At 44.9% G+C, this 70,152-nt stretch overlaps 4 protein-coding genes across 4 annotated transcripts; 2 read left to right on the top strand and 2 right to left on the bottom strand.

Annotated features, from left to right (window-relative positions):
- Positions 1-12,180: 12,180 nt before the first annotated feature.
- On the top strand, positions 12,181-23,940 carry MFAP5 (microfibril associated protein 5). The gene is made up of 9 exons (XM_048295048.1): positions 12,181-12,432; positions 12,825-12,887; positions 15,586-15,633; positions 16,763-16,789; positions 18,364-18,399; positions 19,169-19,204; positions 19,881-19,968; positions 20,808-20,881; positions 21,455-23,940. The coding sequence occupies exons 1-9, from the start codon at positions 12,204-12,206 to the stop codon at positions 21,571-21,573; spliced, it is 720 nt and encodes a 239-aa protein (XP_048151005.1). The 5' UTR covers positions 12,181-12,203; the 3' UTR covers positions 21,574-23,940.
- An 8,763-nt stretch (positions 23,941-32,703) lies between these two features.
- Positions 32,704-39,076, top strand: LOC125321762 (single-stranded DNA cytosine deaminase). Its single transcript, XM_048295049.1, has 5 exons — positions 32,704-32,928; positions 36,097-36,244; positions 36,695-36,965; positions 37,129-37,244; positions 37,538-39,076. The coding sequence occupies exons 1-5, from the start codon at positions 32,921-32,923 to the stop codon at positions 37,589-37,591; spliced, it is 597 nt and encodes a 198-aa protein (XP_048151006.1). The 5' UTR covers positions 32,704-32,920; the 3' UTR covers positions 37,592-39,076.
- A 3,371-nt stretch (positions 39,077-42,447) lies between these two features.
- On the bottom strand, positions 42,448-48,446 carry LOC125321515 (C->U-editing enzyme APOBEC-1-like). The gene is made up of 5 exons (XM_048294496.1): positions 48,383-48,446; positions 46,933-46,960; positions 46,160-46,548; positions 44,877-44,992; positions 42,448-43,028 (listed from the first exon to the last, which is right to left on the bottom strand). The coding sequence occupies exons 1-5, from the start codon at positions 48,429-48,431 to the stop codon at positions 43,002-43,004; spliced, it is 609 nt and encodes a 202-aa protein (XP_048150453.1). The 5' UTR covers positions 48,432-48,446; the 3' UTR covers positions 42,448-43,001.
- A 7,036-nt stretch (positions 48,447-55,482) lies between these two features.
- LOC125322007 (C->U-editing enzyme APOBEC-1-like) lies at positions 55,483-63,042 on the bottom strand. Its single transcript, XM_048295522.1, has 4 exons — positions 62,787-63,042; positions 58,789-59,204; positions 58,141-58,253; positions 55,483-56,616 (listed from the first exon to the last, which is right to left on the bottom strand). Exons 1-4 carry the CDS (start codon positions 62,807-62,809, stop codon positions 56,602-56,604), a joined length of 567 nt encoding a protein of 188 aa, XP_048151479.1. The 5' UTR covers positions 62,810-63,042; the 3' UTR covers positions 55,483-56,601.
- Between the last annotated feature and the right edge of the window lie 7,110 nt (positions 63,043-70,152).

Raw genomic sequence — 70,152 nt, 5'->3', positions numbered from 1 at the left:
CTTGTACTTCGTGTGACAGAACCACAGAATCAGTTGGGTTGGAAAAGACCTCTGAGATCACCAAGTTCAACCTATGATTGAAAACCACCATGTCAATTGACCATGTCACTGAGTGCCACATCCAGTCTTTCCTTAAACACCTCCAGGGACGGTGACTCCACCATCTCCCTGGGCAGCTCTTTCCAAAAACTAATCACGCTTTCAGTGAAGAAATTCTTCCTAATGTCCAACCTAAACCTCCCCTGGCACAGCTTAAGCCTATGTCCTGTCTCCCTATGTCCTGTCACATGTCCCACGTGCCACACACCATATACCATCATGTGCCTGACATACCCAGCGTGCAGCCAGGGCTGCACCATCCCTCGCTGCACTCACTTCTCCAAAATAATAACTGCTGGCAGCAAACAAATATGACACATCCCCTTTATCAACTGACACACCTTGTTGATCAGTTTCTGTGGTACACCTACTCAGTTTCCTCAGTACCACACCCTTTTCATTCACTATATTGTGTCAGCTGTGTATTTCACATTTTCCTGTGTGAATTTCTCCGCCCAACTTTCAGAACCTCTAGACACAACACACATGCTGCACACCAGGGGAACAACATGTGTGTTCATCAATAACCTGTGTTGCACTCCCAGCTTTGCAAATATGGGATACAGCCACTTGTCATTCCCAAACACCCATCCTACCATGAATGTTTCCATTCAACCTGCTTTCTTCTGCCTCTTCAGCATGTAGCAATGCTGTCCTACCCATCTTCATTCTCTAACCTATAGGGCAGTTTGTTCATTTTGTTCTGCAAACATCTAGGTCCTAATCCCCAAACCTCAGGTGTGATTCAGGTAGCTCTTCTGAAAACTATTTGCTTAATGAGTTTGAGGCAAGGCTACCTCACGGATTATGTCAGAGGCCAAAATCCCTACTTACCAGACATCATCCAATGCTCTCCTGTCTGCTTGGGTTGCTTGCCAAGACTTCTGGCTTCTCATGGCTGCAAGCCAGAGACCACTTCCAGATTCCAGGTTCCCCTCCTTCTGACTCTGTACAGCAGTATAGGGAAAAATACACTATCACTCACTTAAAAGCCAACTTGAAAGTACAGCTTGAGAGCAGGAGGCAATTGCAGGCAAGTACCAGCAGGGTAAACTAGTAATAGATAATAGATACAGATAAAGAACAGCAAAATGCTCAATAGTATTTTTGTTGTTTTGACAGTAGCAAAATACTACTTTCTTCGACAAAATTGCTACACTCTGAAGCTTTCTAGAATAGAGTTCCCATGTGCATGAAGTTCACACTTTCAAAAGTTGCAGTTTCAGGCTGTGAGGTGCACAGGGATTGTTGACACAGAGAATTTGCTAACAAAGAGTTACTGTGGTATCACTGCTCTGCTGAAGATTGTGCAACAACTGCACATTGCCCAGCATGCACACATATTTCAGAATAAGAATTCTTCTGGATTCATGCATGCTGCTTTTAAGACAGCATAAAGCAAAGAGAAAAGAAAAATGTCTGCATTAGTATTTATAAAACTACAGTGACACAATAACAGAAGAATATTTTTGTTTTATATTTCAATAAGCAGACAATTGGTAAGACAGGTGCCTCTGCTGCTCAAACACGGTTAGCAGTTTGTGGTAAGAGGAGAATTGCACAGCTGGGGAATTCAGGAATGTAGATTTTTGGCCATACAAATGCATGTTTGGTTATAAGACATCTGAGAGGAAGTCATTCTACAAGTACAGGAAAAACACTCGTCATGGTAACAGCAAGATATTTGATCTCAAACCATTTGGGATACTTCAGCTGGGTCTTATGATTATCAGTAACAATTTTTTCTGCCAACTACCACTTACCTTCATAACTCCCTCACATGCAAAATGTAGCCTTGTTATCCTTTTTATTACTGTTCGTTGAGCTGCTGGAATTGTAGTATGTTGAACTATGTCACAGGTTAGATAACCTGTATCTCTAGAATGATTTCCCATCATCTGGAAACTTAAGTGAGTTTGGAAAGAGTCGTGAGAGTCTTTTGCCCTTTCTTGGAAAGGTAGAACAGGAAAAAGGGTCAATTTAATACTCAGGATATGCCCACCCAGGATGTGCCTACTGCTGCAGAAGCTTTTGAGTTCTTTATTTTAAAGAGCTGTCACTGCAAATGAGTTGCATGTAGATGCTATAGTTCCCAAGAATTAGGCAAGACTTTTTCTCTTTTTTCTTCTTTTTTTTTTTTTTTTGCCATTGGAGGCGGGGTCTCTCCTGTTATCCATCAATCTATTCTCAGGACAAAATTCTTGCTATTTGATAGCGCAAGACAATATTGGACAGTGCCCTCAGTGTCAGTGGTCCAGAATACCAAGCTTCACCCTTTAGGGAAGAATTATAATTGTAGTATCAACAAGGAATGGACGCCTCTGAACACTAACGAATCCTGGCACCTTTCTTTTGAGATTTTTCCCATGCACTCTGTAATGCATAATGTAAGGACTGGTCCAAAGCCTTAATGTATGCAAAATCTGATTTCACGGTTGATTCCATGAGACATCTTTTGTCACTGAGTTCACTACAACTGCAAACCAGCTGTTTAGTCCCGAAGCCAAAGTCTGCAGGACATTATCCCATTCTTCACGTTGTAAAGCTTCATATACTGTCTCTGGTTGGGTGTATGACCTTGTGATGGAGCAATGATGGAAAGTCCAGCCTGCAAATGTTGCTAAGCCTAATTATTTATACTCATTTCCCTGTCTGCTGTGTGCTCCCCTGTGCCTTCAGTAGCTACTCATTTGGTCAGCTAAGTCTCATAGCAATGTTTCTGCTTCCCGCTTGGATGACTGAATAGTAAAAAAAAAAAAAATATGTTTAAGGCAAGGTAAATCCCTGTGTTCACACATGAACGCTTGGGTTCACATATGAACACAGATGGTCCAATCAAGGGAAACAACTTCTGAACTGTGTTTCAACAGGGAAATGGCCGTATCATTCTTGTTGCATACCATGTAAAATAAGGACTATGCCACATGGTGCAAAATCATCTTTAATTTCATACAACCTCAGTTTCTCATTGGTTCTGCTGTTATACTAATTCCTGTTCTGAATAAACTACTGTAAGATAGCAGAAAATGGAGATACTACTGCTAACACAAAGGACTCCCGGCTAAGGGCGTTTGCAGAAAGTTCCAGGTTTCACTGACTCAATCCCACACCATGCCCTCCAGAATGTGATACCCCAGCTTGCAGGTGGATCTGTCGCCCATGCACCCAGCTCCATGTGCTTCATCACACCGAGCCCACCGACATCTCTGAATAAACACAGTCCCTTGCCCTATACAAAAGGGCTTCCCATGCCAGGGCCGGCCCTGCTCCCCGCGTACAGCTCCGTGCCCGCTGCACTTGGCACCAAGTGCCGGGCTGCTGCTCTGCTCCCGCGTTCGGGTGGGGACCAGCCCGCTGGGGACTGCCCTCCGCTGCTGCCGGCACGGACACACCGAGCGGCGGCAGAGGGGTCGGGGCGGGGAGGCTGCGGGTCTGGCGCGGGAGGGTCCAGCCCCAGGCTCGCCTCCGCTGCCCGTCCGCACGCGGAGCGCGCACCCGCATCCTCCTCGCCCGTGTGCGGGCGCGGGCGGGCGGGGCGCTGCGGGCAGCGGTGGCGGCAGTGGTGGCGGCCGTGCCGGGGCGCCCAGTCCTGCCCGTGGCAGCCGGCTGCGACTGGCGGCGACGGCGAGGTCTCTGCCGCCGGGCTGGCTGCCAGCGCCGCCGTCCCGCCAGGGGCAGCGCGGGCCGGGCTCGGGAGTGCCCCGAGGCGGAGGAGCGGCGTGGGGGCAGAGGGGCTGAGGAGGCGCGGGTGATGCTGTCCGTGTAGCGCCGGGCAGGGCAGGGAGCCCTGAATCCCTGCTGGGATGGAGAACGGTCCTGGGCTGGAGGGGCGGCCAGTGCCGAACGTGCTGGCAAGGGGAGGGCGCGACTGCCCCTTTCGTATGCTTAGGCGTATGCTTTTCGTAGGCTACTGCGGGGGAAATAATTATTTTGCTGTAAATACTGGGCCAAATTAACAGTGGCGTGTGCAGGTGGTGGAATAGAAGGAATGGGAACTCCCTTCTTCCCAGCATTTGAGACGAGGCTCAGGCTCAGGGTACAATCCTGACAGAAGAAAAGGGCTTGCAGGGGCATTGATAGACCTTTCCTGCCAGACAGCAACCGTTTGGGGATATAAGGGAGGAGTGCATGCATCTCATTGAATAGGTAACTTTGGAGAAGGTCAGAGGCTTCTGTTATCCTTATTCTGGGCACAGTTTGAGGACTGAGAAACACAAAGAGGCCCAGGCGGGCAGAGTTGCAGACAGAAACAAAGGGATGGATGAATAGCAGCTGGTATGTTTCAAAGACTGGTATATAACCAGCAGCTCCCAGTTCCACAAGACAGGAGTGCATTTCTCCCAACTGAGTTGCAGCTCTGCTGCAGGGAAGCAGAGAACAGTACTGAAGAGCTGGACAGAAGGATGAATGTGCTTTCAATGGAAACACTTATTTGAATGGAAAACACTTCATTTTCTTTGTATCTCTCTTCTCCCACTCCCTGTCGTCTGCCTGGCCCCTTCTCCAGCTATTTTTCTGCCTGCATTTTTCCTTCACCATCTTGAAAAAGTTCCTGCCTGCCTTCTTTGTTTCCTGCTCCTTTACCTCTTTTTGACTCCTGTTTTGCCCTTTTCTGTCTCCTTCTCCATTGTCTTTTGATGAATGCTGTTGCAGTGATGACTTTGGATTTCAGTGCCTGTTGGGAAGGATCTGATGCAACCACAGGGTGGCTATACCTTGCAGGCACTTTGCTGCATTAAGTCTGATAAACATCTGCCCTCCGAGCTAAAGAGCTTCAGGCAGCAGGTTAAATGTCCTCGAGTCTATCCCAGTCGTGTTAGTGTTTTCCTCTTGTGTCCGACAGTTCTGTCACCAGATCTGATGAGAGCTCGCAATCTGGGGGGTTTTTTTCTCATTCGTGGGGAGAGGTTTCTTCATTTTTCTTCGTCTAACTGATGCCCCCTCTCGCAGCTAGCAAAGTGCTTACACACCCAGCTCCGCTTGCCTGCCTTGAGCCGATGGAGCTGATTAGGGGGGCGGGCGCCTGCATCTCCGGTTCTGGTCTCCCCTCGCAGGGTCCGGCGCCATGATGGGAGCAGTGTTCAGGAGGCTCCCTGCGGTGCCAGGGGACCCTTCCCCTTCCCTTCTCCTGCGCCAGGTGCTAAGGGAGGTGGGGGACAGAAGTGCCTCGCAGGGAGGCCAGAACTAGGTCAGTGTAGCTGGAAACCGCAGCTGGTGCACTGCGATGGGGGGGCGGAGAGCCAGCTATAGCCAGAGGGGGATGAGTGGATGGCGGGAGGGGGGGAGGGTCTCTCCGCGAAGTTGCAGGGGCGGGACAGCGTCCTGCGGGCTGCTCGCATGGCTGCCAGCACGCCCGCCCCGCTCCCCATCCTTCCCCAGCCCCGCGCCCCCGGCTCCCGCCGCCGGGCGCCCGCCGAGCCCCATCCCAGGGCCGCGCCTGGGAGTGGGCAGCGGGAGGTCCACGAAACGGGAGAGGGAGAGGAAGGGAGGGATGAAAGTAAAGCTGGAAACGGAGAGATGGAGAAAAAATCTGGGCAATGAATGAGGAACAGACGGAGAAATGTATATTAAAAAAAAAAAAAGAAAGAAAAGCGTGAAAGGCAACAAACAATGGCAATTGATGTTTCAGCACTTGCAATTGGTTCAGTGGGAGGTCATCTGCATTCCTCACAGTGCCCAGGCAAAAGGACGCATCCCCCTTGCCAAAATCCACAGGGCAATGAAGCTGCTGCAGCCAGATGCTGCAAGCTCCATCACCAGTAGCTTCGGCAGCACAGATGTACCTCGCTACTTCCCAGAGGTCATCCTGTTATCACCCTTCGGAGTGCAGTGAAAGCTCATTTCAGTACAGTTTGCAACATGCTTTGTTTGACCTTTTGAGTGTTTCTACATCAACACTGCCTCCTCTGTTACGGCTCCAAAGAAATCCAGATTGCCAGAGTTGTGTCCTTTTGTCGTTGCTGTACAACCAAAGCCTTATTTTCTCTAGCTCTGGCTTTCTCTCCTCCTCCCTTTCCCTATGTCGTTGCCATTTTCCCCGCCCGTCTCCCCCGCTGCCCAGTGCCAGCCTTGCCCCCGCTGCCTGGTGCCTCCAGCATTCCTGGGCTCACCAGTGTGATCGGAGCCATGCTGCCTGCAGAAACGCACGCTCTCCCAGCCATGCCCTCCCCATCCTCTCTCCTCATCAGCCCCGTTACATCCTTCCTGGCATGACGCTGGCAGCGAGTCTCCTCCCTCCTTCCCTCCTTCCCTTCCTTCCTCATCCCTCCCCCTCCTCTCACCGCAGTGCTTCCCAGCCCTCACTGCAGTGCAATCCATCACTCCCAGCAAGGTCCTCACGCCAGGGGAGGAGGAAGCCTGGCTCCCTGTGAGGCTGGGGGTGGGTGGGCAGGGAGTGCAACTATCTCCTCCTTTGCTAGGAAGTGAGAAAAGCTCGCAGAATACAGACCCTTCTGGAATTGAGACCTCCCATCTGCTTCCAGCTATTTTATTTATTCATTTACTTATTTAGTCTCTTTGTTTTCAAAGAAAAATATGTTTCTGCCAACATTCCAGTGAGGGCGACTGAAAGGAAACCAAGGAGACAGAGAGAACGCCAAAGTCAGAAAAGCTTGTTCAGATAGGAAAACCGGGAGACTGAGCAATGGGGGGAAGAAAAAAGAAGAAAAAGTAGAGAAAGAAAGGAACAAAAAGGCATATACAGAAACAGAGGAATAAATGAAGAAGTAGAGGAAGAAAAAAGACTAGATGCAGGAAAAAGAAAACATAGCAAAAAAAACCCCAAGAATGAAATTGGAGGGAAACCTGAGATGGCCGGACATGGCAAGAAAACTCAAGGAGCGTACAATAAATAGCCAGAGGAGCCTTGCTAAAGAGGCTAGATTGATATGATCAAATAACATTTAGATATTTTAGCAAGCAAACACAGCGGTCTTTGATTTGAATGCAAATATTCTATACAGCTCCATGCAAATAAAATTCCAGTGGTTGTTTTTTATTCTAAGAAAAAGAACGTAATGGGTAAATAGTTGAAGTTTTGCTTTTTTTTTTTCATAAAAAGATATGTATCAGGGCAGCTGCATTGATGGACAGAGGTAAGAAATTATTAGAATAGTACCAAATTAGATTTTTCAGCTACCAGTGTTGCCCTTTTACAGGCGTCTTGTGCAGGTGCTGTTGAGGTTGATACAGAATGGTCTACATTTGTTACTGTTTTCATCTCTTTAAAGCTGAGGCGAGCTAAAGCAGTGCAGGCCCTTTACCTGTACACATTTCACGTTAGGACAGATTTTCATTAACATTGCTCACCTTGGTTTCAGTCTGCCTTCAAGTTAGAGTAGCGGCTACTCATGGGGAAGGTCACAAGAAAATTCAGGTGACCTGGCTGAAGTCAGCAGCACTTACAGGAGACACAGTGGTTTATATCAATGTGGTTGCAGTAATGCCCAAAATCTTTGTTCAGATTCCTGTAATGTCAACTGTAGAATAAAGCACAAATGAATATTTAAGTCAGACTTTACAGTCCCTGTGAAGGTACAGGAAATGGAGGGATGCAAACCTGAAAGTGGTGCTTCCTAATTTCCCCACAACATAAACACTTATCAATCTGTCTGCTAACATCATTTGCACTTCTTCAATACAATTTGTTCTTCTTTCTTAAATCCTTTCAGAAGCAGGGTGAGTGCTGTCAATGCTGACACTGAGAAGGACTTCACCAGTTTGCATATTTTCCATGTGGCCAGTTTAAAAAAAGGCTTTGACAACAGATCTTTCATAAATGTTACAGAATTTAAAGCAAATGGCTTTTAAAGTTGCCACTTTTGCCCTCTTCACCAACGATGTTTAAAAGCTTACAGGGTATCCTATTTTTAAGTATAATTAATATTATTTTGCTGGCTTTAGACTGTTGGGGTAGAAAAAGCCACTAAAATCTGTTCTACCATAGAGGACCACTAAAAGACAATAAAATGGTACAAGAGGCTGGACTTCAAGTAAGACAGATGCTGTATTGTTTGGAAAGCTCAACTGTGACTTGATCTGTGCCAGATCAAGCTCTTTGAACCTCTCTGTGTAGGTGTAAGACACAGCTCTGCTTCCCAGCAGTGACTCGTTTAGCCAGCTCTGGTTACTGTTCCAGTGCATGATTGCTGTGCTGCAACAGGAGGATTAATCCTGCTGGCTTTGCTCCAGGGTTTGTGATGTCCAGAAGAGATGGGAGAAGGGGAGGAGGAATCCATCATATCCTTGCTGGTGTTTTACTTGTGTCTGCAGCCTCATCTGTATGTAAAATTGCTCCAGTTGAATTAAATATGATGTTACTATGTGCTCCAGAGTCTGTATGGACACACATAACTGAGCTTGCAGGAGGAATTTGTATATTTGTTAAACTTAGAGTGTTATGCACCTCCTGAGAGAACAGTTTTGGAAAACGTTCCTTGAGAAAAGCCATATTTGACCTCAGCTGCGTGGAGAAAGGGGAGTGTGGCAGAACAGGTGAAACAGCCAGGAAGGATTGACCCTGGGACAGTACAAAGGATCAGAAACGAAGGATGTTTGTGATAGTAAGAACTACAGAAAGAGCAAAGAAGGAAACTCCAAAGCACAGTAAGTGAAGAAGGAAGGCTCTGACAGCTCACCATAACCACCTCGGCCATGAGAAGCCTGAAGCACATGGCTGACTCACCAACCAAAGAGCAAGGAGCTCACTGATTTCCTCTTCTTGTGCTCAGTTCCTCACAACACTGAACTGATTTGAAGGAGCTGAGCTAGTATTAATTGAAGTTTCATAGACTACCATAGTGTATTTTGTGACTGCAAGACTGCCTGCCTAAGCACTGCCTTGTTGATTTGGATATAAAGGGGTGAAGTATTCCTTATTTTGTAGATGGGAAAACAGAAAGCATGACTATGAGTAAAAAAGAGACAAAATATGTGTCTAGGCTCCTGTACTTTGCAGTGTTCACTCTTCTACAATGGGAGGAAGATGTGAAGCTCCCAAAATTGGGGCTAGATGGATTAGGCCTTTAACTCATGTCCCTTCCCACTGACGACCTCAGCAACACCAGTGGAGCAACTGCAGGATGGTGTCAGACCTCAGGTATTAAAGGAGCCCATCAGCAGTGGGATCCCAAGAAAATTCTTTTCAGCCCCAATTCACATGACTACTAGAGCTGCATTATTGACATGATGCATTCACAGATCTCACAGCAGTTCATTAATTTATTATCACTCAGATGTAACTTAATGCCCTGTTACCATGAGGATATGTGAAGGCCAGGGAAGCAAAGACAAGAGGTAAAGGTCTCCAAGACCTTGGCAAATAGCATGTCCCAGGATCTCTTAACTGTCCGTTTAGACAGAGTAGTCTCCAGGGTGAAATGCACCAGGAGATTTTAATTTCCAGGAAGGCTGATTTTGTATCTCATCCAGAATATGCTACCATCACTACAGTGTCCCAGATAACATAATGGGATCAGTACCAACTGGAAAGGAAGATAAGTTTTTGCTGAATCACTGTCCCTGCTTCTGATCTTAGGTAAACACCTACAGGAGCTGGGCTCAGCACTTGAGGGAATATATATATGGAAGTGTTTCCTTTATGAGTCACCCACGCCATTTACTGCAGTTCTTCACACCATACTGTGGCACTGATACCTGAACCTTTAGAAGAAAGAGGGCTTTACCTTGAGTCATCAGCTGTAGATGTCCCCCAAATACCCTGTGATGGAGGACAGCAGCATGCAAAGCAGGAAACAGCAACATGAATGAGAAGGGAATGTGCAGAAGGATGTTAATTATTTGTATCTCCCAGCCATGAAGGGTGTCCAGCAATCTTTGTTGATATCATGGATCAGGGGGGGGGGGGGGGGGGGGGGGGGGGCGGGGGGGGAGGAAATCCAGATTATTTTCTATCACAAATAACAGGTTAAACAGTTGCTGATCTAGTAGACAGAAAAACAGGAGAGCTAAGAGGAGATCTTTCATACAGATGAAGGCCTGCAGATGCAGAGCCACATCTCTTGGAGAATGTGCTCGGCCTGCCGCAGGAAGAAGGGGCGTTCGCATGCCGGTGTGCTGCGGCTCCCTCCGGTGTCCACCGCGAGCAAGAGCAGCAGGACACCTCCAGCTCTTTCTCTGCGGCTTGTCTGGTATGTAAAATACTGAACAGCTTCCCAGCCAGCAGCTCTATCACCAGCACCATCGCCCCCATCCCCACCAAGCTCTCCGAATGGAGGGCTTCTGCTAGCACAAGGTGTCTACCCTCACCCAGCAGCTGGGGGAGAATGTCTTCCAGTTTGAAGGAAAAATTTAAAGCTCAAAAGTAATCAGCAGAAACTTCACCCAGTACTGGCTGTGGATCATGTGCTCTGTGGGAGATGGTGGTACATCAACACATTGGTAGACCAAAACGTTTGGCATCAATGAAAATTTCGAAATAAATGTGCTTAAAACTCACAAGGTCTTCAGGAAGTTTTAGTTATTCAGTTAAGCAGTAACAGGCTCAAATGACAACATAGAGGCGCAGAGAAAAACAATAACCAAACCAAGGTGTGTGAAAAATTGTCCAAACATACTGCTATGTGGACTTCCAGAAAAAGCCAAGGATCTGAGAGGATACCTCGAACTGGAGTGTGGTTATAAGTTCCATCACATTCTTTTGGTTGTTTAATGACCTGTTGAGCATTTCCAGTGGACTCAGTTTTAGCTGGTCCCTGAAAGTGGGAATGGTGGTGTCTTGTGCCAGTGAAACTGAGTAATGGTGCTTGGGTTCAAAGGGCTGCCCTGGTCAGCAGGGAAATGCTTAGCTTTCCCCATCCCTTCTGCACCTCTTCTGGTATGGTCCACCACTGGGGCATCCTCCAGGAGTCTAGGAAGGGCCACAAATAAGAAGGAGCAGTCGTTTTCCTCTTGAGCACTGCCGCACCCAATGCTCAGCCACTCTCAGGTAAGAAGTGGTGGCTTCAGATGTGTCACGTGTGGGCCTCATGGGTCTCGTTTGGCAGTGAGGACATAGTGAGCATTTTCTTTACTAACTGTGTATAAGGCACTATAGAATTTTATTTTTAGTTTGCAATTAGTTAAGAAAAAATGAGTGTTACCAAGCTACCGGCATGAGCCTTAGGGGACACAGCTTTCCCCTACAAGGTTTCTGTCTTCCATTGCTGTATGAGGTAGGGAGCTGGGGTGATTTCCTAGCTTTCTCCTTGGATTCAGGACTCAGATTGTGTCTTGAAGCTCATCCACTGCCTCCTCAAATCCAGCGGAGTTGTTACAGAAGCAGTAAAGGGAAGCCAGTGAAAGCAACAAGAGGGGGTCAAATCCACTGGCTATTTAGGAGCTTGCACCTCCCTCGATCATAAAATGTACCGTGCTTGGAGGCACAGGGGAGTCAGGAGGATGGCAGTGAAGGTCAGGTCTCATTCGTCGTCGTCTTCCTTCTCAAGTTTGTGTCTCTCTCATTTTCCTACTTTTTTTTTTTTTTTTTTTTTTTTTTTTTTTCTTTCCATTCCCTGCATTTCTCCGGCCAGAACGGCAGCGGCGCTGCCGGACGGGCCCCGTGGCCGGTACCTGTTCCCGTTCCCCGTGCTCCCTGCCCGCCCCGAGCCTGGTCCAGCGGGAAGCCCCGTCCCTCCATCCCGCCGGGAAGCGCCAGCGGGGCAGCGGGGTGATGTCACCGCTGTCGCTGCCCGCCGATGTCCTCCTGCCAGCCCGTCTGGCCGCCGGCCCCGGCCCCGCCGCCGGCCCTGCTCGGTCCCGCCGGGCGGAGAGCCGCGGGCAGCATCCGGGCGGGTCCTGCGGGAGAGCGGGATGCGGGCTCCGCAGTGTCCCTGCGCTACCACAGGCAGGCAGGGAAACAGGGAAGAGGACCGAAGGACTGGGGTGGGGAGAGGCAGCAGCTGAGTCGGGAAACGTGGCTAGAGGTAGCGGCTTGAGGAGAAGCTTCATAGAAGGGCAGGACGAAACGGGACACCAGTGTGCAAAGCAGACCCAAGAATCCATCCCTGGTGCTGGGCCATCCTGGGGGAATGGGAGGAGCCCCTTCGGAGGACAATAAACTCTGGAATGAGGGTGTGGGCTGCTCCTCGCTCCCCCCCTCATTCCACATGCATGATGATACCATATCCCTCAATCTCGCTGGCTTCTTGGGGTTTTTTCTTTCTTTCTTTTTTTTTTTTTTTTCCTTTTCCCAGAAATTGTATTTTGAAGACAACCAAAAGGAGAACGTGTTCTGGGTGCGGCTGCATGTGATTTACCCAATAGCCAAAGTGGGGGGGCGCCGAAGGGGAAGAACAGAGCGTCTGCTGCTGAAGGGAGTGGAGGCTGAGGGCTGCAGTAAGTGATGGGGACCCTGTCTTTTCTCTCAGTGCTCCTCGAAATAACTGAAAAGTAGAAGAAAATTGAGGGAGATAACGGGGGAGAATCTTTTCTTTGCATGCTGAGGGTGTGTGCGGAGCAGGGCTTAGCCACCTGGATGGGAAAAGAGATGGGGGCTGGAGAAGGGAGATGAAAAGAGGAACAGAGCAGGTGGTGTTACCAGTTCAGTCCAGAATGTTTCAACAAATACCTGGAAAACTGGCGACATGAGGAGGGAAATAGGAGGAAGGCTGGGAAGACCAAATGGCCTTGAGAGGAAAATGGGGACAGCAAGCAAAGTTTCTGAGGTATAGGGGAGGGTATACCAGTTTCTGCCTTAGCTTTCCTCTGTTCTCTCCTCCACTCCACAGGGATGAAGACTTCTGGAACCTGTATACTGTTTTGTCTCTTAACACTCTTCTTGTCCCCAGCTGGTGAGTCCTTATGCCCAGGGGAAGGATTTCTTCCCCATCTGGGCCCCATGGAGTTTCCTACACAGAATAATGCACAATGACCTAAGGACAGAGATATGTAGAGGGGTAGTGAAGGGGGAAGGACTGAACAGGAGAGGTAAGTTGGTTATAGGATTGTAAGGAAAAAATTAGAAACTGGAAATGTTTTGCCATCTGTGATACTCTCCAGTAAGTACTGGGAGTCACAAGAGACAGATCCACAGCTTCTACTGAGGTATGTTATAGTAAGCAAAACATCCAGTTCAAGCTGGGAGAGAGGGTTAGGTGTGCTTTGTGCTTACTGCTGTACCACCTGTGTATGCATGATCTGCAGGGCATTTCCCAGTGCTCTGCAAAATTTATTCTGTCATAGTTGTGACACATTTGCTGTCACTAGCAGTTCCTGCTGGAATGACCTCATTCCAAGCCACTCAACTGCTGGGAGGTTTTGTAGTATTTGTACAGCTGTTTTGAGAGACTTCACCCCTGTAGTTCAGACCATTCTCTGCTTTTGGTGGTGGTGGTTGTTGTTATTCTGTTTTGTCTCTCCATGACTTTGTTCTTGTGGAGATACTTTGGCAAAAATTCAGATAAAATTTGTTCTTCAAAATAAAAGCACAACAAAAAAAAAAAACAAAACAAGAAGGCAGCATCAGACATTATAGTCAGGAGACTCAGGACAGGTAGCGAAAGAAGATTAATTTCAGGAAAGGACAAAGCTTTGTCCAAGAAAGACTGTATGTAGGAGAGAGATGACTACCTATCACTTTCAAATCAGGTAATTCCAATACCCTCCTTGGTCCTCCCCTCATGTTGAAACCCGATTCTGCTTCAAATAGCACTTTTTCCTGTAAAGATGCACAATAGACGATGTCATGTTTATGACTGAGAAGCAGGGAGGTGAGGCATCTAAGAGATGAGCTTATAGGTGGACTATGGTTTGAAAGAGGGGGGAAAAAAAGGCTGTGGTTTTTATTATGCATAAAGGAAGCCTGAAAGGAATATTTCATACTTTTGTGTATTTTGTTTTAGCACTTCTCTTTGGGTTTGTTTGTTTGTTTAACTTGGGAAATAATAGGAATCACCAGCTGGTCTCTCATTGTTTCTTTTGATTTTGGGTAAGCTACAGATTTGGTGAGTTAGGGTTGCAGTTCTAGACCTCAAGGATGAATTTGCTGCAACTTGGATAAGAAAGTCCAATTGTTTATAAGGCTTATTTATTGGGTACCATAGTAAATATAAATTGAAGTGATTGAAGGTGGGATAAGAAAATCACCCATTTTGTGTCCTTGCCTGGTATGCAGAGATTTCACTTCACTTATGTCCTTTTGTTTTAGAATTGGACTGGTTTTCTATTCAACTCCTAGGGGAAAACAAAATTCGTAATAGCTGACTTTTCAGTGTTAGAAAGGAGGGAGGAGCCTCCCTGTCTTTTCTACATCTCTTCAAATCCAGCACTTCTGGCTTCTGCAATGGTTTCAGAATTTGCATCCTTCCTTTTGCAGGAGGAACAAATGAGAAAGTGCTCAGCACCATTTTCTTCTCTACTTGTTACAATTAAGAGATTAACCAGAACCGGGAAAGTTGTGGGCTGTATTAAATTGTGTACTTAAGTTATTATACATGTCTGGCTCTCCCTGGGTAAATTGCCAGCAGCTGAGCCCTTGCTGGCAGCTGGGTGGGGAACAGAGTATCAGGGTCCAGCAACTCCTGTAATGCTGTGGAGCAGGATTATGTAGGGTCCCAAGAGACCCTCTGCGGCCTGCAAGTAACTGCCCTTGGAATGTGGAAGAACTATGACAAAAACTCCACACCTGATAGTTTTTACCCACACAGTGCTCCCTTTAAGAGCAGAAAGCTACAGGCTGAGTTCACAAGACCTAGTGGGATGTACTGATTTTTGGGCTGCACACATCCCTGCAGTGCCCCAGATCACTGGCTTTTTCCTGCCAACTCTTTCCTTCATCCCACCCCAGTTATGCAGACATTTCCCTCGTCTGTGGCTAGCAGGAAATATTTTCCTATTCCTGGCTGCTGTAAGGAAACAGCTCTGTCACCCTCTATATTTGAACAAACAAACAGTCTAGCCCAGCTTCAATTTCCACGTAGCATGCACAGCCAAGCCTTCATCATTCCCCTTTCCAATTCACCCAGGGGCTGAGAAGGGAAGGATTATCTGCTCTGTGCTCCATACCCAGGCTGGATGATTTGCCTAAGGAGCTACAAAACCTGCAGTTTGCTTTTTACTGTACCAGTAACTCAATCCATGACCGTAAGTGAGTAATTTCCATTACTCAGTTTCCTCTTTTATAAAATAGAGATAGGGATTTTGCTCAGCCTCCAGAGCAGGAAGGCCACATGGATTTTTTTTTTTTTTTCAAAATGCATCAAAAGAGGTTTCAGAAGGGCAAAGTCTGGTAGCAGATCTGGAGGTATTTACTAACTTGTCCCTGTGCCTAGCCATGGAAGCAGCAGGGATAGGATCAGAACCCACTGTATCCACAACCCTTTAAACAGCAAACACAGCCAGCAGCAGTGGAGGCTGAGGCGGAGTGGAGAGCATTTCTCCCTTCAGCAGAGGGCAGTGGTGTCTCCTGGATAGATAAACATTAAAATTTCACAAAGCCTGCAGACTGTGAAAATCTGTTTTTCTTCACTCCCCTCTTTTCCTCTCTTGCAGACTGGTTTCCATGGATGGTCAATGGGCAAGAACCAGAAATTGTAGCTGGTGAGTATTACAGACACATTAATGTGCTGCATTTTGCCCATGTGACCCAGTTGTCCTGTGGAGTTACAGCCTGTTTATTAGAAAATACTGTTCTTTGTTCCCTGGCCTCTGACATTGTGAGCTTACCTTTCAGTGAAGATTAAACAAGCTCTCCAAGACAACCTGCTAAGTGTTACATGCTCTTTACAAACAATTCTCTAGGATAGGGGTCCTGAACACTTAGCTGAAGGGTATGGAGCTATGTTCACAGTCAAGGGTTGTGGGAGACCCACAAAAGCTGGTAAGTCTTCAACCATGATATGCTTGGGGAAGTCTACTACTGCTCAGAAAAATCCTAGGGAAAATGGTGCACAAGCATCATGGTGAGGCCACTGGGAAAGGATATTGACTGGTCTTCTTACTGGCTTTGTTTTTGTTTTGTTTTTGTTTGCTTTATCCCTCTGGACCTTAATCCATTTCTGCGACATGGTAAGATAAAATGAGTGTACATTTGCATCATGCTTCAGCATCCAAAAGGACCACAAGGGCTTGCCTTTTCTTCAAACCTGAAGCCCCTGGCTAAGCTTTCAGACATCTCCCAGCTGTGATACTGTAATGTGTAATATCTGAGGTTTCCCAGAAAACTATTCAGAAGCCAGCCCAACACATGTCCTCCAAGCATCCTTTCCTTCATGCTTTACCTCTCCATCGCTACCCCAGCTTTGCTATCAGTTGCTTTTCAAAGAAAATCATCCAATGATGAATTTCTGCAATCAAACTAGGTCTTGGGAGTTGCCTCCCTCCTCCTCTGCTGCAAGAGCCCTCAGGACCTTCATTTCAGAAGACTTTCTTTCCCATCAAGATGCCAACAGTGGCCATATCTGAGAAGTCAGAATATGCAGAATATCCAGAATTCACTAAGGGTTGATAGAACATGTGCACTAAAACATTTGGTCCCAGGCCAGTTACCAGAAAAGGGAGTGGATATGGGTGGGTTGGGGGTACCGTGTTTGATTATGTATTTGCTGGGTTGGATCCCACTGTCTCATGAACCTGTGATGGCAGCAGAGGTATTCAAGCTGGCTCTGGCTAGCTGTGTAAAGGACCATGCAGTAAAGACAAGCTTTTTCAAGGACATTCTCTTTTCCAGGTGAAGTTAGCCCTGAGAGCAGCTCTGGTAAGCTCCCATTTCTTGGCATCCTCATGCTTCTTTTTTCCTTTTCACTACTCCTGCCTACACAGACCCAGAAATTGCCCATTATGCCCAGAAACTCCTCTTCCCACTTTTGACACATAGCCACATTCTTCCAGCATTTATGGCTGTCTGGGAGTCCTTTCTGTGCTCCACAAAGGGAGATGAATTTAGGGTGACTTAATGGTCTGTTCTCCAAGGAAATGCCAATCTCGTCTGGTGTACTAGGGCTCCCTGAAGATGTTTTCACTGCAGGAAGCCATGAAATTCAAAGCTCGCACATCCTTGGCTTCCAGAGAAGGTGGCAGGAACAAAGAGACTAAATGATGAGGGTGAGAAATTGGACAGGTTCAAACTGGGACACAGGTTGTGTGTGTGTGTCTGCTGACAGGTAGCAGATGTGCTTCAGTGCTCAGGAGACACAGGTGCCAAAAAACCCCCGAAAGTAGTAAAGCAAACCCTGAGCATTGTTGGGGTGGGGAAGTGGAGATTCTGTTCTTTCAGTAGTGTCTTCCCCACCGTGCCTGTGGCTGTGTCACAGGGGGCAGCAAAATGTCTGTGAAGGGAAGGGTAGATGGAGAACTTGGAAGATGAGCACTTAGAGCACACAGTGTATTTCCTTAGAGAGTGGAGACAGCCTCAGGAGAAGGACACAGAGCTGATGGGAGTGTAGGCAATTGCGACAATGGGCAATGGAGGAAAAGAGAGGCTCAAGAAGGAGCCTCCCCACTTTTTCCAACCCCACTCTGATTTCAAATCTGGCACCACTGGCCTTGGGGATGGTTTCTCTCTCTGCTGGAGAAGTCTCTCAAACACATCCCTCTGAGCTGGTGAAGACCAGGCAGGGCAGGGAGACGGACAACACATGTGGTCAATGCTATGGTTTAAAGAGAGGCAGCTATGCATGGCTGTTTCCGGGGAGTGTGCTCTGAGTGTAGGGGAACTCATCTGAGAGTGGTGTCTTGTTCTCTAGAACATCAGCTCCACAGTTTGTCCTCTGCCCTGACTCTGCTCATCAACTGGCTGCAGTATTTGTTGTGGGTCAGAGAGCCATGCAACAACACTGAAAGAGAAAAGTGGAAGCACAAGATTGTATCTACAAGATAGATGATCTTCGTGGTTGGGATGGGAGGTGAAGGCAACTGTGTTCAGTGTATGAGGCCTGACAGTCTGTAGGATGGTAGATAGGACTTAGTGTCCAGACCAAACTGGTGGTGATTGACCTACATCTAAAGCTTAAAAGACTAAAAGTGAAGCCTTTACAGCAGACTTGGGCTTACTATTGAGGGATCAAGCAAAACTCTTCACAAAGGACGTGCCATTGGGACCCATCTTTGCTTTGCAGCATCCAATCAGCTCTAGCACCCCCAGCATATTTGCAGGGAAAGCCTGCAGTTACTCTGACAAATCAGATAATAACAACACTACAATCAGCATTGTCTATGAACCAGATGTGAGATGGCCACTAGTCAGGACTGGTGAGCTATCAGCAGAACACTGGCAGGAGGAAAGAGACTGGAAGCTCAAATTAAGATCTTTCAGCACATCTCTTTTTCCAGATGCAGCTGTCATACCACCTGTGCTTCTCCCTCCTGGTGAGTCTATTCTCAGTTTTCAGCCACATGTTGTGGACCCTCCTTCCCTCTCCTCACACAGTCGCTTGCACACTTGGAATCCTGCCTTCTCTGGCTGCCCCTAAGCCCCACACCCAAAGGATTCATTAAGACACGTTTTGTCTATGCTTCTGGGCTGATACTATGGCATCTGAGCAGAAGTAAAAGTCCTCTGTAACTGCTGATATGAACTTGCACCTGGCAGTCAGTTCTCTGAACTTCTTTCCAGTTTGTTACTGGGTAAATTATAAAATGTACTAGTTTGCTGTGGCACAGGTGGGTTGCTTTATCAGAGAGAATAACAAACCAACCTCTTTTTGACCCCATGTCATGGACATCAAAGAGCCAGTGGTCTTGGGATGCTGTTTCTTAAAGGTGTCACTGTTCCTTATGAAGGGCAGTCACAAACTCCATCCCCTCTTGTCTAGATAAATGGTAATTACAGCAGCTAAAGAAATTTACCTGATCTTTTAAGTCAAAATGTTCTCACAGTGTAATTTTGAACAGTAGTGGTACTGCTTTATGGGAAAACTTAGGCAAATTTTTTGTGTTGTTGACTGCATAGCTGGCACTAGACTCACACTGGATTTGTACCTTATGGTTTCATATCAGTAACAATGAAACCTTTTTCTACATTAGAAGTTACAATGGAGGGCTGTTGAAAGAGTTTTCCAGGTATTTGTTTTGATTAAGCTGATGTCTAGGAAGGAATCATGGTAACTAACTAACTTTGCTACTCTCTGTCTTCCAGTTCAGTCTGACAGCGAAACGACAACGGCTTCATCAGGTGTGTTTTAAATTTGCTGCCTGCAAACTTCCCAGACCCACTTTCACCCACCCTTTTACCTCTCCAAGCAGGTTCTGGCTGGGTACAAAACTTTGTCTGCTGGAAAATTGCTTTCAATTGTTCGTTTAGTTAGAAGTACTGGAGAATGATGGTAGTGGAGGCTGAAGCCTTCTCCTGGGTGGCATGCCTGGGAAGGGAGATCAGCAGACCAGATACAATGGGTCAATATTGTGTCGGTGGCCAAAACCTGGCATTTCAGAATGAAGTGCAAGAGAATCCATTGTAGTTAGCTACAGGGTTGATTGTCCAGAAAAGAAAGGAACTAGATTTTTGTCCTGGAATGTGATAATTGCACATCCATTAGAAACACGTCTTAAATATGCAACTAAAATTTACTTTTTGTTTATATGTGTCTGTCCCCTTTACAACATGTGCCTTCTGTATTCTGAGTGTCCAGTGGGCTTAGCTTATGAAGCAAGGGGATCAGAAATGTCGGTACCATTTTCCTCGTCTCTAAACCACCCCCATCTCTCCCATGAGAGTGACAATAGAGGCTGGGATCCTTCCCTAGAAGCCTGGAGGACTGTACCTAGTGGTTAAGTTATATCTGTGCCAGAATGAGTGCACCTGGCCATGATGCTGGATTGCACCTCCGTGTTTGTATGTGTGTTCCCAGATTGTCGTGAGGAAAAGTTCCCTTGCACACGCCTGTACTCTGTTCACAAGCCAGTAAAGCAGTGTATCAGCTACCTCTGTGTTACAAGGTAAGAAACCAGCAGTCCCTAAGAAAAGCCCTAAAAACAGCCCAGAAATGGTATGTCCTGTTCAGCAATTGTTCTCTTTGAAGATCAGATGCTTTCTCTGTGAACCCACTGGTGAGATGAATCCTATCCTCAGAGTGTCCTTTTACGGTGATTATTTAAAACAGCACAATGACTAGAGTCTGTGGCCTATATTGTAATCCATTTTTAAGGTATTTGGTCATTTCTAGGGCCATGAAAATGATCAGAGATATGGAGCACATCTCCTATGAAGATAGGCTGAGTTGGAGCTGGGGTTGCAGAAGAAAAGGCTCCAGGGAGAATTCATTGCAGCGTCCAGTACCAAAAGAGGGCTTATAAAAAAGAGGGAGAGCAACTTTTTACATGGGCAAATAGTGATAAGACAAGGGGGAATGGTTTTAAACTGGAAGAGGAGAGATTTAGATGTCAGGAAGAAATTCTTTACTCAGAGGGTGGTGAGGCACTGGCACAGCTTGCCCAGGAAGTTGTCAATGGCCCATATTTGGGAGTGTTCAAGGCAAGGTTCAATGTAGGGCTTTGAGCAACCTGATCCAGCGGGTGGCATCCCTCCCCGTGGAAGTGAGTTTGGAACTAGGTGATCTTTAAGGTCCCTTCCAACCTAAGCCTTTCTATGATTCTAAGTTTTCATTAAGTCTTTACAAAGATTACTTTGCTATTAAGCAGCCTTATTCTAGGCTAAGTAATCATAAAAACTTAGGATTTGCCTGCTCATTGGTGAATATATATGTTTATTCCCTGTACCTCTTTTTTGTCTCTTTGTGTCCCTGGGCCTTCTGCTGTTGATCCTGGTGATCCCGCAGTGTGCGTCGCATGTACATAATAAACAAGGAGGTATGCTCTCGCATTGTCTGCAAGGAGAATGAGGTCATGCAAGGTGAGTGGTATCACAGGCTAGCCTAGAAGGATAGCTGCAGCCATCTGATAGCATCTCCAAGCTAACTAGTTAGACCCTAACCCACATGTAGTAACTTCCCTGGACTTTGAAAGAGTTCTAAAGCAATGCAGTCTCAGGGCTAATACACATGCCATGATAAACAAACTGGGAAGTAGATATTGTACTACCAAGAAATATGATAGCTCTCTATTCCTCGATCTCGATCATGGTCTAGTAGTCCCAGACACACCCTTACTCAAAGTTGTACTCCGTTGAGGTTAAAGAGTATATCTCAGTATTTCTGTTCATGAATAGAAGCTGGATCCAATCTATATTTTTTATGCATGCAGCAAAATACAAGTGGTTTTAATATGTAATGTACATGCATAAAGCCAGAAGGAAATTCATGAAAGCCTAAGGACTTGCTTTGCTTGCCTCATGTATATGAGGATTCAGCAGTTTCAACAGTTTCTGTAGATGCAGTGAAGGATGTACCTCTAACTGTTCTGCTGGTGAAGAATTCAAAGGAAGCTTTGATTATCTGTCAGCCTGTGTGTGTCTGCTTGTCTTCAGATGAGATCTGCCGCCAGCTGGCTGGCCTTCCTCCTCGACGTCTCCGCCGATCCGGGCAGCCCCTGCCTCTCCCTTGCAGAGAGCTCCTGGAGCAGCCGCGCAGGCCTGATGCTCTGTGAGCTACCCACTGGAGGAGAGGAAAAGGAAGAGAGAGAAGAGAAATTATCATCCACTACCTACAGTCCAAGACAAGTGCTTCTTGTTCATGATTTCCCCACCATTTCCTTGCTTCTATGCCTTCCCTTACATCCTCTTCTTCAGGTGCTGCAGTGCACAGAGTACTCTCTCTGCTAGTCTGTCATGGTAGCTGTTGTCATCTTTATAATCTGTTGCTGAAGATATGGGATTCTCCCCTTTTCTCTCATACTCTGCCTGGCAGGCCATGAGATGCTCATTTCCCAGAGGTCCTTATAAATGTGCTGCACCTTCTCTTGCTTTGCCCCTCAAGAGACATAGAAATGGGGACAGGACATAGTCCTCTCCAATGGTGTAGATGCCCTAAGCTGCATCTCATCTCACCTTTATGCCCTAGGACTCCTGCCCTAGATTTCTTGCCTGACATGAGTATGAGCTCGGATGTGGTTGGTCAGCCTGAGCCTCTCCGATTCTCCTGAGCCACTGTTGTGTGATAGCACAGTCTCCTCCTTGTGTCTGCTGGCCTCAGGGAAGTGACAGAACTGGGAGATGAGCTGTCCTGAACCCAAGGCAAACCTCATTGTCCCTGGATGGCAACAGATCATTTATAACTACCTCTGGGAAGTTCTTTGTCTCAAGCCCATTGCCTCCCTCACGCACGTCTTCTACCAAAAGGAAGAATTCTGGATTTAGTATGGCATTATACTTTTCTCAAGAAGATTACGTTGGAACAGAGTGCTGCCTCTTCTACTCCTCCTCCTCTCCTCTCCCCTGTTCTTGTCCCTCCCTTCCCACTGAAGACATCTCTTGATGCCCATTCCAGGCAAGTTCCAGGGAGCAGTAATTATGGCTGCCTCCACTCCTACGCCCAAGAAAGCCCATGAAGAACCTGTGTGGCCTGACATTACTGATAACTTGCAATGAATTATCTTGTCCTGGTGTCTTGTCTGGGTCTGGCTACCTCCACACTCTCCAGCTGCTGTGCCTGCTTTCAATATCTCCAGCTGTGTTCCTACCTCCTGACCTGGAAGCTCCTGCACAAAGCAAAAGGGGTCACAAACTGGAATCGGATGTGGGAATAGAATCATTATCTGGGATCCCTGTTTATCTGGGACCTGGGATTTTCCTGCAGAATCTCTGACTGTGCTGACCTGCACAGAGCCAGGTGCTGATGGGGAAGGTAAACATATCTGCAGGTATAAGCACTTACACAGGCCAGCCTGGGCAGAAGAATTCACTGTGGTAGCACTGGATGTCTGGTCTGCTCAAGAACTTTGTTTTCTAGATATATAGAGAACATTACCAGCTATATGGGCAGTTTTCATGATGAGACTGGGTAGGGTAAGTGGGGAAGAGTAGTCTGAATTGTATTAATCACTCTGTGTGACTTTTAGGGGCATGATTCTGTGGGGCACGGGAGCACTGCAGCAGAGGATCAGCAAGACCCTGTCTCTAGGATCTCTGTGTTGTTCCCAAGTAACTGAAAGCCAGTTTGCTAGATTAGGCATTCACTCCCCTCACATAATAAACTCTTCTGCTGAACAGAGACCATTCAGCCTTGCAGGAGCACTGCCCTGCTGCACAGAGCCAGGGTCACACAGTATTGGGGACAGCTTGCTGCACGGAGGCAGACGTCTCAGAAAAAGAGCAGAACAATTAGTGTAGGACCATGTCGCCAGGACCCGCATTCCTGCTGTGTGCAGCAAGAAACTGGTTACATCCTCTGTGTAGGGGAAGACACCCTTCATGGACAGATTCCACATGAGGTCAAAATTAGCCCTAGATGGGCTAAATCTCTCTATATTAATCCAGTATACAGGAGAGAGAATTCCAAATTACATGGTGACTAGAATTTTGTCCCACATATAGGAGCATTGCACCCCTACTCAGAAGATGATGCTACTCCCAAGTACTCCAGGCTCATGAGATTAGGAATGAAGGAGAATGCACATTTCTGTAGAGAGGAGGGTACTGAGAGCTTGATCTCAAAGACATTCAAGCCACTGGCAGCCACGGGCTTCCATGCTGGGATACCTGTGAAAATTGCCTGTGTGGAGGAAGGTAGGATGGAGATGAGATGTTAGAGCTTGGAAATTGGACTAGGTCAAGTCTCCACTCTGTATTTAGAGGTGAATATACATTGCTATAGATACATAACTGGGTAACATAGCTACTGTACAGCATATAGAAATCTAACTTTCATACAGGTTGGGAAGTGGTTAGAAGTCTTTCTGTTGCTTGCTTTCAGCAGGGACAGGAAGAGGTGCTCCTGTTCAGGGGAACACTGTTTTAATGCTAGAGTCTATATAATCCATATTAAAAGAAAATTTATTTCTTGTTATTCTTGGCAACTCTCATGTGTTCGGGTTTATTTGTCTCTTGCTGTGTTTCTTCCAGATTTGTGGGGAGACTTGATTCCAGATAGAGCCTATCATTTGGAACCTTTTACTCCCTGCTAGCCTAGTCCTCTGCTGTCACCCTCCTTTCACTCATGAATCACAGGTCTTCCTGGAAACTCTTTTTTTTTCTAGAGAAACATAACATTTTCTTCAGCATGTTTTACCATGGATAGCTGTGCTAGATTTTCCTGACAACTGGTAGCTGCTGAAGACAAGGATAACTCCTCCCAGCCCATGAAATTTTTGCTGAGGACACATCTTTTCACTGTGCATGTGCCATGACTTCTGGTGGAAAATTAACAGCTTCAAATAAAATGGCAAGATGACTGAAATAAGAGAAAAGCTGTAATAAATATCACATAAGCAGAGAAGAATTGGTTCACTACAAGCCTTTAACTCAATAATGGGAATAACTGAAAGACTACATTAAAAATTACACGTCTAGGTCAAAAGGATTAGGAAAATTCGCTTTTCATTGATTTTCTGACTTTGGCACAGTTTCATCAGGCACTGACTGTACGTCATATTTTGGTTGAAAAGGTGGAGCACTAAGACATGGGAGACTGAGCAGTGTCTTCATGTACAAGTAGTCAAGTCTGCATTTAGATGGTATTTCTAGAACAAAAGTGGCTGTGGGCCAAATTACCCATTAAGCTGCCTCTGACAGTGCCCCACAGATTTTCAGGACTAAACTACACAATGCAGGTTATTGCACAACACTCTCCTCTAGAATCAATGCCCCTTCCTGGCTGAAGCTCTGGTGTCCCGATCTCAGACTGCTGTGATGGATACAGCCTAAGCCCCAGTGGCTGGAGATACTGCTCCCACCTACACAGGCCAGACCCTGCTCTGTCTCAAGAGCTCTTAGCCTTTGCAGTGTTCCTGTACTGGCACTTTCCCCTAGCTGTGTGAGCCAAGCACAATATGTGCCATCAACTTTTTGTAATTCAGCTTATTCTCCCTTTTCCTTTCAGTACTGGAGTCTGCCCACACTTCATTAGCACTTAGCCCATACACAGATTTATCTCCCCTGCCTCTCCAACCTGAACTGCCATGGTATCTGGGCAGTGCCCTCTCTTGCAAGCCAGGGAAGTGGTTTTAAATACAGCTCCAGCTAGGTGTGCTGCTCATGCAGTTGGGCTAGCCACAAAGAAAGCTGAGAGAGACCTGTTTTTAGAAGCATGTCTCTGCATTTGTGGCTGAATATTCATAACCTTTCCTGACCTGGAGAGAATGTTAGATGCCCTGCAGTCACTTCCCACACAATGGCTGTTCCTTCTCCTTTGCTGGTACAGCTCCCCAGTACCGACCAGTGTGACCAGTTTGAAGGCTGCTGTTTCAAGCCAGTGCTCTGATGCTGCTCCCCAGTTTGAAGCAGTGCCTCACCACTGGGTGTATGGAGCTAACAAGCAAGGGAGGGCTGTTGGAAGCAGCTGCCATGTCACCTAGAATCTCCACATTGCCTGAATCTTGTCCACAAGAGCCCACAGAGTGAACAAAGTGTGTTGACATCGGGCACTTCAGCTTGGAAGGATCCCTCAAGGAAGTACTGCTGGCTGCTGTGTGGGCTTGTCCTTCACAGAGGGGACTGGTCCTTGCCACCCACCCAAAAAGAGCACCTCGACCAGACAAAGAATAGCTGGGTTGAAACCAAAAGGGATTTTAGCTTAAATTTTTTTTAAAACATTGTTTGGGTGGTTTTTTCCCAGAGGTATTAAAGGTACACAAACCTGGCCCATGGCACCGTATGGTCTGACATTGTTTTACAGTGTACATTTGTCCAGTTGTGAACAGCCCCTTGACTGGGGCACAGGAAATCTGAATTCCAGTTCTGAATCTCTTCACCCCCTGCTCTCTGATCTTTAGCATATTGCTTTTTTCTCTCTGGTCCCTGCCATCCTTAGCCCCTGTAATGCAGCAAGTTGGAATAAACTCCCACAAAATAGAGAGCTGGATTTTAGTCCATTAAAAAAAGTTATTAAAAAAAGTGATGGAAATATCACAAAGGTATTTGATTGTCTACTTTTGCTATTAGTGTAAACTAATTTTTCAGATAAAAACGTGTTCAGTAATATAAATTATATCAGTTAAAATGCAAACAGCATGTACTTGTTGCTAGTATGCTGAGGTATATTAAAAAAAGTGAAGTGGTAAAAACATTAAATTCAGTCAATGAATAAATTATCTATCAGAATGCTATTCGGGGCATTTTACTAAGATTGCAATTTCCATACAAATACAGCTGGTCACAAATTAGCAAAATGTGTAATAGAAAAGCATATGTAATTCAATGTGTCTAACTAGTAAGTCATGTCACCTGCTTAAACATAAGGTTAAGCTGAATATAAACAGGTGAAGCTGTGCATTTTTTAAAATAAATGTGGATCTGGAGATAGTGTATGTTTCCAGGTAGGATCATAGATAAACTTACATTGAAACTTAGCATGCAGAGCTAACTTCAAAGCTACTCAGATTGCTCAGAGCCTTGTCCAAGTGAATTTTGAAAAATTCAGCAGGGGATGGAGAATCCACAATTTGTTCTAATACTGCACCACACTTAGGATGGAGAATAGTTTCCTGATGTCAGATCAGAAATTTCTTTAATGCATCTTTCATCTGCTGCCTCTGTTCTTTTTGCTGTGTATCTCTGAGCAAACTGTCTCCCCTGCAATATTGCTGCAGACAGCTGAAGAAAATACAAGAAACTTTTAATTAATACAAAGCATGAGTTTTATTGCTAAACAAGGCATTAAAATTATTGAAATCAATTCTCTTCCTTTGGGTAAATTGTGTTGAAAAATGCACAACATGACAAAATATCAGTGGTTCAATTAAAGGATTTGGAGTCTGTGTCCCTGCAGCAGGCCACTTTTTCTATGCTCACACAGCATCTACTTCTTGTGCACTACCTTCTCACCCTGAGGTCACTTTCAATTTCTCTGTGTTGCGTTTGGTAGCCTTGGGTTTCACTGCTTTGCCCTTAGCTGGATCTTTGCCTCTTCTGCTCTGTCAGTTTTCATATTGTGTAGCTATTTCTTGGCCATGCTTGTTGCCAGCTTCTTGCCTTTCCTTGGGACATCTTTCACAGCCACAGCTGACCAGGGCTTCTTGGCAGTGCCAACAGAGGACCAGGTGGGTCTTGGCCTTTGCTGCCTTCTTGGCACCTTCAAAAGCGTTTCTTTTCTGCCTGGTGCAGTGTGAGTGTCGTTGCTCCTGAGACTCTCCGTGCTGTGGTGACCAGCAATTTTCTCATCAGGTCTGCTTGAGCCCATCACTGTCATCACACACCATCTCTCTTGGCTCCATTGTCCATCAGCTGCTCTCTTTGTAGTCTCTCATTGGTTTAGCTTAGGAAAGGCATCTGAACTCTTTGTAGTCTCTGCAAACTTCTTTGCCATTTCTGTTCCCTAGGAATCCCCAGGGTCACTGCTTCACAGTATTTGCTCTTCCGATCTAAAAGATTTTCTGGCCTTGTTCCCAGTTCTCCAAACTGGAACAGGACCAAGCTAGCCACCTCTAAGTAAATTTGCCTGTCCCTTACCTGTACCTGCACGGAAATAATAGAAGAGAGGAGCGGACCTGGTGTCCCCATGTTGAGCACAGACTGGACAAAAGGAAATTACCTGGCTGTGTATGTGAATGCAAGACCAAGAGATGCTCATGAGGACGTCCTGCCAAGGAAATCTGTACAACTGCAAGGTACTCAGCACATGACTGATAGCCAAGGAACATGCTACACGCTATTTTTTAATGAACTCCCAAGACTTCTCTCTCAGTCTCTCCAACAAAGTACTTCTCCAAAGACAACAGGGAAGTTAAAATCAGGATTTACCAGCCAGGCCCCAGGTGCAAGCTCTTTTTGCACAGAGTAGCACGAGCTGCAGCACTGCACAAACACGAGCTAATCACAGGCAACACTGGTTTGCAAAACCATAACCACAGCTAGAAGGTGAGTCTCATTGTGAAAAACTGCAGTGCAAAACTGAGCTTCTCCCTGGGGCTAGCAGATGATTGCAGAGATATGGAGCCAGTGACTTCCACTGAGGAGGGGGAAGAGGTGATCTGAATCAGGGTGTGGGGTGTCCAGACCAGGGGGCTGAGCTGTAGGAGAATGGAGTGACCCTGGAACAGCGCCTGCAGCTCCCTGAGCACGCAGAGGGTGTTCTCCAGTGCAGCGCAGAGTCAGGGGCCAAGTGAGATGGGCAGGGCATGCTGGAGGCTGAAGCTGCAGGCACTGCCATGGAAAGCAGCCCGGTGCAAGCAGCTCTGGTGGGTACTTTACCCCCCAGCTCTCAACACGGGGAGGACACCTTCTGCTTTCATCACAGAGTCTGTTTCTCTTAGCATAAATGAGATAAGCTCCCAATCATGTCACGGCCTCGAGTCAGAGAACACATTAGACGACATTTAGCATAAGTATGTGGATTTTGGTCACATTTCTTACCTGCATTCATGGTGAGGAAGCCATTCACCAGGTCTCCAACTCCTCAACCCAATCTAGCCCCTTTCCTGCCTTCGTGCTGGTGATCCCATCAGGTGTCAGTCTCTGGTAGCAAGGGCTGGAAGTGCTGTGGCCTAGAAACATGGTGGAGGGCACTAATATAGGCAGGGAGACAAAATAATTGCAGGGTCACAGGAGCAGAACTAAGGATTCTTAGTTCCTATAAGGAGCCTCAGGCTGGGCTGGCAGAGAGCTGCAGGGCAGGAATGAGAAGCACTCACGGGGCTGCGGTTGAAAAATGTATACTCAATTCAATAGTTTCACCCTAATTTGCCTTGTCCCCCACCACCAAAACAAGCTCAACAGTGGAACAAAAATAAACTTTGGGTTAAGTCTCCAGGTAAAGGTTTTGCAGTGCAAGCCTGGAAAGCTGAATTACCAGTAAAACACACAATAACATATAACCTCTGTGCACAGCCAGCAACCAGATGCCCCCAATTCTGCATCAGTTGCATCATCGACAATCCTGCAGCATGCAGCAGTGCAAGTTTTGTAAACCCACCCTCCCAGTGGCACTCCCACGCATCCTGAACTCCTGCCTTTTTCCTTTCCCCCTTCCTTCTCATAACCTGGGATCCCTGCTCTTGTCTTAGATGTAGCCTCCGTGACAGTCACCCCACAGTGCTTTAGCTTTGCATTTGCAAACCCCACCACACCATCCCTCTCTGGTGAAGTCCAGCCCAGGCAGACCTCACACACATCCTTTCAGCTTTTACATATCTCCATGGTGCTGCGTACTCCGCAAAAATCACTGCTTTTTAATGCAGCGGCTGAAATCTTCTCCCCAGGTATGGCATCCACAGTTGCATCACAGGATGAGCTGGCAGCTCTAGGGACAGGGCTCTCTGCCCCATGTCCTAGACAGCAAGCTTCTCTACATCTAGAGTGGAGGGGTTTTTTGCACCCAGGACTGGAATAACGGGAGTGGTGTGCCTGGTAGAGGTGTCTGAGCAAGTGCACTACCTTTGTGTTGGGTCTGTCGTTCTAAATGGGGTGTGAATCATTGTGGAGTGGGCACAGTGCAACGTGGGTGTAATAAATAAGCACTTTAATATGTAGTCTCACAATTAGTATATGCTCATATCAAGTGAGAATGTTCTACGTGCTTGTAGCAAATAAGCTTATCAGCTTATTTATCTGCCAATGCCTAACTGCAAGGAGCTCCACAATTCCCCTGCTCAGGGTCTCTGTGCAAGTCAGTGTCTGTGGTGCATCAGCACTTGTGGAGCAGAGAAAGTTTTTCTGTTTGAGGTTTTCTCTTGAGGCGAGGGGAAGCAGGTGTTTGCGTTTCTTGCGTTCAGTGCAAAACCAACCAACTGGTGATAGTGGCGCTGGTTTCAAAAGGCCATTTCTGAGCAAAGGGTGAATGGAAAAAAATAAATATATATTTATAATGGTATGCACCAACACATGACTTCCTGTTGACTAAACAAGCAACCTCTCCTCTGCTTTGGGGCTAGATAATCTTAATTATTCACTGCATTTTTGCTGTCTAATTTCTTGGTAGTTTGCTTTCTGAATCTTTCGTAAAAGTAAACCATTACATCCCTCCTCTCCACCTTACACCTGACCACTATTCTTCATCCAGCTGCTATTTCTCTGTTCTCACGCCAAGACAGAAAATAAAGCCCTGAGCACAAGAAACCTGAAGGGAGGCTAGAACATCCTTCCATGATCCCGAAAAGCTGGAGCAGTGCCTCTTGCGAGATAACACTCCAAACACAGCAGCACAGGGACCCTTTCCAGCCATCCCCACCAGCCTTTAACTGACCTGGGCTTTGATCAGAAACAGTGATGGAGCCATCTTCAGTATTTTCCTCTCCCATCTTCAGGTCCCTCTCCAAATAGGTTTGCATTGAGCAGAAAGGAAAGAAAACTGAAGTGGTCAGCATACCTCCTTGTGTATTAGCTCCCAGCATATGCTTGACATATGTAAAAGACTTGGCAATTTACAACCAGGGAGAAAGCTGGACAAGCAACCAGATCCAGGGATCAGCAACCTTTCCACGGTTTTCCAAACTACTTTTTTTTTAAACCAGAGCAGGGGTGACATCTGCTAATGAGCAAAATCTTGCTGTGGCAAGAGAGTGCAGCTCCTGCTTTAGGCAGAACTGCACAGGAGCCGAAGGTCCCTCTTGAAATGTCCCCTAGACTTGCTGCAAGACACTAAAACACATCCACACCAGCATGTTTCTGTTCTGGGGATTAGTGCTAGGGGCAGAGAATCTGTACCACTGACTTTGTGCTCTTGCACCTCACGCGTGAGGGAAGTTACCTGTCTAACCAAAGGGCATTGCTTCAGCTTGAGAGACCTGCCATTAATTATACTTCATCTCTTTGTTCATCCTTTCTTTCTTTTTTATCTCTGTGGAGAGCAAAGAAGCTCTCAACATTTAAGGGAAAGAGCATGTTTTAAACATGGAAGAGTAAATTCCACTTACAGGCAGGACCAGAGAAAGGATCGAGTTAAAATTCTATGAGACTTGACATGTTAAATCTTCAAAAAATAATTTTGTACCAATTTAATTTATAGGGAAGACCAGGCTGACCATGGAGATATTTATTGACTCCTTTCAAAGTAGAAAATGTTATATAAAATTTTCTGCAATCTTTTGGCTATAAAAATTTAGAGCCAGCACAAGAATAAAGCTGAAGTTACCTTAATTCATCAGATGAAACAAAAACAGTTGTGATCTCTAAGAAGCAGATTTCCCAGAGTGTTTTGCTTTTTTATTTGCTTTTCTCTTTTTTTGATGTCCTGTGTAACAAATGCCCTCTTTGAATCATTAAAAGAAAAAACTAGCATTAAAGTGTGATTTGGTGTTGGTCTCACCTAGGAGATTTGTCACAAGGTGCTACTAGAGCAAAGGCTGAAAGGGGACAGCTGTTTCATTAGCAGGACTGTCCTCTTGGACTCTGTTAAGTAGGACAGGGATTCTCAAGGATTTCAGTCTCTTCTAGCTTTGGTCAAACACTAGGAGTCAGATCTTCAAGGAGGATAATTGCCACAGCTCTTGAGATCAATGCAGCTGCCAAACTGTGTATTCACAGAGCATGTGTCCCACCTAGGCATTTCCCCCAGGAGTAGGACAGCCTATGCCTGAGCCTTCCAGGAGTGCTTCTTCTTTTCCTGAAATATGCCATGCTCTCTGCTCTCAAAAACAAGTCCTCTCCAAGTGCTGGGCTAGAGAGTCTGCTCTGTTCTGGCAACTCATCTCTCCTTTGCATGTTTTTACGTATACTGGTTTCACAAAGCCTTAGCATTCTGAAAACCAGTAAAATTAATAAGCAAAGTAAATCAAGCAGAGAAAAAACGAAGAACTGCCCTAGCGTGAGGTAAACAAAAGCCCTGTTTCTCAGCCATGCCCCACTTGAGGCAGAAACGGAGCAGAAAGTGCCCTGGCTGCTTCCTCAGCACCCTGCCCAGCCCAAGGCACTGCCCCATCCCTCAGCTGTCCTTCAGCCCTGCAGAGAGGATGGGTGCCTGGGCAGGAGCAGAGCCTGGGCAGCCCAGAGCGGTGCTGGCAGGGCAAAGCCTGTGCATCCTCAGTGCCAGCCTGGCTGTGACAGCGCACACCTCAGTCAGCGGGTCCTGACAGTCACCCTGCCACCAGCAGATCTTGGTGCCAGTGCCAGTAGCTGGCAGACACTCCCCACTGGTGCTTTGTGTAGGGCTTTGCATTGCAGGTCTGCCACCGCTCCTGGTGTGTTGACAGGGCTCAGACATCCGTGGCAATGCTCAGGTGCCAAAGTGGGGCCAGGCACTCCCCACTGAACCCTGGGACCTGAGTCCCTCTCACTCTGGTCTGCAGCTTCAGCGCTGTGCCATGCAACTGCCAGGCCTTTCAGGGGGTCACAGTGGAGTGGGAAAAGACTGCCAACAATTTGGTGTTCTCTGAGCTCCTTCCAGCGGGGTGGCTCCAGAGTGCTGCACAGAGCTGCCTCTGCAGTGGAGCAGGGCAGGGTCGCCCCATTCCCTGCACAGCTGCGTGATGTGAAGCCCAGAGGGATGGTGTGGTTTTGCCCACATTCAAGCTAGTGGTACACAAGCTCTCAGGCCCCCCTCTAACCACTAGACAATGTTTCCTGCCTTGTTATGCTACTGATATTATTTCAGAATAATTTTGCAGGCGGGGGGGGGGCCCAACAGGGAGTGCAGTGGGGGGTGGTGACCAATGGGTGCTGAGCATCTTTCAGAACTGATGCCCCTTTGCATCTCAACACTTCTCAGCTCCTGCAGCTCCAGAGACCCTTCTAACTCCTCCCCCAGCCACACCCCGATGAAAGCCAGAAGGGAGTAGATAGGGGTGAATGGGGAGGGGACACGCAGGCCAGTCCACATTTCTGTACATCAGGTCAGAGGGCTGCACAGACAGAGCCTGCAAGATAACCTCCCTGTAATCCCATCACCTGAGAGAGACCCTGGCAGTCATGGACAGGTAAAATGAGTGCCTCTAGTTTCTTACTCATATGAGAGATGAGAGTCTTTCTGTCAGAATTAACTTGCTCTCCCTCTGGTGTTGACCATCCCTTTCCCTTTCCCTTTCCCCACCTGACTCAGTGATCTGACTCCCTGCCTGTCCTGCTCTTGCAACTTGCATCTCTGTGTCTCTGTTGTTCTTTCTCTTTGACTGTCTGCCACCTGTACTCTTTCCCTCTCTGTCATTTCTTTCTTGTGGCTATTCTTTGTTGCTTTCATTGTTTTTCTTTTCTAGAAACAAAGAATGATAACAGAAGGATGAACAGTCAGATGCTATCTGCCGCTTAAAGCACCTCAATCCTCTACTTGCACTGCAATTACTCTGTGAGCTTATTATGACTCTCCACAATTGCATCCTATGCACATACTCAGGGGGCTTCACTCTGGTTTCATTAGTCTTTATTTGAGGAGAAGATCTCTGTTCAGGCTGCTTCTTCAGTGCCCAGGTATGATCACAACTCCTATGTCCTTGCTGCTTTCCCTGGAGCTATGCTATAGCCATAGGAGTTGCATGTGTATCCAGCAGTTTATACCTAACTAGACATCTGCTCCCTTGCTCCCCACAACATCTGTTCATTCATTATTCTGTTTGCACCAGCCATATTCTGAAATCCTCCCTGGAAAAAAAACCCTGAGACAGTGAACTCCAGAGGAAAGGGAGAAAAAGATCTGATGTTAATGAACATTTCTAGTTGAACAAATGCCTTCTGTGATTCAAATTGTCTTCAATTTGTTCTGAAACTGAAAAATAATCTAAGCGATCGTAATTTTATTTTTCTGTGGTTTCTTCACTCTTATTTGCATCCACATGCTACTCTGCAGGGACAAAAACATTGAATAGAGAAAAATTGAATGAGGTGAGAAAAGGAACAATTAGAAGAAGAATCAGAAACATTTTGAGAGCAAATGGTTTTGCTCAAAACTTCACACACACACACACACACACACACACACACACAAAAAAAAAAAAGAGAAAAAAGGGAAAGTCTGTTTTCCCTTATGTTTTTGATGTGATAAAAAGTATTTTTTCCATATGGGTTTTAATGAGACATCAACATAATTGTAATTGTTTTTCACCTGGCTTGTTTCTTCAGCAAGCAATTGAATTGTGCACAGTGCCTCTGCTCTATTTTCTGCAGTTGTGGCACAGCCCAGGTAAGAGTTTTGCAAGCCTCTGACCTATCACAACTGTGCAATTTTCTGGGTTATCCTTTCTGGACAACCTGAGGATCTACCACCACAGAACAGGTGCCCCCTTTCCAGCACCTCTGTTACAGAGGACAGTCTTCTCCACATCCCTGCAATAACACATCTAAGACTTAGAAACCTGCAGTGAACCACTGGTTGATAATTTTGTGAGGAGACCAATGTGTGTGTGTGTTAGGAATATACACGTGTTAATTTGTAAATGTTTGTACAAAGGCAGGGAAATAGGGTGACTCTAAGGTGGTAGGAAGTGAGTCAGCTCTAAGTGTGAGAAAGATGATGAAGAACATTCTGTGGGTATGGGAAACACACACCCAACAAGAACAGCCAGAGAAAGGGGTGACGAAAGGCAGTGGGATCAGCTTGTGCTCTACTCTTGATACAGCCTGCAAGCCCAACAGAGCCAGACTACCTTAGTGCTTATGGGACAGACCTCCAGGAGCTGCCTCAGACTGTTGTTGGGCTGAATGGAATGCTTAGTGGGGATGCTTTACCCTCTTGAGTGTGTGCAGTCTTCTCTGTGGACTTTCTTCTAAGACATGCTCCCATGTGATGTGCTTCTGCAGGAGCCTGTCTGTACAAAGCGTGGCATAACAGAGTATGCCTGTGCTTCCTCTTTCTGTGTGAGCAGGACAGGTATTTCTGCACTGCAGGCTGAGGGAGACATGACAGGAAAGAGTCGTTTGCCTGTCTGTGGGACAAGGGGAGCAAGGGTGCCTGAGGGACAATGTGTCTGATGCAGGTGAGGAGCAGTAGGGAGTGTTACACAACCTCAGAGCATGTCACTGGGTAACAAAAGGCAAGAGGATGTGCGTGACTCTATGAATGAGTACTTGTGTGAGGGTGTACAAGGGACAGAAGCTCCTGGAGGAGCAGAGAGGGTGCCTGTTAGCTGGTCATTAAGTGCTCTGCAGTGCTCAAGTTTTATGGTGACATTGGCAAACACATGAGGGGTGTATATATGTCCCTAGACTCTCAGATTTAAATTCCTAACAAACCCAAATTCCCCTTTTCTACACTTCACTGGAGACCTTCCGGAAAACTCAGCTCAGTATCTCTTAAACTTACCCCATCTTTGTGCTGAACATCAGCCTAACAGTGGGAAAAGGTGACAAAGGACGTGATTATTTTTAACCTATTCACTTCTGTTTTGCATTGCTGCGGGGGAGGTGAGTATCTCACCTCAATGAACCCAGCTGCCTGTGTCCCTCCGCTTGGCAGCGAGGCTGTTAGACATGGCTCATGACCACCTTACACCTGCCCTGTGCTCCTGCTGCCTCTTCCCAGGAGGGTCCCTGGGCACGGGAGCAGGCCCATGCCAGTCTTCATGTCTGTCTGCTGTGGAAATGGTGCTTGTGCCTGGAGAGGTATCAGCATGCCTACCCATTATATATTCCATCAGCTAGTGGATGGCATTGTTCCCTAGTTCTGCACACTTTCAACTCTGCTTTTCTTTTAAGCAATGCTTGGAATACATTCAGTACAGTCTTCTCTGGACAGGTTCTAATTTGATCAATCCCTTGCCCCAGTGGATTTTCAGGGTTTCATATCGCAAAAATAACATCTCTTGATGACTGAACTCCAGACCCTCTCATCTTCACAGGCCTTCATCCTTCTCCCTCATTGGTGTCCATGTTCTGGATATTTTCAGATATTTTCACACTCTACCCAGCCATAGTTGCTGTTTGACTAATCACTATTAATTCACATACTGTTTCCACTCACGAGGTCACCTGCTTCATCCCCACAGTCATGTCTGCATCCTTTCCCTAGAACATTTCATGCAAATTACCGACACTCTTCTCGTACTGAGAGGCTTGGATGTGAAGAGGATATTTTTGGTTCTGAGCCCTCAACAAAGACGTGGTAAACTGCTGGCTGCAGGGTAGGGCTAATGTAAATTCTCTCTTGTCTTCTGCAGCATCCTCATGCAAAGGAGACTCTTCCTCTACAACTTCAGGAACCTGCGCAAGGCCAAGGGCCGCCGTGAAACCTACCTCTGCTACGTCGTAAAGCGCCGGGACAGTGCCACATCGTGCTCCCTGGACTTCGGATACCTGCGCAACCAGGTACGGGGAATGCCTTGCCCTCCTGTTCTTATATCCATGCTGAGGTGCCTGCAGCTCCACTTTGCCCGGGGCAGCAGGGAACAGAGGGCTGTGACAGCAACGCAGGCACACCTGGACGCTGTGCTGGTGCACAGTGTTTGAGGGATGCAGCCTCTGGGTAAACCTATCCTTTGTGCTACCCCCGAGTGTGTTACCAGCAAGACATCCACACTGCCTGCTGCTTTACCAGTCTACTTGCCTTCCTGCTTAGGTCCCGCTCATCCCGTTTGTACATCCCTCCACATCAGTGCCCTCCTGTGCCTGCCGTGCTTTCTCTCCATGTGTGCTGACCCCCACCGTTTTTCTCCTCCCCTCACACCCCATCCACGCCACACCTCCCTCCTTGCCCCTCTCACACCCTTCTCCCTCCCCACCTCACGCCTTGCCCGTATCTGTCCCCGTTTCCCGAAGATGGGCTGTCACGTGGAGGTGCTCTTCCTGCGCTACATCGCAGCCTGGGACCTGGACCCGGGACGCTGCTACCGAATCACCTGGTTCACCTCCTGGAGCCCCTGCTACGACTGCGCCCAGCACATCGCCAACTTCCTGCGCTCCTACCCCAACCTGACCCTCCGCATCTTCATGGCCCGCCTCTACTTCTGCGAGGACCGCAAGGCAGAGCCCGAGGGGCTGAGGCGCCTGCACAAGGCAGGGGCACAAATTGCCATCATGACCTTCAAAGGTGAGTTTTGCGGGCAAGAAAGAGATGATGGTGAACTAAGGGGGCTTAGGGACACCAAGGAGGGGGAGAGAAGGTAGGAAAAGATGCAGTGCGATGGTTTAGTGATCCTAGGAGAGGTCAGTGTCCTCTTGAGCACCCTGTAACTCCCCTGTACTTTGCGCAGATTACTTCTACTGCTGGAACACATTTGTGGAGAACAGGGAACAGACATTCAAAGGCTGGGAAGGGCTGCATGAAAACTCCGTCCATCTCGCCAGGAAACTTCGACGAATCCTCCTGGTAAGGGCCAATTCTTCTTCTTCCAGTGCCTCTTCCCTCATCTTATTCCTGTCTTCCTCACTACAATTCCTATCTGCTCTTGCTTCTCATCCCTGCCATCTGCCATTCCATTCATTCGTGTGTCTTCACCTTCCACATCATTTATGCCTCTTCCCCCAACTTTCTTCATCTCTCCTCTTTTCATTCACTTCCCCTTCTTCCACCTCTCATCTCATCTCCTGCCAGTCCTTCCTCATGTTCATAGGTTCCTGCTCACTTGACAACTGACCTACCATTTATATTTTGTTCTGCAGCCACTGTATGAAGTAGATGATTTACGAGATGCCTTTAAAATCCTGGGGCTTTGAAGTGAAAGTCATCAGCAATCAGAAGACTTCGCAAACACTTGTTCTTTGATTACCATCTCTCCCTTACGACAGATCTTTATCTTTTTCCCTCCTTGCATCTCTCCTCCTTCCAGCCCTGTGTCTAGAGATAAGACTATCCTTACTTTTTTTATTTCCAAGGAGAATTAGGCTGATCTTCTGAAGACACGTTCCCCAGGCTCACACCTTATCCATTGCTAACTGGGAATAGCCAGGACTGCAGTGACATTGCCAGAGAATGATTTTTCCCCCCTCAGTCCCTGCAGAGCTAATTCAGGTGATCCACTATGTGGAGATCTGGGTTTATCCTTGCCCAGGTGGGAGCAGACAGCCTGCAAAGCTGTTTATGTGGCTGTGTTCTCACTGGCACTCCAGTGACCTGCACATTTTATGAGGGCTTTGGGGAGCACATCTCTTGGCTCTTAGAGCTGAACTACACTCAGCTGCTCTGTGTCCTTCCTTGTGAAATGGTTTATTTGTCCTTCTGGATGTGGGTAGGAAGTTGAAAACCATCACCACTGTAGTGGTACAGCCTATGTATTAACACCAAAGTTGGCCAGCTGTTGGAAAGCTCAGCTGAGAGTGTTGAAGTGAGTCCTTGACAGCCCAGGTAGCTCAGCTTGAGAACCTCACTTGAAGCCAGCAGGTCTGTGTAAGTGGACTGTGTGCAGAGCACCACAGCTCCCACTGTGTGGAGTACTCTCCATCCACCGAGCATTTCCCCCTATGCCAGACGTGCAATATGCTCCTTCCCCAGCCAACTGCCTCTGCTAGAGGCACCTTTACAGTCCCACAGTCTTCTGTTTCTCCAGGTCTTTTACTGCCCATAATACGGCCAGCAGTGTCTAGTTGGTGACTGTACTGAGAGCTGGCCAGAAAAGAATCTTGGCATAAGCAAAGCTCTATAGCCTGTAGGTAGATATCTTCTGTAGGGGCAAAAATCAAACCATCCTCCTGCCTGGCAATCACTCCGTTTCCATTAGGGGACCCCATTAGCATCTGATCTGGTGGACACAGCCTTTACAAGCTGAAGATACGGGTTCATTGTACCTGCCTGCTCACCACCACCTTCCCAGCACCTAAATTACAGCTGGGTTGTCCTCTCCAATCTGACTTCTCGAGGCTTTGACAAGGCTAAGTGTGTCCCACACTCTGGGTGTGCTCTATTTCCTTCTCTGCTCTGTCCTGTTCCTCTTTCTGGGTAAGGCTGGAAGCTCCTCAAAACACCTCCTCTGGTGCTCGGCCAGCTGCAGGGGGACAGCAGAGAGCCCTGCTCCTACAGGGCCTCCTCCTGCTAGGAGAGGTCACAACCAGGTGCATCACAAGCTTCCTACAACTTCAGGCTCCCGAGGCACTCTCAGCTTGACAAATTTCGACCAGGAATAGCAATGAGAGTCCTTTGCAAAGCATTAATTTGCGAGCATGGTGTTGTATATTTGTTTCATATGGTGCATATTATTTATATAAATAAAGGTCTTACAAACTAGCATCTGGTTTTGTCTTTTTTTTTTTTTTGGTATCATGTGGATGAAGGAGGTAAAGTTGACACAGAGGATTGACAGGTCATCTTTCTCGTTTCTGGAGACACAGCCTGGAACTATTAAACTATCTTTGTGCTTTTACTTGTAGCTTTGAAGTTATTGACAGTTATTGACCCAGCAGATCAAGACAGATAAATTGTTTGGGTACTTTGGAAATACTACCAAAAATCTCTGAAGTTATTTGAGATGCTTCTTTCATTGATGGCCAGCCTATTGTCCCCAGTCATGACTTGTAATTGACCACACTGGACGCAGAAGTCCTGACCCAATATGCTTCACAAAACAAGAAGAGAAGCAAAGATGTATAAAGAATCTTTGTCTTTCAACTTTTGATATTGGCCTGTACAACACTGTTGTCCTTCTCAGTGAAATTATTAGAAAAATTAATATTTTCTATAAAAGGAGTTGAAGGAAAACTCCTTTGAAAAGGAATTGGCTTCTGCTTAAATTCTGACTAGCACTGAGTTGAAGATACTTGTTGAAACATGACACCAGGGGATGTTGTACAGGAGGAGAAAAAATGCAATGAGTAGATGAAAAGAATCATGAACTACATTAAGAATATATCCTATGTTTAGGCTCTTCTGAACATAAGTCAGATTAAGTTCAGAGTGGACTGTAGAGTTAATCCATGTGGTACAGCTAAAGGAGTTTAGCTCTTTTGCTACAGAGATTGTTTTAACTGCACTTTTTCTGTTCACAAATACCAATTCATACTGTTTGTTACAAGACATTCTTTAATTTGGCTTTCTAAATTAATTCAACCTCAAATGCTTTAGGTGTCTCTGCCAAGAATAACTCCCTGGAGGGTGACTGTTATGTAGTAACATTACTTTTTTAACAGAAGATATTTTACTTGCTTTGTAGACTGTGGATATAGTGAACATTTTGCTATTGCTTTTATATTCTTGATGGCCATTTATCTTTACAGCCTTATGGAGATTGTGGGTGTGCTATTCTAGGTGTCTCTTTCCTTTCTATGCACCTGGGCAACAGCTAAGCTCTCAAGGGGACTGTGGCAAATATACCTCCAACCCCAGTTGCCTGAGCTGTGGGAAATGGGGGCTTGTGATTTCTGGGAGGACATTTCCTCCCCAGACTGTGGGGAACAGCCAGAGCAGGGGCCTTGGTGCTGGCTGAAAACCCCAGTCTCACTTGATCAACACTCTGGGGTTTGCAGCAGTGAACAAGGCACAGGCACATCCAGGGAGCTGTAGAGGATAGGTGTTTGATAACAGGGGAGACAGGACAAACGGGACGGGATGGCTGCTGGTGTGGAAATCTGGGCATGGCTGCCATCTCCTGGTGCACGGGGGTGTCTGGCACCCTGTGTGAGGGTGTTGGCTTGAAGGGATGTTGTTCCATGCTGCAAACGGCTCCCAAAGCCTGTCTCTCAGACAGCCCCCAGAACATGCCCACTGAAGAGCAGGACACTGACATCATTCCCACAGCTGCACGCAGCACTACTCCAGGTCAGTACACGGCGTCCTCGGACTTTGCAATAATAAGAAACAGATTACCATTAAACAATGCAAAGACACACTCCAAACCCTTGCAAACACAGCCATGTCTTCTCCCTGCTTGCTTTCTCTTCTTCTCCTGCGTGCTAGTACTTGGAAATCAGGATAGAAAGGGGTTTCAGGGTCATGGAGTGTCGTCCCTTGCTACTTGTCCCTTCAAGGGGGTTTCAGCCTAGATGTATTTGTGTCCAGCATTGTCTTTGAGTACGTTTTTCTACTCTCCCTGGTGCTGACCCTTTAGCATTCCTATGGGCAGAAATGTCATTCTTTCATCACACATGTATTAAATATTCACAGTGGTGGAAGTCACATTTGGTTCACAGAAGAAACATGAAGGGATTTGGCAGAGAAGAGACCCCTCATTCAGACAATGCCAGTGATGATGAGCAGAGCCTCTGCTGGGGAAGGAGAAAGTGGGTTGCTGCAAGAGCAGAGGTCATAGCAGATGGGGAGGCACCGAAGGGTGGCAAGTATTTTGAGGGCTGCCTTGGCTTTTAAACCTCTCATACACTTCTGTCTTAGGCAGGTTTCCCCTCAGGCTTCCAAATCCACATCAGATATGGCTAAAACTCCATTGCTCTTGCTGCTGTTGCACCCAAGTTCCAGTGCAGGGAGGGTGGTGATCTCTCCACTCTAAAACCTTGTCATTAATTCACAGTTAAGAACTATCCCACTCTACAAGCTGGCACATGCTTTTACCAGTCCAGAGGGCCAGAAGAATTTGAGAGCAGACCAGCTGCCTTCTGCAGTTGCCTTTAAAGCCTACCAGTGTGGTAAACCCACCCCTAGGCTCTCACATGCCAGTAGGGGCACGGCAGGGATACAGCAGATTGCAAATTCACTCTGGCAGATAAAACTGGTGCGAAAACTTGACTGGGCTGACTTGGAACTGGCAAGCTTCCAAACAGACTATGGAAGGTTTGTCCTCCTGCCTTCAGTGGGAAAGGGCTGACCCCTGGGCATGAGTGGTTATGGACCCTGCTGTACTAAACTACACGTTGATAAAGTGATTTGATTGCTCCCTAAGGAAGCAAAGAGTAAACACTATAACATCCAGAAAGAGGGCATGTGACATCCAGTATGAGGCCCTGGACAGGGGGAAGAAAACTTCAGCTGTGCTATACATTGCTTGGAGTTATTTTATTTGATAAACGTAGGAGACTCTCCCCAGCCAGCTGTGCTCAGCCTTAGATACACTCTCATACTGCAGGGACTGGAGCTGCTTTCTCAGCCTGCAGCTTTTCTGGCTGTCTTGATGGTCTGCTAAACATCTGGAGATTTTGGCATGGCCAAAGGATGCTATAAGCATTAATAAACCAGAAGAGATAGGCATGGCTCCCACCAGCCCCTGCCTGGTTCTTGAAATCATCCTTTGTGCATGTTGCGGATCTCAGCATCAGCACATTCCCCAGTGGGATCACACAGTGGGCCTCCTGCTTGAAGAGGTTGAGAATCATGACACATGCAGCTCCCCACATGATTCATTCTGATGTTCTACATTATTTGCAGTTCAAATTCAAAACTGCTGCAGGACCCTATACACCTGTATCTTCTTTTTGCCTGCTGCCAGTAGAGAGAGTTCAGAGCTTTCAATTTCTCCTACCTCACCATCCCACTCTGTGTTTCCAGCTGGAAAAACAGAGACTTTTTATTTTGTTCCCCCAGTTTGCAACGAACAGCTATGTCTCCAGAGTGTGGAATTACAAGGGAAGGCTGTGTATCAAGGAGCTGAACAAGAAAAGCAAAGTTTCCACAGAGTTGATGTTTTCCCTTTTATTACACTGGTTTTACAGTCATAAATAAAACCTTAAAATGAAGTATTATTACAGTATTGCATAAATATTGTTAAGGTATGAAATATTTTCCAAAACATACACATGTAGGCATAAAAGTGATCTTCATAAGAAATTCTGAAAGCAAGAATGCATAGCTGATTACTTCTTTGGAACAGATCAGAGCATGAAAAATGTTACATGCTGGCCTTTCAAGAGGGTACTTGCAGAATCTGATTGCAGAATCAGCAGACATGGAAGGCCTGATTATGGGGCACAGTCTCCATCCTTACTGGACTCTCAGGAAGCTCTGTAAAGACACAGAGCACTGTGTCCTGGATGCCTGGCTGCATCATCCGAGCTTGCTGATGGCTTCTCATGAGCTCCTTCTGCTCTGTCCAATACTTAGCAATGCTCAGTCAGTGATAAGAGTCTCCTCTGGTGGCAGCAAGAAGCTTATCAAGGCTGCAGCAGAAAACACTGCCAGGGACTGGATTTTCTGGTCTTGTACTGATGCACAAAGTGAGCTTAGAAACATGGTGGTGATGCTTGTTAGTGTTCAGTTTGTCAGAAATGGAGGAAGCCCCTAGGAGGAAGAAAAACAACCATTAAAAATTAGATATAAAAAGCTTAAGCTATCTCTTCAGCATGATAGAGAATTTGAAAATAAAGCATCTGGTCCAAGAGATCACTGATCCTCCTTCAGTGTGTTAGATAATCTCCCTCGGGATACGTTTTTCCAGACAACAGGGTAGCACCTCACAATATACTGTGCCATGTACACCACTGCTAGAAATACAAACCATTCAGAAACAGAAGCATTTAAAAGGTGGCAACTTGCACAGCTGAATGCAGGGGAAGTGGAGTTGGATCCTGTGGAAAGGCAGATTTTTTGGGGGGTTAGAAAGGCTCGCCCAGGGGTTTCTAGTACCACACCATGTTTGCAGCATGGCTAACTCCAAGGCTGGATCTGGCAGCTCAGAGCAAAGTTCTCAGTGTCTCCAGGGATGGAGGTGACAGACTCTGGGTTCCAGTACCACACCGTTGTCAGGGGAGACTTTTTCCTTCTATCCTGTCGGAATTTCCCTCAATGCAGCTTGTGTGTGTTACCTCATTTTTCCTCTGTGCATCATCAAGGAGAGTTTGGCTATGTCTTTACTGCCTTTATGTAGTGGAAAACTGCAGTTAGATCCCACTTAGCCACCTTCTCTATAGGTCTAGGAAATCCCATTCCCTCAGCCTCTCCTCATAGGGCAAGTACTCCAGTCCCCTGCCCTTTGCAGTGGTACTCCACCAAATCCCCTCTGGTTCCTCAGTGTCTTTCTCCTGCCAGGAAGGCCAGAGCTTGATGCAACAGTGTGTATTTCTCTGGAGCACATGCCTGGAACTCACTCACCCCATTACACCTCTCCATAATTAGTACAACGGGGCAGGATGTTCAAAAGGGCTGAGCACAAAGACATTCCCATTCCCTCTGCAGAGGGTTGGTAGTTAGAACTGTTGATGATGGGCCCTATTCACCTTCATTTGAGGGATGGCTTATGTTTAGCTGAGACAGCAGAGCAGCTGAGCAAGTGCCTGACTTCCAGCGGGCTTCCTAGCCAGCAGGACTCTGCAGAAATCGTCAAGGTTGCCTGGTTGGGACAGGCAATTTGTTAGCTGGCTCTTTAAAACCAAGACCTGAAGGGCAGATTCCCCTTGTACTGCTGCACAGGGAACCATGCTGAGTCAGCAGCAGTTTGTCAGCACTCACAAGCATTTAGCAGACAGCTCTGCTCAGCTCCTGGCAAGCATCGCACCATGCACTTGATTGTGTGTAAGCTGCTAAATTATTTAATCATCTCAGGCATTAGGAGACTCAGAAAGACTGAAAGCCAAGGGGAAAATGTCTCCTAAACCATTACATTGCATAAAGTACTTCGTTAGGTCAGCTGATTGACTGGGTATTGCTACTGACTGTGTATCCTGTCACCTGAATGTCTTACTCAGAAAAGAAATGGAAAGGTCAGGTCTTGAGGTACAAAAAGTCCTATGGAATATTTGGGATGGATGGAACTGAAATGAAGGGTAATGTGTACTTTTCCCTCAGCCAGAAATAAAACAAGGCATTTATAGCATCCTACAAACAGGTTAGTTTTGTGTCTGTGAATCTAAGCTCCTGCCAGCAGCTTTGTGCATCCCTTCCTCCACCTCCTGCCATCCATTCTGCACAGAGGGACCATTCCAAGCAAGAACTGGCTTGCTCCACAAAGAGTGGCTGAGCCCCACAGTTAGTCCAGACCTGGTCTCCTCTCCTGTCCAGTAGACCACCTTCTCTTTCTTTTCCCTACAATCGCTTCTGCTAACACCACTGCTGGGGTCATCCAAATCTCCTTTTCCTTGGATTTTTTGCATTTATTTTCTCTCCTGGTGTTTTCTTCGGGTGTCTACTAACCAAATAGATACGAAGGAGTTCTCTGCAATTCAGAAAGTAGTGTGCATTGAAGTCCTGGGTCCAATAATGATCTCCAGGTTGGTAGACAACAAAGTTTCTCCAGCAGTAACTGTAATCTAAGAAGAGAGATACCCAGTCACTCTTGATGAAAGGATGCCCCGTTCTTTCTTCATTAACATGTCAGTGAGTCATTTGTTTCTCAGTAAGAATACAGTAAAGGACAAAGATATTCATACAAGGGATACACAAATAACTACACAAACAAGTTAGTGGAAAGGGGAACCAAAACTCTGCAGGTAGCAATATGTCTAAAAAAAAATTGCCAGAGAGAGAAATTGATCATTGTGGTGGCTTGGGCAACCTTTATGACAAATAGCACACTCTGGCATAAAGCCAGAGCACATTTGCCAACAGTGAAGGAATCAGTGAGTGGCAGGAGTGAAAAGGGAAGTGGCACATGCAGTCAGAGCTGATCAAGCTCCCTTTTTGGCAGCCTTGTGCTTGAGAACACAGCTTTGGTCAGACAAGTTGCTTCAATCATGAATCTGTCTGACTTACCCCAATGATCAGGGAAAACCTGGAGTGAAGACTCTAACATTTAGCAGTTTCATATTGATCCAAGTGTTGATAGGGTGGGCAGAGCTTCTGTCAATGCTCTGGTGGTATAATCCCAGAGACAGTATCCCCAAGATAAGCAATGTCCTTTAAGATTACATTTGACCTGGTGGGTTTTATAGCTACTCACTCCAGTGGTAAATATCCACACAGGTGTGTGAGGTTCATCTCTTCAAATACACATTTCTTTTTGTGAGCTGCTTGTCTGGACTATTTTTGCAGCCAAACATCACCAGGCAAGAAAGATAGAGGCACAAAAAGGCACATGTGCAAGACACATGCATCATCTGAAAGTCTCCTTTAAACAGTTTCCTTCTCTTCTCCAGCTACCAAGGGAAACCAATTACTTGATGCAGATGGCAAGCTGATCTGCATGTGTTTTCTAGGAAGGACGGGTTCTGTCTTACACCCAGGATTTTTCACTGCATATTAAGGAGGTGTGGATGGCTAGAGAAGCCTCTCATTCTCCATGTTTGTATTTGGCAAGAAGAAATGACCATGCTGGTCCTGCTGCTGTACAGGACTGGGGAAGAAATAAGGCAGAAGAGAGTGACATTTTTGCACTCACTAGTCCTCCCCAAAGCAAGTCATCACCTCTATTACAAACTAAGAGCGCACATAATCCCAGAACTTTCAATCCACACTTAGACAAAGAGTAGCTGGGTTACCTTCAAGATTCATTATATGTATAGCGACTCCGTGCATTCCCAGGTTGCAGAGACCTTCTCTGTTACGGATATCGTAGTGCCTGAACAGCTTGGCTGCATATATTTTCAAGGTCACATAAGGGCGTGACTTCAGGAACTCCAGAATCCTTTTGGAGCACTTTCCACAGGGACTAGCTGAAAGGAACCAGGTGATGGAGCAAGGAACTTGTGGCCTGTCTTTGAAACAATTTTCTAAGAAGTTGACTTCAGCATGTTGTCTATGAGTGTTTGAGCACCAGTTCCTCCAGATGGAACCTCTTCTCCACCTGATTTCATACAGCAGGTACACCCCCCGTCGATGTTGGCTAGGCGAATAATTTATTTGGAAGTCTCCCGGCTCTATCTTCCACCTGAATAAGAGTACCGGCAGTACTGTGATCCCAAGATTTCAATGATGTTTGGTCCCATTGTGCATTGCCTACTCTAAATATCAGCCAGGCCTCCCACTCCCAGCTTTTCCCATCAGAAATGAGCAGCTTGAAGAATGTTGCAATTTAGCAATTGAAATCTGGAATTTGATGAAGACTTCAGAACACCCCCAACACCTCCTTGAGACCTGTTGGGTCGGTAAGCAATCCCGTCACCACACAGAGATCAGTACCAGTCAAAGCAGTAAGGCAACTGGAAAGGAAGATTGAGGAAAAGGATAGTAAGAATAAAACAAGGCACAAGGCTGTCCTTAGAAATTGCTATGGAACTCAGGCAGCAGTCAGTGACAGAGCTACATCTCTTACCCTTGGTTGTTGCCGCTGGACAGGAGATCTGTACAGAAAATATTTGTGAGTCATCGAGGATAGCAGGTCAGAAACCAAAATTTCCTCTACACTTTCTGTCCAGACACCTTTCAGTCTATACACTCCCTGCCAAATCTCTTTTCTCTAAAAGGCCTTAATATTAAATCACTGCGCAGCAGGATAGGCACGCTGGGCTGCAGGAGGTGTGGATTCCTACCTGGAAGTTGAACTTGATGGTTGTTTAAGCTATGTTGTACATGAACCCTTGCTCAGTTTAGCACATTATGGTTGATTGTGTAAACACTCAAGTTTAAATTCCCTGATTTCAGCAGTACTGCATCTGTTTTTCCCTGACTAATCAAAGAGCAGAATCAAATCTCTTATCCCTTAAATCTTCCAAACCACTTCTATGAGACAGGCAAAACTTGAGCCATTTTCCCATCGGTACTCATCATTTTGGCAAACTAGACAGCAACGTTTTCACAACCAACTTCCCATCTTCACTTAATCTGTAACTTTTTCAAAAACTAAAAAAAATATCAGTGCCAAGGAAAAAATACCTGTACAGGAAGGAGGGTGATTTCTGACTAACAAATACATACATGGTGGCAACGCTGACCTGCCTGATTATACACATTTTATCTCCCATGGTGGTAAGCAACTTTGACCCCATGATTCATTCATCCCTTCCCAGCTGAGGGTCTAGAGGAAAACAATTGCAGGTGATCAAAGCCACTCATTTCTTTTGTAAAAATCCACCCATAGAAAACTTAAGGATCTAGGAACTGCCATATTATTTGATAAAATAATTAATTTCATTTTTTAAATTTTTAAGTGCATATAAAATGAAAAGAATTAATTTTATTTTTAGTTTTTATATATTATGCATGATACAATAAAGATTTCTTTTAAAATTTACTTAGAATTAAGGTACTAAAGGCATTTTTCCGCACCTTAGCTCTTTAAGATGAGAAAATATGAATTATACAGAGTGAAATTACATTTCAACAGGAAGAAAATAGTTTTCCACATCAACAGAGACATAATCAACTCCTTGCACGGCCTTATTGCCCTGATTCTTTAGAAAGAATATTCTAGTTATTTATCACAATGAAAATAAAATATATGAATAAATAAGCTAACTAAATTGCTCCATTCTTAAATGCCTTCAAGATCTCTTTCCACAGTAAAAGTTCTCTGGGATTTTGAATTCTTCCTGCCATTCCAAGGTTAACAAAATTTTATTAGTATTTTGAAGCTGGACCTAAGACTCAAGATACGGTAATAGGTTCAAAGACATAAAACTCAAATCCACATCTGTCTGCTGTATATCCTCATGTCCCAACAAACCACATTTGTGTCTACACTCCAGTCCTTTAGATACAACTACAGTAAATATCTACGCTTGAATATGGAGAAACAGGCCTGCCTTCCACATAAATGTGCTTACCTCTGCCACTGACAGCAGCCATGGGTACTTCTGGACTTGTGTGTCTCATCCTGGGAGACTGGTGTGCCTTTAATAGTCTTACACTAGTTTCGGTTTCTATTCCTGGACCAGAATACTGATCTTTGGGCCTTATTAATGCTGCTCAGCTGAGTATTTCCTTATGCTGACTTTATTCATGCTTACTTGCACCGCCCCACTGGCCGAAGATGAAAGAAAGTTCCTGGCAGCGAAGAACTGCAAATGGGGGAGATCCCACTCAGAAATTGCTCCGGCCTTGAAAGTACAAGGTTACCTTCCAGAAGCTGGAATTAACAGGTGAGCCACCTTTTGCAGTGCAGGCAGAAATTACATTTCTTTATTAACTCTAGCTCCAGAACAGAAAAGCAAATCTTCTCTAGTCACCCCAATGCAACAAGAAAGAAAAGCGTCTACACAAATGGCGTCAAACCACCCAGCTGTGGCATGGCATGTCACTTTTCTGACACCCAGATGCCACGAGGAAGTCGGACAGAACCCAGTGGAAAGAGGGAAACAGAAGACATCATGTGCAAAAGCCTGTGAGTCTGTGGAACTCCAGCAGGTGGTGGTGGTTACTGCCATTTCCCTTCATCGGACTGCTCCTGTGGCGTTCCAAGGACTGCTCATAACCCCCTGAGCCTGGGTCCTCACGCAATCAAGGAAGACACTCCATGTGTGTGACCACTGAGCTGTGTTCAGTGGCTGGGTAGCCACTCTCAAGCTAACTCTAAGCAAGCTGCCCAGCATCCAGGAGAGCTTTGGCAGTGGACACCTTGTTATGAGGGAACATCCAGATATTTTTGAAATTTCACAACTGAGAAGATATCTGTACTCACATGGACACTCTGAGAGCAAGACCTAAGCCACCTGTGGAGTATCTGCAGAAGTTATTGGTCATGATATCAGTTCGCAGATGTAAATAGAACAGACATTTTCCAGTGCCCTGAGAAACCTGCTCAGGATTACGAACTGGGCATCACCTTCCTGTGATCAGTTCTGCAACTCTCACAAGATGCAGCAAAAGAATATTTCCCATTTAATCTAAAAAATGACTGAAACAATGCTAGTTTCTAGTGAGAAGCTTTCCTCTGACTGACACACCCAAAACTGGCTTGCAGAGGAAAGGGATTACAAAAGAATTCTTCATATGGTTCAGGTAGAACGAGTCTCTGTCACTTACAGTTTTTTCTGGTTTTGTGACACAATTATTTTGTGGTCTGATGCAAGCTGTAGAGATCCCTGGACAAAGCCACTGCCTTCCTTGGTGCCAAGCTTGATGTGGGATTGTAAAGCTAAGGGAGGGATTTATTTGTATTCTCTGCAGCAAGCTCTCAGTATTCCATTGTCAAAAAGTATTCAGTTTCCTGCCAGGACAGAAAAAACCCAGAAGTGTACATGAATGGTGGAGTTCAGAGGGAGTAGGGATTCGGGCACTGGCAGGACTCTCTGTCAAGGAGAAGACTGGTTGTGGCAGGTCATCAGGCAGTGCCAGCACAGAGTCTGCCCTCAAGGCCTCTTCTGCTGCAAGGTCACTCCTCACTTCTCAGCACATAATTGTTCCCCAGTGGCTGGATTCTTTCCCGACACAGAAGAGTGAAGGGGAGCAACTCAAACACTCAGAGATTGTTGAAACAAAAACGTGATTGGCTGATGTGGTTTTGAGTTCGCGGCCATGATCCTCAGTAAGACCAGGAATGCTTTGGTGCTGTAGCAATCCCTTCACTGCCCTGTCCTTACAGTGCATATTTACAAATAAGCAGGTGTGAATTAGGCTTAGAGATGATTAGTCTGATCTGCAAGGAATGGTTTGATTAGAAGCAGTAGTTCCTGATAGAAAACCAGCAACGTGCCACAGAAAGTGGAGAGAGAAAAATGAGTCGGAGCAGCAGGGAATTAGCAATGCAACATTTTCAGGTGTCTCCAGGAAGTTGAATGTGCTGTACAAGGTGGTGGAAAGCCAAAAGGGAAAAATAAAAGAAAACTGGAAATACTGCTCCGTTAGTCCTGTCAGCCTAACGTGAGGAGAAGAAGAATCCCTTCCAAATTCAATAGTTGCTTTAACCTAAAAACATCAGAAAGACAAGGTTGCCACACAAGTGAATTGTCATACTTCTAAAAGAATTTACACACTCTGTTTATGAGGACCATGCTTCAGTGAGTCAAGAGGGGGATGTTGACCTCCAGAAGGATCATACAACTAGGTGGGAAACCCATTTCCCGGTTTTTATGAGCAACCCGCAGTAATCCAGTATCCCTTTAAACTGCTATGTGCCAGTAGCAAGGGTTATCTCTATAGGTGGAGTCTCATGTTACTCAAACGTTTAACTGTGGCAAAAATTTTTATTCTACTTCTCATGCAGTCAATTATGCCCCCTTATAGAAGCTGCTTAAGTTACCATAAGAGATAAATGTGGAGGTGGTTCGTGATGTTGAGCTATTGGTAACATCTGAATATATCTCAACCACTCCAGCAAAGGGAATTTTTTTAATAACCACCACCCTCATATGCATGCCTCATGAACCTGAATGTGTTTTGGAGGAACATACACAGCAAAGGGTACATAGAATGGTGGACATACACTCACTCGTGCCTCCTTTAAACACCAGGTTCCTTAGACCTTCATGAGAATATTTCCTTTGGCGGTAGTAGAGCCATGCTGTACACATATGACCAGATTCACTAGGGAAAATAATCAAGAAGCTTCACGGTTTCTTCAGAACATTTCACAAAGGGCCTCCAGGATGCACACTAAGTGATAGAGAGGTGGACAGAGCATCAGGGAGTTAGGTCCCCGCAGATGGCTCCCAGGAAAGAGATTGCAGCAAAACAGGTCTGCAGCATGACTACTACAGAGGTGTTGTCCGTTCATGTACCACTCCTTTTTCTCAAGCGTCTTTTAGCTTATCTGACACTCGAAGCCCAAGATGTGCATCTGGTAACAAATTTGGACTGAGACAGACTCCTAGAAATGGAAACACATGGAAGAAATTAGGGAAGATGGACAGGTTAGAGAAGAAAGAGCAGCACAGAAGGAAAGTTAAATCAGACGTCAAAGAAGACAAAAAGGGACAAGTTTTCAATCAGCTAAGATCCCAATTTGCAAATCTCTGAAGATTTTACAGGTACTGAGCTTTTTATTCTCTGGCTGAATGATCTATTGGAAAGAGGTGAGAATCACCAAATGGAAGTCTGGAAGCAAAGAGAAAGGTTAAATTTAAATGTGACAAAAGCCTCGGGCTTATGCCACAAGAGGCTTAAGTCTCAACCTCCACTTAGAGGCTGCCTCCTGGAATTAATTTGAAATGGTAAATCCTGTATTAGTTCAAGTATTCTGCTGCTGACACATTTGACGGTAAAAGGAAAATCCATTGTATGTTTACGTGGATTTAATGGAGTTTTCTCAGCAGGTATCTGTATTTTTTATAGAAAGAAAAACCACAGAGCCTTTTGAGATTTATTCTGTGACCTCCACATTTAAAAAAAGGCTAAAATGTGTTTATGTATGAACCTGTACGTATGAACTCGCACTCATGAAGGTATTTGCGGATATTTACCTATGTGTATGCACAATAATGCAATAATGAATATAAAAACAAGCTTGTAGACACACAAATACATCTCCTTGGCAGCATATTACTTTGCAACTCTGATAAGCACACCCACCCATGGCTCGTTTCTTTCTCCCAGTACCTTTGCTTTCACTTCCCCCACAGGCTGCACAGCGTCACCATACTTTCCTGAGACTCTTGTTCAGCCTCCATATGTGGAAACCGAAACCTAAGAGATTAGGATAACTGGTGGCACCCTGCCACTGCTGGGTGAGCTTTATGAGGCTGACTCTGAACAACGATATGCAATGGCAGCCAGCCACAAGGATGTGCAGGCAGAGCTCTGACCCAGGCAAAGTGAAAAATACTTGGCTAGTGGGAAGGACTTACCTGCGTGCTTGCTGCAGTAATGAAACATCCTGATATCCTTGTAATATAATTCTTTCACATTAACTGGTGAGGTTGTAGAAATCAAAGAATTTCCCAGATCATCAAAGATAGTTCATGAGGAGTCAGTGTGGAAAAAAAAACAAGCTGCAAGTGAACATATCTGTATTTTGGAATATATTTTTCTACTCTAAGCAGTCCTTCTACAGTTTTCTCACACTATTTTGAGTCACAGAAGTTCTATATATTGATCTTTCTGATTTTGCCTCATTTCTATGTGTTTGTTTCAATGCACATGCTTTGTCAAAGCACTAAGCAGAACAATAAGTACCCCGAACCCAGTGGGGATTTGTGTCCATGTTCTGCTTGAGAGCCTAAGTCAGTCATCACACAACTGGCAGAGTTTTAAATATGAGGAGGACCACATAACCAGGTGGACTTCATTTGAGAGAAAGCAGTGATTTTCTGTAGGTTGTATCAAGTAGAGTGTTCAGAGCAGCTCTAGAAACTTTCAGCTCTGAGATTTTCTTTTCCAAGCACTCGGATTGCTCAGTGACAACAATATACGGTTAAACTCTCCCCAGAATTCACCTGGAAGCTGTAACTGTCATGGGAGGCAAAACCTCCATCACAAGCAGAAAACATCTATCAGGATCAGGCATTACAACCACTGGGCACCATCAAGGATGGAGTTCATTTTCTTCATAGCAGTTCATACTAAACACATTAGCTCCTGAGCCATCTGTGGGCAGCAAAGCCCACAGTGTGTCAGTGGAAGCCACAAGTGAGGGTAGTCAAGATAACCAGGTTTTGGGTTTTTTAAGTCCTCAGGGCCCCGAGAGGCACGGACCATAATAATTGTCTTTGGTTTTTATTGTCAAAAAAGTTTGGGGTTCTTCCTTGTTCATGACCTTGGAATGTCACAAGCTTGCTTCAGCCAAAAGCTGGTTATGATGCAAACAGGAGCTGAGTGTGGCAAGGCCAATAGGACAAGGCCAACAGGATCGTGTAAACAAGAACTAAGGAAAATGAGCCTTGGCACAGACAGGGGATCAACAAGCTGAGTCAAGATTATGAAGAGTTAAACTTCAGCTAGGAGTTAGAAACAATTTGTACTGATTGAACTAAAAGATAAGTTAATGAAGAGTTAGAAATTTAGCTAAGAAGTACAGTGCTATCCACTATTATGTACCTGTCTGAAACTTTGCTTGCAGTAAATGAACTGTCATAAAGACAAAAGAAGCTGATAGAATTATAGCTAGCACCTAGATTGCATGATCAAATACAGGCAGGAAGTATGGACTGTCTCTAGAAGGCTTGCCCAGAATAGAAGGTAGAAAGTTCATGGTGATGAAGAGATCCCTGACTTCGTCTTTCAAGACTACTGACTCAAATCAAGACCATTGACCTAAATCAAGAAAAGAATTGTGCACGTGCAAAGGACCAGTGACTTCATTTTAATAGGAAGCAGGAATGGGAGGTGCTGGAGATATGTACATGACTCATATGTACCACTTGGTGAAATAAATAGAGGGCAAATAACTGTGTAAGCGGCTGGCACGTCTCTAGGAGGCGACTCCCATGCTGCCCGCCGGCGTAATAAACATGCCACTTTCTAACTTTAATTAGTTAGAGAGTTTTGTCCCTGAATACTGGGGTTTTTAACGATTCAAAGCTACAGAACCACCCCCAAAGTTGCTGGGAATTGCCGTGATATCATTTGTTTGGCAGCCTGTACCAACAACTAGTTACAATGGAGACTGAACAGGGAACACTGGGTCCATTTTAAAAGTTTTGCTCAGCAGTTTCACATCGTCTGTGTTTCTCTTTCCCAGCCCCGCTGTAACAACTCGTGTGATCAGTCTTCTCTGCCTCCTTAAATACACCTTAAAAGCACAAGGGGTTTCCAGTGGATACATCCAGTGGCCCAGTTCCAGGATGGACCTGCAAATAAAAATACTTACTTACTTACTTCTTCTAGCTATCTGAGTGGAGATGCTGAAATGCAATGACCATGGATACTGTAATTATCATTCCACAGTCACACCTCTTGGTGGATGGAGGATTTGCTTCTCTTGAACGGAGCATCTGTGGATTTTTGAAGTTGCTTTTTAAGATCAAGTACTGCTGTCAGTTACATGTTATAGCTCCCACTGAGACAGTGGAAAATCCTCTAGGTTAGCAGAGTCTTTCAAATGCAGACTAGTGTTTCAGTGATTAATGATGAGACATTACCATACCAAGAACTGACACTTACTGTGATTAGTTGATCCACTTAATACACAGACAAGTGCTTATTTACATGGCTAACTACAAGCTTCTGGAATTTTCTGCTCCAGTAAACTGTGGATGCAGATGGCAGGACAGGGTAAAAATAAGTCCATATAGAGACACTAAAGGTAAGACGCAGGGTTCCCAAATGCAGTCATTGTGGGTATTGAGGTAGTGGGACAGGATCATGACAAACCACAGCTAGTGGCCAGGATTGTCTGCTCTCTGTAAAAACATCTTCTCGGTCACTGCTAGGTAGAGTGTCTGGACTCTGCTTTCTGCCCTGATGGGGCATTTTTTGTGGTTTTAAGTTGTCCACTTCTGTTCCTCTTGCATCATGAGGTAGGAAACAAGGCTAGCTGAGAGGACAGCAAGTCTCCAGAGATGTTCCTTTTGGCATCCTGATCATCTCTTGCCAGAGGATGGGTCCTGGCACCTCAGGAGCCCTGTGTTGGAAGACCATGAATGAGGGGATGATAAACCCAGAGACAACCCTGAACTGGTTCAGGAGTGGCTGCTCCAGGTGGATGCACATAAATTTATGGGGCCTGATGGGATTTGTCCCAAGCTGCTGAAGGAGCTGACCAATATTATCGCAGGACCTTGCTCTATTTTTCAATGGTCTTGGGAGTCTGGTTACGTTCCAGGTCAAGTGGAAGATGGCAACGTTGTTCCAATTTTCAAGAAGGGTAAGAAGGAAGATCCTGGTAATTACAGACCTGCCAGTCTCACTTCAGTACCTGGTAAAACAATGAAGAAGGTTATTCTGAGAGACAGTTATCAGGTCCTGGGAGAGATGTCCTGGACCACCTACTCTGAGGTAGCCAACATTTGGGATAGCTTTGGACTAAATTAAGGCAAAAAATACCACGTGATCAATCAGAAAGTTTTATTTATACAGGTTGCAGCAATTTAAACCATATGATAGATTCAACAGCCTCTAGCAGCAACAATTTAAACATTTCTGAACAGCCTGCAGGTTAAATCTTTCTGAACAACGCGTGGCAACAGCCACCTTTGAACAGCCTGCAGCAGCAGTGAGTTAAACTTTTAAGCAGAGGAAGAAAGGAAGAAAGAAATATAGGAAAATAGAGGTAGAGAAAAGAAGATCTGGCCTTGTCCAGTTTTTAAATACAGAAAGGTAAATCATTCCCATCTTTTGCCAAAGAGAGGATACCTATATCATGCTGCTAATAACACTTTGTCAGTGAGCAGATACAAATATAACCTTTGGTTGGAAGGTTCATCTAGAGGTCAACTTTGGCTCAAGGCCCATTTTTCAGGCCTCAGTCAGGGCCTGTTGCTCAGGCCTCGGTACTTCACCTTCAGGATAAAATGTCCAGCACACAGCTAGATAAGTCCATAGGCCTTTGGGTGAGCAAGTGGCTCAAAAAGTTACAGTGAATGGGATTACATCAGGCTGGTGACCAGTCACCACTGGGGTTCCTTAGGGCTCATTTTCACAGCCAGTGATCTTCAATGTTCTTATAAATCATCGATGTGGAGGAATCAAATGCAGGAACCAAAAATTAAGTAATTTTGCGAATGATACTGAACTAGGAGGATCTGTGGATCCCCTTGAGGGTAAAGAGGCCCTGCAGAGAGATCTGGATACTGAAGAGCTGAGCAGCCACCAACTGTATGAAATATTACAAGAGCAAGTGCCAGATTCTCCACTTGGGACAGGGCAATCCTGAAATTTAAGTAATCCTGAAACCCATGACCGGTGATAGGACAGTGTAAATGGAATGAAGCTGCATTAGTGGTGTTCAGCTTGGACATTAGGAAAAGGCTCCTCACTGAGAAGGTGGTCAGTCACAGGAACAGGCTCCCCAGGAATGCAGTCACACCATCAGGCCTGTCAGAGGTAAGGAGCATCTGGAAGATGCTTCTAGTCATGTTTAGTTTTAGGTAGTCCTGCGAGGAGAAGGGAGTTGGATTTGACGATCCTTTTGGGTCTCTTTCAACTTGAGATATTCTGTGATTCTCTGATTCTATAAATGAAGCCCCTGAAATGGAAGTAGAAATATGACATTTAGATCCTCCAAGTGCACTTTGAACCTTCTGTGATTTGAAAGGGGCATAGCAGAAGCAGTCTATTAGTTGTAATAGCCCAGGATGTTACTGTTCCACATATGCCATATAAAATGGATTTCCCAAATAACCAATGACCCATGCAACCATAGATTTCTTTCACTCTCATTCACTAAAAATAGCTTTTGTCAGAAAGTTCTAATACATTGAAATCAAAATGCTGCAGCACTTATATTAGTTTTGCTAGATTTTTAAAAATACAGTCCTTCCAGGCCAAGGATGTGGATCTATTCATTCAAGCAGGGTCTCTTGTCTCCAGGGACACAAACTTTCAGCACTGTTGTTGAACACACTCTCTCTTCTCTCTCCTGCCTTTCAGGAGGTCTGGCACAAAAAAACCCCAAAGGTTGAATTTTCCCAGGGTACAGACATTCTGTTTTGAACAGCTTTTCTCATCTCACAGAAACTGTACCTTTCCAACCAGTCACAGAAGTTACTGAATGGAATCTGGAAGGGACTTTAATGATGCCTGCAGGGGCCCAGTGACTGGGGGGTGTCAGAACACTGCAGAAAGGGGCTGAGTAGCACCACTTGGTGAACTGAAACCCATGCTCAGATCCAGGTTAAAAAGGAATCTGGTGGAGGGTTTCTGAGATGAGACTGGAGTTCCAGGTAAAAATCAATGAATTTCTCACGCTGGAACCCAAAGGAGAAAAATTGCACTCTTAGCTTTTCCTTCATAATATTGTTGCCTTTTTCAACCTAAAAATTAAACTTGAGATAATTTTAGTACAGGAGATAATATGAAAGTAGATTTTTATTTGGAGGCCTCCAGGGGCAGTTATGGAGAATGTCCACAAAAGCCCCCATACACAGGGTGAATATAGTTCTTATAGCTTTTAGGAAATGAGCATAATTGATAAAAAGCACCAATTAGGAGGACAAGTGGTGATGCAATTACCCCCCCAGGGCAAGCTCCTTCTCTGGAGCCCTCCCTCCTTGGTACTAGTTGTACTTTATGGAAATGTGTCTCAAAGACCTTGTTCTCAACATTGGTTCCCAGGAAGAACCAAGATAGGATAGGGGTCTTGTACCCCCTGGGGCTTGGAGCTCTGGAATTTGTTTTGTCTTCCTGCCTAGGGAAAGGGCACAGAAGAGTACCGGGAAAGCTAGGTAGAATACAATAATAAGCTACAGATCTCCAAATATATATGCGAAGAATACAAAGAACATGTAAAAGAAAATAAGGCAAAAACCAAGATGGCATCAATCTGATGGAAAAATATCCACAGTGCTTCTCTCCCAGTGGGACAGGATAGTTCCCATCATTTTAGTATATCACTTTTTTCAAAAGCCTGCTGCAGTACTCTTTAGGGTCCAACTAGGTGCAAATCAGAGCTACATGCGAACAGGGGCTTCTTTCCTGCTCTTTACAGCTCAGTTGCCCTAGACTGCAAATAATTTCATGGGATTCCCTCTATCTCTCAGAGTGTACTGACCTTAAGGATATTTTTGAGCCTCCGACGATTTCTATTTAAGGCTGGTTGAAAGTTCACAGGCAAGAAATTATCATCACCTTTTTGTATAAAGGTCTTCCAACAGTACCTATAGTCTGGAGAAATAGAAGCAAAATGATTAACCTGAGTTTATTCAGATACCAGAGAAGCTCAGGGAACAAGACTTTTTAAGCTCTTCCTTGTGTCCACGTCACAGAGGCAGCTTGGCCTGGGATAGGTCAGCTGATGGATGCTGTCCCCTCCATATTTGGAACCAATGCCATTCCCTCCCTTAACTGCAGAGGAGCTCTTCAGCCAGCCTTATCCCAGCAACTGCATTTATTCCCTTAGACAGGGGAGAAGGACCATATCTCCCATTCCCTCTGGAGTGACATAAGGATGGTGGTATCTCTAAAAAAAGGAGAATTTTCATACAGATCTGGTTTCTAAGGGTCCTGTCCCTCTTCTCCTGCACTATTTAAACACCTTTTTTTGAATGCGACACTCATTCACTGCATGATGATGATTGTGCCCACGAAGAAGCTGGGTAGGACATGGGACACCATAGAAGCAAGCCCATACCCGATTCACCCATGCACAAAGTTCACCAGCTCACGCCTCCCCAGTCCCAGAAAGCATGGGGAACCTTGCCTTCGATTTCCATGACATCAATGGTTACTCTGCCTCGCAAGCGGGCAAGTTCCCTCAGGCCACTGCGTGTTCCTGCCCAGCGTGTTTTGTAGAGCCGTGCCACGTGTATTTCTATGTTCACATTGGGGTGGCTCTCCAGGAAATCCCGGATTATATAGCAGCACGTCATGCAGGGGCTCCAGGACAGGTACCAGGTGATGTAACAGATATTGGAACTTCTCAGCTCGAAGACTTCCTCCAGGAAGTACTCTTCTGCATGGCTATCATTATCATTATCCTTATCATTGTCATTTCTGACCCAGTGTGTCCAAATCGAGCCACTATTAGCCCACTGCAGCTTGCATAGTAGGTATGTCTTCTTTGGATATTTGCAGGGATCAAAATGTTCTCTTAATGCCATCTCAGATACATACATGCTGCAACAGAAGAGAAGCTTCAAGGAATCACTGGTTACAACTTTGTTTTCAGTAGTACTCCAGTACATTAAAAAGAGGGAGGGTGGCAGAAATCAGAGGAGAACTGAGAAGGGCAAAGCAGGAGAGAGCAACACAAGGAAAATGGAGAGGCAGGCACCAGGCTGGGCAGAGGAACTAAAGGAACCAAACCCTGAACCGCTAATCCTCCCTTCGTCTACAGCTGCATGCGGAACTTTCACCACCTCCCCCCTCCCTATGCCTGTCCTCTTCCTCATCAGTGGGAGTATTTCTAAAAGCTGTCTATATTTTTTTACATGTCAGACATTTTTACAAGGCTCCTATGTAGCCCTTTTCAATGTAGGGAGCTGTTGTGAATTTTGTAAAAACTGAAAAACAAAAAAGAAAATAAATGTACTGATAAACTATGAAGCTGAATATTTCTCCTTATTGGATTCTCTTGCTGTTTGTATTTTCATAAGAATTAGTACAGTCAGCACAATCCTACATGACAGAAGAAGAAAGAAATGCTCTATACAAAAAGATGCAGCTCCCAGGACAGATATTTTTTGAGTTCAGAAAGGACGTCTAAATATTGTCAGTTAAGGATATATACAAAGACTGCCAGTGTTGGTTGTAAATGTATCATTTACACTCAGTAATTATCTGTAATACATAAATAATGAAGTCTCCAGAGGCACTTTGTGGCCTTTGTACAATTGTCTTATATAGAGATTTATATGAGAATGCACTTCAGATATATGTTTTTCCACATTAAAATAATTCAGAATAAATCTAGTAGACAACTGATCAGATTCTGAAGACAGAAGCAATAAGCCTGTAAATTGTTTTATAGATTAGTACTCATTAGTAACAAAACCCAACAAACAAACAAACAAAAAACCAAACCAACCAACCAAACCAACAAAAAAGCACAGCAAAAAACCGAAAACAAAACAAAAAAGTCACAAAAACCCCCAGTGTGAACTAGGGAAAAATGAAATCTTGCAGAAGTAACTGTCACATATTCTCTATCTGCAGGACTTATCACTTATGTAAAAAAGCATCTCATTTATCTGAGTCAGTCAGAAGGCTTTGTCTTCTTACCCTGCCTTCCTCCTCATCCCAGCCTCCTACACATTAAAATACATATGCACACAAACCAGTTTATGAGCCATAGAGTGTATCTCTCCTTATCTCCTCCATGTAAAGTCCGTTTATACAAACCAAAGAAACCATGCGTGCTGATTTCTTTATCAGACTTTCTGTTGAATTTATGTAAATGTAATTACAAATGTAAATGTCAACAAATGTTTAATTCTGGTACAGGAATAACTTTTTTATTATACGTAATTCCTTTAGTAAGTTGTTAAAAAAAAAACTAAGAGAGACAAAAGTGAAGCACAGATTCAATTTTTATGCTTTCTCATTTGAGGTGTTAAAAGAGATGTATTCTTTCAATTTATAGTATGTTATTTGGAAGTTAATGTCTATTAGCTTAAATTTCCTTAAAACTCAGTTTTTAGGGAACATATATACATAATATAATTATATCATATGTTCACAATAAATATATAAAATATGTGACTGGTCGAAGTTCACCAAAAAAAAATTCATTTAACTCCCAATACTCAAGCCAATCAGTTCATCTAATTTTTACAGAAGGTACCTTTAAGGTTTTGGAAAACAATGTCACAACAGGTTACAGAGATCTGATTTGTTCAAAGGTATATGTAGAGGTTCCCATCTGATTATAACACACAAACAAGTTAAAACTTCCAAGTCTTACTTAAACAGGTCTTAAGCACCCTCTTGCCTGTGTTTTGACCATAAAATATTGCACTTTGGACAAGCTATTGCAATAGGTGTCCTGTGCATATTTTCAGGGACATAAAGCTATTTCTTTAGAACAATCTTGAAATGCACTGAACTTCAAGATATAGACACCTTAGGGATGTCGAGTGAAACTTACAGTGTAATCAACTTAATGCAACATGACCAAAAGTCTGCATTCTTATAAATATTTGCTACGGCTATAACTTGCTATTTTAAATAGTAGATTAATGAAAACTTAAACATCTCTACCAGGACAGATGAGAAATTTTAAAACCGTGATAAAACATTCACACACTATAGAATATATACAGAAAGGCAGCGTTCATTTTCCTCTCCAAGCCAAATAAGAGAACACTTAAAGTAATTGTGAGTTTACAGACAAATTGCCCAAAGCTGTGCAATCACTTCAATTTCTTTTTCATTTTTACAGTTACCACCAGCAGTCCTTGCTGCTCAGCATTGTTATATGTTGGTGTGTGGTACACATATAGACATAGAGCCCTACTCAAAAAAATTGAGCACATAACAGTTGTCAATATAAATATGAGACAAAATTCACAGTTAGCAAACAATAAAAGATATAAAGAAGAAAACAATTATTTTTCTTTCTAAATTTGGTTCATCAATCTCATAGAGGTGAACTTGCAATCCCTTCGGAATTTGAGAGCTGCAGAGAAACACACTGTAAAGTGTGACCAATAATTTGAAAGGTGGATTGTACCCCAGAATGTTTAGAGAAATCAGGGCAGAAAATGGCAGAGGGATGACAGCCAATGTAACCATCTCCTAGGCTTTATTTTCTTTTTGATTAATATGCAGCTGCTATGTAAATGTACATGAAACCTTGAAAATGTATTGACTGATTACAAAACACATTTTAAAATGTGTTATATATTTTTGCTGTATTGTCCCATCATCCATAACTTGAACAAGAATGCAATGAGATTATTTTAAAATGTACTAATTTTACAAAAACAGCTCCTAAACCTAATATCTCTTTTATTAAAACTGTGTAATAAACTGCATCATTATAGATATTTAATAATTTTCCTTCCTTCCTCTAACACTTTTTATTAGAAACTATTTAAAACTCTGCTCATTGCAAGATAATAATAGTAGTAATGATAATGTCTAAAAATACATGAGCATAAGTTTGACAAAACTTCTTTAATCTGCATTTTTTGTCCCTTGCTAATGCTTTGCACAACCAAGGCACTTCTTTACTAAACTTTGCATTAAAACTTCCCCCTCCCTCCCTCCTCCATTGAACCGAGGATGGTCTGAGACACTTTATTTTGGGTGACAACAGCTGTCTCAAGACCTCGAAACTGCCGAGCACAGAGGAGGGATTTTCAGCTTCTCTTGCAGCCCAGCGCTGGGGCGAGTCATTTCCTGCGTTAGCCCTTCCCCAACACATCCCCATCTTTCCTGTGCTTCTGTCAGTGCCTTTTGTTCCTCGGTGGTTTACGGCTCCCGGGAGAGCTTCTAAACCAGTGGGAGCTTCCCCAACAGGCTCAGACTTCAGTGCAGCCCCTCGTCCACTGCAGTGACACTGGGGACAAAGGTCCCACTCAGGTACCCTGCCACCAGTGCTGCCCTCGCCCTTCTCCAAGCAAGGCAGAGACTCTGCACAGACAGAGAGCCCTCCCCCGGGGCAGCAAAGCGAGGGATCCCCTTGGCTTGAAGCAGTAGCAACAACACAGAGCTGAAGCTGGGATGCTTTTTTTTTTGGTCAGCAATTTCTTTTACCCTCTCGGCTTTCTCCTGGACATGGCTTCTCCTTTGCCGGTGGACCCTCGTGGTGCTGTCGTCCTTTCTGTCCCTGCAGACGGGGCTCCACGGGGCACGCCCGAACACAAAGCACACCCCCAGGCTCCGCTGGCACAGGGTCACGAGAGAGGAAACCGGAAAACTTCGCTTCACCTCTGTTTCTGCCTCTTAATGACGTATCCATGCATGCCTGCCCCTAGCAGTGCTCTCACCTCTTTCTTCACCCCTTATCTCAGCTGCGAGGGGCGGATACATTTTTCCAGTTTAAAAAAACCATAATAATTGAACCATCTCTTTGAAGCCTGCTTCTAAGTTTCAAAGGGATGGTAATGCGTCCTTGGCAGAAAAATGTGATTTTTTTCTTCTGTGTAGGACGTTCCTCCCAGGGTCGCAGCTGTTCTGTGTGGCAGAACAGACCTTTCCTGGAGCACCCGAAGCTCAGCTCTGTGGAAAGCATGGTGGTTCTGCCTTGCGCATCACCGGATCTTTCCATGCTGTCACAACTTTGTCAAATTTGAGGTGCTCACAAACACCGCTCATGAGAGGCTTCACTCACAAAGTGTCAGCAAAGCTTACTCACCTTCCCTACCAAACCCAGCAGGGTTTCCCCTCTGGTCTTGAACAATGCTGCCTGAACACAGGGTGCCCAGCATCTCAAGGGGTCTTAGATTTACTAGCTGTCAATACTCTTCCTATTCTGTTTTATTAAAACAGCTGTTCTTTTGATGCCTTGATGATTTGTTGCCTTTTCTTTTATAGCCCTGTTATACCTTTTTACAACTTCTGTATTCTTAGTGCTTTTTGCCTTCATTCTTGGACTTTTTGTCAAACTAAGAGACTAAACATCTTAGGAGCTTCGTAGTCAGGGATCAGCGTGCCCCAGACCCCAAGGTCCTCTCCAGAACACATTTGTAAACTAAGATAGAACCATCCAGGGGAAGGTTCCTTGGGGAGGGAGGCTCACTCGAGCCTCTCATTGGGGAATGTTTGATAGATACGCTAATTAGTAAGACCTATAATATTATACCTGATCTTTGGGAGGGTGTGCATTGCTGTGTGCATTGAGGTGCATTTGACCTGGACATAGTGCACCTAAGGATCCTTAAAATAAATACCAAGGCAAAATCCCTTTTCCCTTCTAACCGTGTTTGATTCCTGATTTTAAGACCAGGAAAAGGCATCACTTTAAGTCGTGTGTTGTCAGGCCTTTCTTATGATGCCTGTATAACTTGGGTAAAAGTTACAAGATGCTTATGTAGCTTGAGTTATAAAATACCAGTACAACCTGAATCATAACTTTCTTTACCCATATAACCTGAATCAAACTTTCTATACAATGTAAGAGCTGGTATATGGTTAGCTAGTTGCTTAATGCTAAAATAAACAGAAACTCGCTAGGTGAATAGTTTCAAAAATAGACAAGTATAGCTGTATTGGCAAGCAGCAGGATGTACTAATGAGAAATTGGCAATTGTAAAGTCAATTAGCCACAAAATGAAGAATTTAGACCAGTGGGATCCAGAAAGACCAAGGAATACCATAACTGCGCTTGCTCCGAAGACATAATTGAAAAGTTCAGATGTGAGGAAGACCTTGAGCCTTCATCGAAGAAGACCTCCAAGACCACCTAAATTGGGGAAGCGCAAGTGCATCACAGAAGAACTATTAATAACTATAACATTATGTAAATTAGTTCTAGTGCATATGTGATGATGTTATAATGACATAGCAATATTAATCAATACTTACTGTGTAAATAAACCACAGCACTTGACAAGGGTGGGTGAGTTAGGTGAAGAAATCTCTGTCGCCTCCAGCACTGCAGTAAACAAATACCTGACAGTATAGACACCAGTCTATGGGGTTTTATTTCTAGCCAATATTGTCAGCCATTACTTTCTGAGAACCAGTACCTACCCTGCACCATTTCTCTTGCACATGAGTGATCCTGGCCAGGCCACTAAGATGCACACATCTTGAAATTGGACTTTGATTTGATCCTTGTGAGTCCCCTCCAAATCAGGATATTCTATGATGCTGATGAGTACATGGATAAGAGTGCAAAGGGGCAAAATCCATTTATTTTGAGATTTGTAAAAAAACCCCTCACATTCCCTTTATTTATGGGTTTTTTGAGTGTTGTTATAGGAATTTTCTGTGGAAGTATTTAGGAAAGATAGTAGCTCCCAAGTCCCACAAAGTTCCTGCTGTTCACCTAACCACTGTGCTGGAAGAACACAGTGCAGCCTTTCAAAACCATGGCCAAGGCAAACCTGGCAAGACTCACAATCCTAGGAAGACACCGAGGAATAGCTACAGATACCAGCCAGCCACTCAGCAGGGTTCTGCTTGCAGATTACCTGCACTGTGGGTGCAGACAGCTCAGCTGGCTCCGTGCAGAGTCTGGCTGGGTTCATCAGCTGAGGCACAGCACTGCCTGATCAGGTCTGGAAACATTACAAACGCTTTCATGGGACACCAAGCCTGCTCTAAGAAGGACTAGATGTGCCTAGAGAGTGCTGCAGAGGCTCTGCAGGTGTGTTCCTCAGATGAGGAGCCCAGGGGAGCAGCAGGCAACAGGACCCAAGTGACTCCTCATAGACCATGAAGGCACCAGCTCTGCCTCAGGGTGAGCTATGGCACACTCTGCATGTCAGCAGCTCACCAGGAGAGCAGGTTACCTCAGACTCAACACTGCCTGGATGCACAGAGCCAGCCTTGGCCTGGAACAGTTACAGGGCTATTTGTCCCTCCAGCAACTGGCCTTGGGGTTTTTTCTATTACCTGGGATATCCCAAAATGGCATGAGTTGACAGTATGAGGATTTTAGCTTCCATTTCTCTTTTTATGGAATACCTGAAGAAAATTGCTGAGCCCTGTCTCTTCTGAGGGACAAGGAGCTCCAGTGATTTCAGGACTGATGCCAAAGCTACTTCCAGATGTTGACAGCAGCTTGTTTAACCCTCTCTGCTTGAATGCTGGCTGCCACAGAAAGTGCCTGTCTCCAGTTGGGAAGGACAAAGTGAGCACTGTGGACTGTTGGCTAACCAGTGTATGCCACCCTAACCCAATGGGAAATCTTGTGTGGCTTGGAAGAGGATGGAAAGGCGTGCACAGCCAGTGTCTTCATGTTGACATGTCTGTTTGTAATGCATTGTGAGTACCTGTGGCAACAATGCAACTTTCTCAAAGCTGAAAAGGATCATAGATACTACCAGATAAGGTCTGCTAGGAATGCACTTCTATCATAAAAAGCAGAACACAAATGGAAGTTCATGGTGGGAATTAATGTATTTCAAGATTGCAATAAACTCACCTAACTTGGAATTAAAAACTTATATTACTAAGGAATGGGCCTCTTTGCAGCTTGCAGATTGAGGTGCCTTACACCTTTAAAATAAGATGGCACTCAGCCTGAATGGGTTCAATGGAGATTTGACGGGAAATCTTCTTGCAGGATAATGTGCAAAATGAGTTTGTTTACATGATCCATTCCAGTGACTCTGCTCTGACAGAAATAGACATCACCTGAGATGAAGTCAAGAGATGGCATAAGTACTTTCCTAAACTGCAAAAGCTCTGTTCCCTAGAATGTGCTGTCAACAGCTTTCTCCAAAGATCTAAGCAGGGTGTGATTGGCTGGCACTAAGCAATGCCTGTATCCCTTCTCCAGAAGCCATTTCCCATTCTTCACCTCTAGCTCCACAAATCATATGGCTTTTGTCTGTGAACCCTGCAAGTCCTAAGTGGACAGACACACACTCATATCGTTATTAATATTTTGATCAAATGATTGATTAAATCATATTAAAGGGTTAGCTTTGATTATAAGTGGAGAATTGCAAAGTATAAGGTATAGAAATATCAGGAGTCTTGTGTCTGGAATGTGTAACCTTACAAACCTCACCAAGAAGTTACTGGACCCTTATATTTCAGTCAAGAAGCTATGGAGATGATCATGCCCACCAATTATACTGCTTGGAAAGCCAGTCCCCTTCCCACCTTTAATATTAAGGCTTCCAATCAGTACACCTCAGGAGAGATAACCAATGATTGTTTTAGGCTAAGAACATTGATGAAGTTATTAACAACTGGAACCAACCAATGCAAAGGTTAAATTTAAGAGCGGGCATGGTATGCATAGTATGTAAAAGAACTTATATACCAATGATTCAGCAGAAAAAGTATATAAAATGGATGGGTTATACTTATATGCCTGTAAGTTTCTGTTGGTGTCTGTGTATTGCTTAATATCTGTCAGAGTTTGTGTATTGTTTGCCATTCAAATACATGGCTAAGAAACTTGGTGTGGGCATTAAGGATATGTTTAAGAGTAAGAGTGTTGGTGATTTGACTGATGATGAACAGATTTTTAAAACCTCGCCATTGGGGTGTTTATTGAAACATTGGGCAAAGCAGCAGGTGAATTAATTAAGTGGAAAATGGTTGAATATTTTAATAATTGGTGGCTGAAGTATATTTTGACAACTTGCACTGTAATAATTGGTTACATTATTGTTGGGAATGAAAAAGTAAATTTTACTCAGTATAGGAGCAACTTATTTGGTATTCAATATGTGTAGAGAAAAACTTAGCTTGGAACCTGTAAGTGTTGTGGATGCAATTGGGGGAAGGAGAACAGGTTTCTTTTTTACAAACATTACTGTTTAAGTTAAGAAAACAGTGGGAGACACACCAATTTGTATATGCCTGAATGAACCATCCCCTTGTTGGAAAGAGAATCATTGGGGAAATTGGATGCTTAAATAACTTTCTGTGATGAAGAAATATAAATTCAAATATCAGAATCAAAAGCTGTTGAGGCAAAGATTTTTATGTTACAGGAATAAAAAAAGAGTTGGAAGAAATCCCAGAGGAGGTAGAGAATTAACCCCATTGGTATAGGCAGCTGAGATGCCTGGATGATCAAAGGTGGTCAAACCAGTAAGGATTACTTTCAAACCTGAAGGCAAACTGGTAAGGCAAAAATAATATCCCATGAAGTGGGAGGCAAGGAAAAAGTTGGAGAAGCTTATTGAAATTTTTAGAATATGGGTTATTGAAAGAGCATGAATTAAAATATAACACACCAGGATTATCAATTACAGATTAGTATGAGGTTTAAGGGCTATTAATAAAAAGTACCTGGTATTTATGTAGCAGTAGCTAGTCTGTACACACTCTAGACAGCACTGAAAGAGGAATATAAATGGTTTATGGTGCTTGATCTTAAGGAGGCGTTTTTCTGTAATTCCTCTTGACTCAGATAGTTAGAAATTGTTTGCTTTTGAGTGGCGGAGTCCGAACACCAGGTGGAAGGTGCAACTGGCATGGACTGTGCTCACAATATAAAAAGAAAAAAAAAGAGAAAAAAAATTGGAGAGCTGGAAAAAGAAAATCTGGACAGAACTTCACTACAATGTGTGGATGATGTTTTACCAGCAATCAAGACTGAAAGTAAGTGCCTCGGGGCTAGTGTAAGTCTATTAAATTTCTTGGGACTATTTGGATACAGGGTGCCAAAGGAAATTGCATAAATAGACAAAGAAGCACTAATATATTTTGGAGATCTCACAGGAAAAAAGAAGCTTGGGAAGCAGCTGCAAAGAAGCTGTTTGCAGACTCCAGAGCCAAGGACTATGAGCCTTCTTAGATACAGCCAGATGGTGACGGTCATGGATTGCAATTATGGGGTACTGGCAAAACCCTTGCATGGTCCTCCACTGAAAATATTTGGTATAGACTCCTGAGAGTCAGAGGGTCTTTGAAGACCTAAAAGAACCTTAATTCCAACCCCTGCATTGGGACCCCCACACTTAATCCAAACCACCTGAGTTATGTGTGCACAAAAGGATGCACCCGGCACTAGGGATACTGGTGCAGCGTTTGGGGTCATGGAAGTAGCCTGTCCAAACAGGTGGACAATGGAAGTCAAGGTGGATACCTGAGAGTGGTGGTAGCCACAGAGAAGCACAAAAGCTGTTATATACCCCACATGGGCACAGCTAGTTTGGGACAAAAACAAGGACATTGGATATTGCCGGCAGAATGCTGAAATACAGGTTGATCTATTGGAGGAGGATGTTGCTGAACTTAAGGTACACACTACTTTAAACCCAGCCATGTTTCTCCAGGCTTCAAAAGAAGCCCAGAGATTTTTGTGTGACTGCCTGGTGACAGGAATGAGAGGGAGGTGTCTTTACAAACAAACTGTGGGCCTGCTGGTACATAAAGCCAGATACTGAGAGGTGAAAGAAGCAATGGGAGGAACCATAAATTCCATAGGAATTCCACTAAATTGACACAGACTGTTACTCATCCAAGGCCATGCTAAATTCCTGGACTTAGAGAAAAAAAACAGAGATACAAAGAAAAAGGAGGGACAGGGGGGTGCAGGTTAGAAGGGGGTCTGTATTAAGTGATTCAGGAAGTCTATACCTCTCAAGTACCTCAGCCAATGGGGAAAGAGAGAGGGAAATGCAGCTGGGAAATTAGGATAAAAAGGAAGCTGTGCCCTCCAGCAATTTGAGAGACCCCATGGGAAATGCCCCATGGGCTCTACCATTATTTGAATAAAGTTATAGGAATCCTCTGTCTTCTTTTTGAACATAAACCTCTGGCATCTTGGATTAATTTACCTAACACTGGTAATCACTGAACAAGTGTGTTCTGGCAGATCGGATCCCAAGAGCGATCCCATCCCAGACCCAGAACTGGACCTGCACTCCAGTGGGAGCAGCATGGTACAGAATGGAAAATGGGCAGCTGGTTATGCAGTGGGAACTTTAAGTCAGGTAATAGAAGCCCAGGCTTTAGCTTTTAACACATCAGCACAAAAAGCAGAGTTAATGACCTTACACCAAGTGCTAGAAATCACTGAAGGAGAAAGGGTAAACCTATGGACTGATTTAAAATATGGGTTTGGAATAATACACACACATGAAACCATATGGAAAAAAGGAGAACTGTTATCGGCATAGAGTGCTCCTATTAAATACAAAGAAGAAATTAGTCAACTACTACAGAGTGTGCAAAAGCTGAAAGAAGTGGCTGTGATGCCCTTGTAAAGCCCATCAGTTTGGAGACTCCCCAGTTAATACAGAGGATCAATTCACCGACAAAACAGCTAAGGAGGTTGCTGAAAAAGGTATGCTTGCACTAATACCTAGAAAAAAATTTGAATGTCTGGGAACAAAAACCAAATTATAGTAATCAGGACAGGCAGATAGCCCTATCATTAGAAGCTATGGAAAATCCCAGCAAGTGATTGGTAAGCTCACGTGGGCAGGTAATTGTACCTCCACAATTAATGTATGAGATAACTAAGATAACAGAACTAAAACAT

Source organism: Corvus hawaiiensis, chromosome 2 (genome assembly GCF_020740725.1).
Source record: "Corvus hawaiiensis isolate bCorHaw1 chromosome 2, bCorHaw1.pri.cur, whole genome shotgun sequence".
In the NCBI taxonomy this organism is placed as follows: Eukaryota; Metazoa; Chordata; class Aves; order Passeriformes; family Corvidae; genus Corvus; species Corvus hawaiiensis.
Note: the sequence above shows the minus strand (reverse complement) of the source record. Positions and strands in the feature narration are given on the sequence as shown.

Excerpts from the sequence above, each read along its gene's own strand:
- MFAP5 (XM_048295048.1), top strand. The coding sequence starts at position 12,204 with ATGCATGATGATACCATATCCCTCAATCTCGCTGGCTTCTTGGGGTTT. Across the intron at positions 19,969-20,807 it reads AGCTACCTCTGTGTTACAAG|TGTGCGTCGCATGTACATAA; the intron begins GTAAGAAACCAG and ends GTGATCCCGCAG. Across the intron at positions 20,882-21,454 it reads GGAGAATGAGGTCATGCAAG|ATGAGATCTGCCGCCAGCTG; the intron begins GTGAGTGGTATC and ends GCTTGTCTTCAG.
- LOC125321762 (XM_048295049.1), top strand. Across the intron at positions 36,245-36,694 it reads TCGGATACCTGCGCAACCAG|ATGGGCTGTCACGTGGAGGT; the intron begins GTACGGGGAATG and ends CGTTTCCCGAAG. Across the intron at positions 36,966-37,128 it reads TGCCATCATGACCTTCAAAG|ATTACTTCTACTGCTGGAAC; the intron begins GTGAGTTTTGCG and ends TACTTTGCGCAG.
- LOC125321515 (XM_048294496.1), bottom strand. The coding sequence starts at position 48,431 with ATGAGACACACAAGTCCAGAAGTACCCATGGCTGCTGTCAGTGGCAGA. Across the intron at positions 46,549-46,932 it reads TCCAGCGGCAACAACCAAGG|GTGGAAGATAGAGCCGGGAG; the intron begins GTAAGAGATGTA and ends ACTCTTATTCAG. Across the intron at positions 44,993-46,159 it reads ACATATAATGAATCTTGAAG|ATTACAGTTACTGCTGGAGA; the intron begins GTAACCCAGCTA and ends CTCTCTTCTTAG.
- LOC125322007 (XM_048295522.1), bottom strand. The coding sequence starts at position 62,809 with ATGTCCAGGAGAAAGCCGAGAGG. Across the intron at positions 59,205-62,786 it reads TCCAGGAGAAAGCCGAGAGG|CATGTATGTATCTGAGATGG; the intron begins GTAAAAGAAATT and ends CTTCTGTTGCAG. Across the intron at positions 58,254-58,788 it reads TGATGTCATGGAAATCGAAG|ACTATAGGTACTGTTGGAAG; the intron begins GCAAGGTTCCCC and ends CTATTTCTCCAG.